The sequence below is a fragment of the Acomys russatus genome, chromosome 3 (genome assembly GCF_903995435.1).
Source record: "Acomys russatus chromosome 3, mAcoRus1.1, whole genome shotgun sequence".
NCBI lineage: Eukaryota > Metazoa > Chordata > Mammalia > Rodentia > Muridae > Acomys > Acomys russatus.
The window spans coordinates 77,824,286-77,895,804 of NC_067139.1; the positions used below are offsets into that span (position 1 = coordinate 77,824,286).

The following is a 71,519-nucleotide window of genomic DNA, read 5'->3' on the forward strand; positions in this document are numbered from 1 at the left end:
GCCTCCTTTCAAGTGCTGACATCACAGGGATCGCCAACATAACCAGCTCAAGTATTTTTATGTTGGCTTTGCAGAACTAAAAACAAGTAGGCTCAGCCAGGCAGTGGTGACACAGGCCTCCTATCTCAGCATTTCTGAGGCAGGAGGAGGTGGCTGAGTTCAAGGCCAACCTGGTCTACAGAGTATCAGGACAGGCAGCGAGCACACTGACACAGAGAAACTACCTCAAACCCGCCCCCCCTTAAAAGGTGTCGACATAGGGACATACCATCCCCAATATTTGCCAAGCCCAGGATAAGGACAAAACTCCACCTTCGGCTGCCACCGCTGCTCCTTTCTTGCCATCTAGAGCCACACTTCACACACCCCAGGGGGTGGGTTGGTTGGTGCAAGGCCTCACTAGTAACCCTGGCTGTCCTGGAACTCACTATGCAGACCCGACTAGCCTCCCAGTGCTAGGATTAAAGAAATAGGCCACTATACCCAGCCAAACATTCAAGATCTCTTCTCTGTAGAGGGTATAGTTTAAGGCTCATCCTTAAAACTGTAGAATCAACTTCTGGAAGAGGAACTCCTCAGGTAAGTCCAAGGTGGCAGCCTTGCTTCACAAGGTGTGACAGAGCCAAGCACTGAGTACGGTGATAGGTTTGAGGGCTCACAGGCCTGGGAGGAATGAAGGCATCAGAAGCTGTTGCAGCCCTCTCAGTCTCCTGGCCACTGAACAGGAAGGAGAGACCCTGGAGGTGCAAACGGGAGGTGACACAAGAAAGCCCTGTGCAGAATATACAAAGCAGGGAAAGTCACTGTACCAGATACTTTGGCCACTGCAGAATCTCCCCAGTGTCTGGAAGAAGGAACCTACGGCCCAAGTCAGAGGCTCTTCAGAGGCCTTCCGTACTTAGCTATTTCCTATCTCAGAATGACAATTGCTTTTAATGAGACAAGCAGATCACAGGCATAATTTCTATTATTACCCCCCCCCCCCCCCGCCCCTGATCTTCAGCAACACCAAGAGCTGTAGAAAGGCAGAGAGACTTAGCAGGCCTGAGGGATGCTGGTTTTGCAGTCTAGGCTCACCCAGCAGGCGTCTTGGGCACAGTGAGTATAGCAGCAGCAGCTTTGTTCTTAGGGTCTTTCTCTAAGGCCATCAGGGGGACAGAATTCCCTGAAGCCATCACCAGCTGTGCCCACCAGAGTGTAGGTATTTCCCTGTCAGCAGATGACCGAGAGCCATGTACTTGCTTATGCCCCAATGTCCTCAGAATTCCTTTAAGTTTAGGAAAAGGCACTACTGAACAAGTGCAGGAAAGTACTTTCCTCTGGAAGTCGTAGTAAATGCAAACACACCGCAGAGGACCGGGGTGGGCTCTGGGAGCATCAATAACAGAACAAGAGTCTTCACTCCTAAAGTTTGCTCTCAGCTGGCTCCAGCCCATCCTCATCACTGACCTTGAACCTCTGGTCAACTTCTTGGCTTCTGAAGACAGGACACACCTTTAACCCTTTAAATACAGGAGGCAGGGGCAGGCACACCTGAGTTTCCGGCAGCCAAAGCTACACTGTGAGATTTGTCAGACTCACTTGTCTGTGTGTGAGTGCTTGGCCTGTATCTGTGTTTGCAGCACATACATGCCTGGTGCCCACAGAAGCCAGCAGCTGTCGTATACCCCTCTGGAGCTAGAGTTCAGGTGGTTGTGGAGCCATCATGTGGGAACCTGAAACTGAATTAAGGTCCTCTGCAAGAGCAGCAAGCACTCTTAATCTCTAAGCTTTTATTTCTTGCCTTTTCAGTATGTTAAAGTCCCCATCAGACCCCTTCTCACATCCCAGTGCTCTGTATTCCTTCCTACAAAAACACCTGACAACAACAACAATTAATGTGGCTCTTGCTGGTTTACTATTTTAACTCAAGTCTGTCTCTGGTTGTCAAGGCTGCCCAGTAGGGGAAAGCACTTGCCACTAAGTCTGCCACCATGACCCGAGTTCAATCCCTGGGACACAGTAGGAGGAGAAAAGATTCGTTTAAGTTGCCATTTGACCTTTACAATGTACCCGTGTGCCTTCATGGACACAAATGATTTTCACAAGTTTGTCACCCTGGTGTTTTTATGTTCACTTCAGCTTTTTTCCAGGGTATTTTCTTACTTGAATGGAGGGTGTGGCTTAACAGCTTCACAACTGAGATGCTCAGATATCCACCCAAGCCTGGGTTCAAACTCCACTCACCCTCACCAGGAAGTTATCCTTCCCTTCCCATCTGCCTCACCCCTGTACCAGACAAATGTAACTGAAGCCCACATTCTCTCAACAGCCTCCCTTCCCAGGCAGAGCAAGGGATGGGCAGCACTAACCCGCCATGTCCTTCCCAACTGTTCCACCTGGCACTTACCCGCCTCCACCTCTAGGTGGCTCCCTGCATTACCTGGCAGCTGCTGGTGCCCATCTCAGATTGATTACAAAAAGGGGTCTCCAGAGCTAGCGACTCCTGTGGCTGGAGAAATCTTGTGACCCTTCTCTCTTGTCTTGAAAGAGAGAGCAGCTTCCATGATGGCGTCTCAGAGGCCCGCTCCTTTCCCAGAGGAAGAAAAACATGCCTTTTAAGAGAATGAGGTACGGGGGCTGCAGAATGGCTCAGAGGTTAAGAGCACTGGCTGCTCTTCCAGAGGTCCTGAGTTCAATTCCCAGCAACCACATGGTGGCTCACAACCATGTATAATGTGATGCCCTCTTCTGGCCTGCAGGTGTACATGCAGGCAGAGCACTGTACACATAATAAATAAATCTTTTTTAAAAAGAGAGAATATAACTGACAAGCAACTATTTTGTTTGCCAAGATGGGCCATCATTAAAGCCACCATAATCAGTAACTTAAAAATAATTTTCTTACCTACCATTAGCTTGCACGCTTGCTACTGACATCAATGCAACAACAGAATATATAGTAAGGAGGAGAAGGCACACACAGCACAGCACTGTGAAAAGATTTATTGCAGTAATACAATAAAAGTTTAGAAAACATCTGTATGACTCAACCTGACTTGGAAGTTTCAGACCCAGTGAGGGGGCTTTGACACTGCAGTTCTTTCCCCCCATATCATGGTAAGTTATGCCTGTGACAAAACTTTCCTTGGTTCTATTCAATTACATAAAAATGTCTTTTGTAAGACCATTTAAAGCAGCCTATGTGGTGCCTCTGAGTTTCTATTAGTATTACCTTGTTTCAATAAATCATCTTAAAATGGAAAACATGACCAGCTTCTATGGCTTTTGGTTTAAAAAAAAAATACCAGCTTCATTTTTAGGTATGGTTCATGTTTAGGTATGGTTCTGGCACCTACATGAAAGGTTTTAATGAGCAGCAAAGAGTACTGGGGGGGGGGGGGGGGGGGGGCAGGGGCAGTGGTTGAAATGTGTTTTTAAGACTATTTACAACAGGTGGATCCAGTGCAAAATAACGAAACCGAAGTGTTTCAGCAGCCTAGGGCGGTGCGTGCTGGATCACTCATTGTGACATAAAGTGATGAAAGTGCCTCTAGTTGATACCAAGAACAAAATACCCACGAAGCCCTGAATTTCCTGCATCTCTTGTTAAGTTGCTGTGGACATAGCTGGTGGCCTCTGCACTTTGTGCAGCTTCCTCCCAAGCTCATGGTTTCTTCTCAGCAGCCATGTTCACCCCAGCAGACTCAGTCTATGAGTTCTAGAAGTAGGTAGCAGACAAGTCCAGTGATGCGAGCTGAGCATGGAACGACTCCAGGCAAACAAAGGAGCCACAGAAGGAGGCTGCCTCCTCCCGGGTGGACCACCTAGAGCAGGAACATGCTCCTGGGCAGGCTGAAGTCATCTCAGCAATTCTACCAATAGCAAAAGCTCCGTAGCACCCCAGTCTGCAGGCCAAGTACCAACTCTACCAAGAGTGAGCAGGAGCTCGGGCGTGGCAGGCTGCTGAAGGCCTGCCTGAGGTACCATCGCACCAGCCACAACAGGAAGATGTGCTCTCTCTCAGGGTCGCTGTAGTCTGTCACATAGAGCTTCTTTTTTAAAGTCACTAAAAATAAAGAGCTACGTACAATGTAAGCATAATGCCTCTGTTATAGTTTTCTCTAAGATTGTCATGAGAGTGGTCTCTTGGAGGAAACTCCCTGATCGCTGAGCACTTCCTGGGACAGCTGCTCAGTGCCAGGCTCTGCCGGAGCCTTGGAGACCAGGAGGGTTTCCCCAGGAACAGCTGCTACTAGCTAACCCCCCTCCACCCTCTGCTGCCCAGAAGAAACTGGACAAGAGCGTGAAGGGCTAGTCAAGCGTGCACCTGTGCCCAGGCTGCGTTCTGCTCATCTAGGGAATGATAAAGGCCCATGTGCAGGTGAGTGTGGCACAGAGCGCCAGTGACTTCTTCCCTCAGAGTACAGGAAGCTGTTTAGGTGTCTCTAAACACTCCTGTGAGCAGACATGGGTCCACAGAGGTGAGGACTTGGTTTCTTTGGTGTGTGGTGGGAATCAGGAATGTAATGCGGGACAACCACAGCCATCGCCTCCCCTCCTCCCCCACCTCTCCCTGATGAGACCAAAAGATGACAGAAAAACAAACCCGGCTGTCTTTCATTCCTCATCACCAAGAAAGGCCAGGCTTCCCTAGAACTTAGTGTCAGGAAGTCGGGGCACCCTAGGGACCAGCACACTGTGGGGTCTAAGGGGCCCAGGAGGCCACAAGCCCAGGTCACTGATCTTATCCTGATGATAGGTCAGCCCTCTGCGGTCCAGGCACTACCGTAACTACACAGACAAGGTTAGTAGAGTGCAGTGGGAAAGATCTCGTGACACAAAACCAGCATGTTCTGGTCCACACTCACTAGCGATGTCCAGTATAAGCTTTGAACCAAGAGGTCACAGAGGCCGCGGCAGAGGAGATCATCCCTCCGGCACTGCTGCTGGCTATAGGTGGGGACGCCTGGCTGCTCTGGCTCTGGGAAACGTCCACCGGCTGGGAAGGGATGTCACAGAAGCGCGGACTTGGCAGGTTCTCCCAGTCTGTGCCCAGGTCAGTCTCCTCGTCACTCACATGCTCATCTCCACTCACGTCAGATTCTCCAGCAGCTCCAGGGTCCACAAACTCCATGGACTCCTCAAGCTCTGCCCGGACTTCGAAGGGTCCTGACCTGTGTGCAGACGGGCAGCTGCCTGAGGCACCGTCCCCACCCCAAGGCCATGAGCTGGCATCACTGGGTATGAGGGAAGGAGGAAACTTGCCTCGCTGCATTTCTTTGTTGTGTGGGTGGGTGAGTCACGACAGCAAGCAGAAAGGAGCAGCATGGATGGGGGGCCACACGACAACTTTCAGGATTTTTTTTTTTTAAAAGAGCTGTACACACCAGGCAAGATGGTCTGCAAGCTTCTGAGTGATTCTCCTATCTGGGCCTCCCACCTCACAGACTACAGATATGTGCCACCTCATCCACCTGGCTTTTTTCCATGGGTTTTTGGACTTTAACCTGGGTCCCCAGCTTGCACTGCGAGCCCATGTCTCCCTAGCCCATGAGTTTGCTCATGATTGAAGATTTTTTTTTTTTTTAACTTCCAGGCAAGCAATTTGAATCCTTTGTTTTTTGTTGTTGTTGTGTTGTGTTGTTTGTTTGTTTGTTCTCCTTAATTGGTTTTCAATGTAGCCCAGGCTGGCCTCAAAGCTGCAATCCTCTGCGTCTGTTTCCTACATGCTGAAATTAAAGAAGCCTGGTTTGGTTTTGTTTATATTACTGGAAATGAGGTGGTTATAGCAAGTCTGTGGGTGGAGTCATTTCTCTCCTTCCAGCCCGTGCTGCAGGAAGATGCAAGTCAGGTGATTGGGCTTGGTGGCAAGTGCCTTTACCTACTGAGCTATCTCACTGCCCTAGCCCACCCCACCCCACAGCAAACTCTTTCAAATTAACTTTATATACACAGTTTGGAACAGGGCCAGCCCTGACTATTGTCCCCGACTTGCTGCCAATGCTTCTGGGTAAATGAACTTTGGCATCAGTCTGTCTGAAGCATCTGCTGCGGTTTTCACCGTCTCTCCTGTTTTAGCCGCGTCAGCTCATCCAGCACCAACAAGCCACTTTGTTTCTTTCTACAGATGCTCCCCAACTTGGGAGATGAAAAGATGTAGAGTCAAAATGCAAGAAAAAAAAATGTATGTGCCAGGCCAGTGTTCTGTGGCCCAGCCTCGCTGCTGCCCCCCCTAGGACAGGGCCGTCCTGCAAGCTGCCCAGGCTGCCCTGACCTGCAGTCCTCTTGCTCCAGCTTCCTGGGTGCCGGGGTTACAGCATCTGCGAACTCTGCCAGCTAAAGACCATAGTAATAAACACCAACACTTCGTGTCTAACTTAAACACTAGTGCTAGGCTTACACTAGCCTACAGTCTGAATAAAATCACCTAATAAAAGCCCATTTTCCAAAGAGTATACACATCAGCCGAGTCCAATCTGCAAAACGGAGGCATATACTGATGCGAGCCAGTGGGTAAGAGCTGGAGCAGGGACCAGAGGTGAGCCTCGCTGGCCTTGTGCGCTTGTGTGCTGAGGGCTGAACAGTCACCTAGAGCAACTGTAGAGCGAGGGGCCAGTGCTTGCGGTTCCTGACTTCCGCTATAAGCAGATAACTATCACTCACTCTATGAACTCTTAACAAATGGTGACCAAACTGACCTGGTGTTTAAAGAAATTTCATACACATAGTCTATGCAAGCACAAAGGAACACACACAACAGACAGCACAGCTGCAGGGACAAGCTAGGAAAGGAACAAGCAAGCCTCAAGAGAAACGCACGGTGGCGGCCAGGCAGCTGGGCTCTTCCACCAGAGGGCGCATGCTCCATGGACTCAGACATAACACAACAGGGCCCTCAGGGTGATCAGTACAGAGCTGAACACCCTCTGTCCTTCCAGAGATGTGGGACGTGGAGAACGCTGCTTACCACACCAGCGTGCATTCTGGCTCTACTGGAAAGCAGCCACAGAGAAACAATGCTTAGAGAAAAGCCACACACCCAGCCGGCTTACCTGCCGAGGTGCTCCGAGTGAGGGCTGACCAGGTGCATTAGGTTCCTGAGTGTATGCAGTGGTTGTAACTGATCTAAATTCACGTGCTAGAAAAGGCAAAGCCTTGATTAATACTTTCAAATGCACAGCAAAATAAAACTTGAGTTCAAGGCACAAGGCTGGTACCTGAGAAGAACAAAGGTGAAGGATGTTTGTGTTCAGCTTTCTCACTGCGCGGGTCAGCTTCTGCTTGCTGAGGTTTTCTCCACAGAACTCACTGAAAGACAAGCATGCAGCTCCTGAGATTGTTCTCTCAGGAGCTCTACGTTGAAATGCTGCTTCTGAACTACAGGCAGAAGCAACACTGCTTGTTCTTCGTCCTCAGTGAACTGCCTGCAGCAGACACTTCCTCTGCACCACCTGCCGCCCTTGGGGAGGGCTCTGCTCTGCTGGAGAAACTGCAGCCACACGGATCTACCTGACTGAGCAACTCTGCCTGGGGAGCTCAGCCACATGGACCTGAAATGCTATGGAAGTGATACACGCAGGTGGAGGGAAAGTCAGCGACCATCTACGTCGTGCAGAGTGACAAGCGTAGGCTCCCATGGAGCACGTGGGTGCTCCTCTTCATCTCCGCCGTCTCCCTCCTCCCGGGACTTTGTGCCCTGTCTCCAGCTGCCTTCCTTAGTGCTCCCATCCATGGCTTGTTCCCTTCCCACTGCGTGGCCTGGGGTTAGGAAAGAGCTCTGAGGAAGAGATTTTTGCCCAGCTGGGTTCAATCCCCAGTACATAAAAACACAGGAAACAGAGTAAGGGGGACATCACATGCCCCTCCTGCTTACAATGATCCATGGCTCTGGCTGTTAACTACTTGAGCCCAGCCACCAGACGCTGAGGCAGGAGGATCCTGACCTCAAGACCATGGCCAGGAGGGCTATATGATGAGACCCTGCTGTTGTGAGAAGTCATCATGCACTGGAAATGTAAGGGGAACGGGAGGGTGGGGCTCTTAATGTGAACTGGGTGGGATGTGCCTTTAAAGTTTTAAACACAAGGTTTTCATAAGAACAAAACAACTCCCCCCTCCACACCCCACTATTACAAGGACCTGCAGCACCTCCATGCATACCCAGATCCCTCCTTTGGTTATCTCCCCAAGATTCAGATGGGCTTTCTGGGGCCTCTTCAGGACTCCTGCATGACTGTTATGAGACTGGTGTCATCCTCTGAAACCAACTTTACCATTTTAGTCAAACCTTTTCTAGCTTACACTGGCAAGTGCAAGGGCATACCAGGAACATGAGACACTAACGATGAAGTGTTGCCAGCTTAATACTTGCCTGTTGCACAGCTTTTTAGGAAGATTGACATCAAGTATGTGAGACACGATGTTGACCAGCTGAGTGGCGTAGCACAGCGCGGCGCTGATGGTGTAGGCAGGGTTGTTATGCTCCATGTCTGAGAGTAGACACAAGAGTCACAAACAAAGCACCTCCATGTCATCAAAACCATCACCTGTAGTTTTATAATTACATTACTGATAACTGGGTTTCACTCTTACTGCCTGGTCAGACACAAGCATCCTAACTAGGCCAAGCAAGAATGTACTCAGGGTCTAGACTGACTGGACCTGGCATGTGTCACCTAAAGACTGATGACCAATGTGGCCTGTTGTGGTGACTCATATGTTACTGCAACACCAGGATGCCGAGGAAGGAGAATGAGACGTCTGAGGAGGCAGCCTGAGCCACATGAGACCCTTCCTAGCACTAAGAGTGCTGAAGAAAGAAAGAAAGAGAGCTGAACACTGGTGTGAGTGCCTGCTACAAAGCCTTGCCCTTGCTTTTCCCCAGTGACAAACTATAACCTGGAAGTGCAAGCAGACAAAACCCTTTCTCCTAAAGCTTCCCGCGCCTGCCTCTGCCTCCTGAGTGCTGGGATCAAAGGCATGCTACCCGTCTTTTTTTTTTTTTTTTTTTTGGCTTAGAATTATCTTTCTTACATGTCTTTTTCTCTGAATTAAATATGAACCCAAAGGTAAATAATCATCAATCCATCAAATGATAAATATATAAAATGTGGTATATCCATACACCTGAGTAGTGTTTAGCCATGAAAGCAATGGAGTACTAACATAAGCCATAGCATGACTTTGTAAAAGGCAGCTAAATGAGACAAAGCAGACACAAACATGACACATTTCATGACTTCACTCCTGAGCTGTCCAGGATAGAAAATCTACTGCTGGAGAGCACACTGCTCCCTGGAGCTGGGGAGAGGAAATGGGAGGCGTGACAACTTCCTAGCACGGGGTTTCCATCTGGGAGGAGGAGGAAGACTGCACTGTGCAACACTGCACTGTGCACGCACTAAACCCAACTGCTCACTGCAGCACTGTTAACTCCGCCATGGAAGCTTCATCTCACAACATATGCAGATACATTTCCAAAGACTGTGTCTGCTTCTCACCGGGTCCTTGGGTTGTTTTCTTCTCTTCTACCCAATTATAGTAGGCAGAGTAGTCCCCGTTGTTGGGCAGGCTAATCCAAGGGCCTGTAATGCTAATGCTGGTGTCACCGTTGTGGTCATCACAGACCCATCTCCCGGAGTGGTAAGTTGTCCTCCGGGCCTCGGCAAGTTTGCTCACCATGCTGGAGGACATGGCACCGTCACTCTCTGAGGACGCGTCTGCAGGGTCTCTGAAAATGAACAAGAAAGGTTATCGCAGAAACTCTCCAGCCACCTGAGTTTTTAAAAAAGTAACAGTATACATCTAATACATGTTAAGGAAAAGATTATGGGCTGGAGAGGTGGCTCAGCAGTTAAGAGAACTGAGTGCTTTTCCAGAGGACCTGGGTTCAATTCCCAGCACCCACATGGCAGCTCACAACTGTCTGTAACTTTATGATCCGACACCCTCATACAGACACATGTGCAGGCAAAACACCAATGCACATAAAATAAAAATAAATGTGTTTTTTTTTTTAAAGAAAGAAAAAGATTACAAGCTAGGAGAAGCACAGAAGATAAGGTTTTCTTCATGTCTTGTCCAGCCACACACGTGTTTGCGATCATGAGGAACACGCTGTCAGCAAGCGCAGCCTTATGTGAGCAGCCCAGGGTACTCACGTACATGAAGACATCACACGGCGCAGCATCATGGAGCCGTATGGTCTACATTATGTGCCACATGACTACATTGGTGCACGTTTTCTTGGTTTAAAAAAATTTTTAACCTTATTAAAAAGTTGAAAAAGATTAAAACGTTGAAAGAGTTTCAATTTTTTACCTAAATTACCAATTCAACAGAATTCAATGATCAAAATCAGGAAGCCTAGAGTCGATCCTCATAATGAAAAATAGCAAAATAAACAAATACCACAATGAAGGAACTAGTCTGGTAAGATAGGATCTCACGAATCCCAGTTTGGTCTTGAATTTGCTATGCTACAGAGGCTGGTCCTCCTGCCTCAGCATCCTTAGAGCTAGGGTACATGTGTGTGCCAGCTACTGTGGGACCAAAATCAGGTCATTTACACTACAGTTCTACTGAAACTCATCTACAGACCCAACCCTGTAGCTGCAAGAGCCCTGTTAAAATCCTCTTTTGTGGTCCTGGATACAAATCCAGAACCTCCTGCTGTACTCCGGTGCCTGCTGAGCCACCAGGTCACAATGTCAGCACCGGCTTCTGTTGTTCTAGTTTCTCTCGAGGCCTGCCCACTTGATATGGCAGCTTGACTCTTTTCCACTGATCCAAAATATCTGCCAACTGTGTGTCTGGACTCTTTATCCGCACTCAAGAACTGAACCTAGGCCTTCTTCTCGCTGCCTAAGGGCTCTCACCATTGAGACAGAGCCTTGACCTCTCTTCATTTTTAATTTTGAAACAGTCTCCTTACGTTGCCCAGGCCAGCTGTAACCTGACTCTCTACCTGTGTAAACCTTCCAATTATCTGGGATCACAGGTCTATACCACCAGCCCAGCTTTCCCACCTATTGGACTGAATGGGTTTTCAACCTTGAAGCAAAACTCAGACCTCTAAGTTTTCAGGAAGCCAAATCTGGTAACATACCAAAGGGACTGAGGGAGCAGCAAGAAAGACTGGTTATTAGTCACCCACCATCAGTGCAGGCAGAGCAAGAAAAGACACAAGGCCCTCACAGGCGTTTCTGGTGGTGGCTTCCACACCTCATGGACATCTCTATACAACACTGGGCGGTGCAACAAGAGCTAGAATGCGCACTCTGGCCTCAGGTCCCACCTCCCTTTTTTGGGAGTTCTGGGGATTGAACCTACCAAGGGCTAGCCTGCTCCCTTTTTAAAGTTGAGACAGGATTTCAGTAAGTTGCCCAGGCTAGCTTTCACCTTGAAATCCTCCTGCCTCACCCTCCAAGAGACTAGGATTACAGGTTTGAGCCCCTGGGCCCCGTGTGGCTTTTTCGAAAGCACGGCAGATGACTGTGATGTCATCCTCAGCAGCTAGCAGGATAAATAAAAGCCCACTACCAGGGAAGGGTGCGCCCAGGCACTAGGTGTGCCCCTCTACAGTACAGCAGATGATGTCCAACCTCCATCTGACAGACGGGGAAATCAGGTTTGTGGGTTCAAGAGTGTGTCACGTACCCACAACTAGTAAATACCCTGGCTGGCACGACTGAACCGATGGTCTTTCCCCAGGAGTGTGTGTCAGCAAGTGCCGTGGAAGTTTTGTGACAGAGCACAGGCCACCCCACCCCGTGGCCTGGCTGCCTCCCCAGCTTTACTGTTTGCCGAGGAAGATAAGAACCAAGTTTCATTACCCGGAAAACCAATAAGCCGGGAACAAGGCCCAGTTAATGGCGTGCTGGCTGACCAGTCCTCAGCACCTGGTCCTCATGCAAAGCCCCCGTACTGTACCTCACAGTCGCCTTCACTTCCTCGATCGGGAAGATGACGGAGGTGAGCTCCAGGATGTGGGACCTCCGCAGCCGTGCCAGCCGCTCATGGTGGCCCTTCAAGTCGAGGGTCTTCTTCTCCACCAGGTCCCCCAGCTTGCGGTTATGCCGCTGGATCTTCTCCTTCTTCTCCTGGTGCCGCTGGGCTCGGCTGCACAGCTTCTGGTTTTTCTCCTTGCTCTTGAGCAGGCCTTCAGAGTCTAGGGCACAACCGCAGGCCTGGGTGAGCAGCCCCGCGCACGGCAGCAGCGCGTGGCCTCACTAGGGCGGCCCACAGACCCTTTGGGCTCCAGAGTCTGAGACTTGCTAGGGTCATTGTACTTAAGTTATCTTTCATTTAAGTCACAAAACCTGTGCACTCCTACACAAACACCCAGGAATCACATTCTCAAGTTTAACACCAAGCTCAGGGCCTTCCCAGAACAGGAATGTCTCCTCTAGACCTGTGTGCTGCCTCGGCAATGCCTGTGCTGATCCCACTAGCTGGTCTACAGCCAAATGAAGCTTCTCTGCCCTCACTGTTGCGTCCAGCTGCCTCTCACTTAAATGCTGCCCATCTCTCCGTGGCTCAGCTCCAACCTACTTATGCTCTTCTGTGTGTGTGTGTGTGTAAGTGTAAGTGTAAATGAAGTCTTGCCTCAGCCTGCTGAATGCTGGGATTACAGCTGTGTCACCATGCATGGCTCTTGCGCAATCTGTATAAACTACAGTCGATGCCTGGCAGCTCTCAAACACAGACTAAACTTTTTAACCCTGGCTATGTTCATTCAGTGCCTCCCGCGACAGATCTTCTCAGACGGACCCACGTAATGTCGGTTACTGGATGAACCCTGAAGCAGCTACCACCCTGCAGACACTCATCCCTACGCTGTCATCCAAAATGCTATCTGGAAACATGCCACATTTGCTCCAATTTCCCCAGGTTTCCAGATTTTTCTCACTAGCAACTCTGCTCATAACTGCTCCACAGACCTTTTCCTCCCAGCCTGACTGCATCTGCTGCCGCTCTTAGTTCCTCACACCAGGCCCACTGATGCCTGGCAGCCTCCTTAGAAGCGCCTCACAGGTGCCTGTGGACACCTCTTTCCGAAGAGAGCCAGGCCCATGGAGATAGATGCCTGGGGAAACATCCTGGGGCTTAGTCCCATTCAAGCTGACTTGTATTTAGTTTTCACTCTGCCATGGCCATCATATTTCCTGACCTTTGGCAAGTATGCACAGGAATCTGCCTAGCCGTGGCCCTGGGTCAGAGGACAGCTTAAAATTCAGTATCTTGCCTAGCACAGATGACGGGATGCTCGGTCACCCATCTGCAACCTGTGCTGATTTTGGAAGTCAAGGTACCACATCTCCGTCCGGTGTCTCCCCTAAAACAGCAAAGCACCTGACACTAGTTCTAATCTACTCTGCAGGCAGGTCAAACTCACCCCTGAAACGCGTGACTAACGCTCCCACCCACGCATTGGAGAATAACCCACAGGCTCCACAGCGTCCAGTCTGTGCCCTTTACTGGACCACACAGGGTGTACCCAGCGACACAGCTTACAGAAAGAGTACTGGTAGCAACCTCTTCGCCTGTGAGCGTGGACAGCTTTAAAACACCTTGCAGGGGTGTGGAGGCCCTGAGGGCACCTTCCATCAAGCAACAGGTTTCAGCTCTGGTGGTCACCCACAGCAGCCCAGAGTGAAGCCGGTGGATCTGAGCTGACAGCGGTATGGAAATCTGCAGTAAGTGCACAGCAGAGCACTATGCTGCTGCCGTACTGCCTGGGTGTCCATGCGGTCATGAGCTCATTCTCATCTGCGGAATGTGCTACAACGCCCACTGCTTTATGACCATCTTATTGCTTTCAAGGTGAGGATGAGCTGATTACAGTTTTGTGCATGGACGTGTTTAGCATGCTGTGCGGCTTCCACAGGGTCGGGCCCACCAGAGCATCATGGGAGGATGGATACTGGAAATATGGGGAGCCAATGTTAAGTAGTAACTTCTGCTGAACCCAACACCAGGGAGTGCAAGCACAAGTCAAGGTCCCTTCTCCCTGCAGATCCACACCTATATAGTAGTGCCCGCTGCCCTAGCTGTCTAGGAACACTTCATGAGAGTAAGCACCGTCAAAGGAGCTCTGAGACCATCACATGCCACCACGGAGCATGTCTCATTCTAAAATGAGATGGCTCAGACTCCTATGTCTGAATGGCCTCCCGCCCGGAGAAGACAGCAAAGACTAGAAGTGTGGCTGGGGGTAGGATCGGGGTGACTTTCAGGCCTAAAAGGCTTCCTGCTTAGTTCTCTCCTCTCAACTCTGCTTCCAGCTTGTGGCTTGAAACGCGAGCTCTCAGCTGCCCTGCTCGGACACTAACTTCTGGAATCATAAGCCCAGTTAAATGCTCTTTCATAAGCTGTCTTGGTAGTGTTTTACCACAGCAACACAAAAGTAATTAAGACAGAAATCTCGAGAAATAAATGTCTCTAAGAATATAAGTTTTTTTAAAAGAGGAAATAAATTTTGACAATCACCTATGATGACATCTAAAGCATTTATCTGTAATGTGATAACAAATACAGGCTTTACATATGGGAATTCACTGGTGGGGAGAAGCCATGGTATCACATTCCTGCCTGAGTACTGAGCATTACAAGTGAGTCCCAAGTCAGATTCTGCCCTGCCTTTTAACTACTGCAAAGCAGCCTGTTGTTTGGTTTTTGGGGTGTTGGTGATCAAGTGCTGAAAGTTTGCAAAGACCTAAGGTGAAGTACATTCTCAGCCCTTCCCTTTAAACACAGAGTTACAGAAGGCCTCGGCAAAAGGCCCTATGGAAGCAAGCAGAGGCTCAGCCTCCCTGGTGAGGCACTCAGGATGAGGAGAGGGGGTGCTTGTGAAATCCAGCTGACCTGGGCTAGGTAGGGAACAAGACCCTTTCTCAATAAAGAAATCAATCTGAACAGTGAAATGCTCTAAAATCAGAACTTTCCTTTTCCTTTTTAAGACTGACTCTTACTATGTAGCCTTGGCCCTGGATGTATAAAGCCAGGCTGGCCCCAGACTCAGAGATCCATCTGTCTCTGTCAGAGTGCTTGATTAAAACCATGTGCCACCATGCCCAGGCTTAAAATCCAAACATTTTGAATGCTGACAAAACGCTACAATTTTGTTGTTGTCGTCGTTCCACCCCCCCCCCCCCCCCCCCGAGACAAGGCTTCTCTGTGCAGCCCTGGCTGTTCTGGAGCTCACTCTGTAGACCAGGCTGGTCTTGAACTCACAGAGATCTGCCCGCCTCTGCCTCACAAGCACTGGGACTAAAGGCGTTCACCACAATGCCTAGCTTTGCTACAACTTTAATTCCACACTTAACTTGATATCAAAGTTAAAACACGAAAAATACTAAATTGAAATTACCTCCAGAGTACATGTATACGGTACCTATGAAACACAATTCAACTTTTAAATGGGGTCCCAGCACCATATTTCACTTTGTACATGTGTACGTGTACGTGTGCGCGCGCGCGCGCACACACACACACACACACACACACACACACATATTCACTCACTCCATGATTCTAAGAAACCTGAAATCTAAAACACTTAAAGAGTTTACAGGCATTTAAAATTAGGGATTTGATATTTTCAACCCACAGTACAGGTCTGAGTCACTAATACCCTGCAATGGTCAGTACTGCTGGCCTGACAGGATCAAGGCCCATAAGCGACAAACCTCTGGGCATGTTCGTCGGGAAGCTCCAGATTGAGTTAACTAAGTGGGAAGACCCCATAAGTGTGGGCGGCACAATTTCTTGGGTTGCTTCCCAGACTGCACAAAAAGCAGCAGCAAGCTAGGCAAGCAGGCATCTCTCTGCTCCCTGACGGGGGTGCAATGTGACCTGCCACCTCAAGCTCCTGCTGCCACATGGCTCCCTGCCTTGATGGGCTGCATCCTCCACCTGCGAGCTGAGGAAACCCTTCCTTCTTACTGAGGGCACTTTTGCCAGGTGTGTACTCACAGCAACGAGAGAAGATTAACCAACCCCCGTCCCAACCCCGCCTCTCAGTGTCCCACCCCATGAAACCTGCACGGGCCTCTTACTGGGGCTACACGGAACCAAATTACTTACTTTTCTTCATTTCTTCATTTCCTTTACATATTGTTTGTTTCAGCTGTTCAATCCTCATTTTGCATGACATTATTTTCCATCTCTTAAAAAGTATGCAACAAATATCACAAATGTTAGTCTCATAGGATTATCTACTTCAAATTACTGCTTATTTTCCAGTCTATCTTAGACAGTGGTGTAGAAAAAGCTATTCTAACTGCATTTGCTATAACCGTTTGTGGTTATGGTAGGTTACAAAAGGGAAAGCAGTTTTCTAGTTCCATACAGTAGCTGCTGGAAAATTAACAAGACTGAAACTATGCAGCTTCTTCCTACGGGTCAGAGCACAGAGAAAAGAAATGCTTCTAAACTTTCCCTGCCCAGTGGTACCTACCTACCTATCTGTCGCCCTAGCTAAGCTGGCTGCACTTGTGTTTAATTAGAATCCTAGCACCTGGGAGGTGGAAACACAAGGTCAGGATTTCAAGGCTACCCTGGGCTACATAAAATCCCTGCTTCAAACCCATCAAAGCATAATTATAATAAATAAAATATTCATTTCCCTACACTATCCACATGTCACAGGGTCATCAATGACACACAAGGCTGGTGGCTAACACATGGACAGAACAGATCACAAAAGGGCCAACTGAGTTCCACACTCGGGGAACTCAGAAAATGACATGAAGCATGAAACTGTCCCTTTACATGACCAGGAGTGGCACAGCCAGGCACAACTTCCCTGGGGAATAAAGCAACAACGCTTATAGAATGGCTCAGGCTGTTTGAATACATGGTCCTCAGATAGTGGAACTATTTGGAAAGATTGGGCGGTATGGTCTTACAGGTGGAGGTGTGTCGCTGAAGGCAGGCTCTGAGGGTTCAAATGACTCCCAGTATGTATGTGCGCACACACACACACCTCTCTCTCTCTCTCTCTGCACACACACACACACACACACACACACACACCTCTCTCTCTCTCTCTCTCTCTCTGCCTTGCGGTCTTGGATCAAGAGCTCTCAACTGTCCCTTCACTTCCCGTAACAGGCCCTTAATGCTCTCAAACACTAAGCCAAATGAAGTGCTTTCTTTTATAAGCTGCCGTGGTCATGGTGCTTTGTCACAGCTGTAGGAAGAAGCACTTCCAGAGGTGGCTTATGCTTTGAGTCAGCGACCAACATATGGTACGGCTCCCCCCATAGGTAGGATCCATGGTCCAGGAATGAAGGGTAGGAAATGGACCTCCCAGTCCCCACCCCCGGTGACCCACTAGGGAAAGTTTTGCTTCCTGTTACCATGACCTTAAGTTCTGCTGGATCAATGGCTTAGGTTGCAGAGTGGAGACCACCCTGTCAGGAGACACAGTAAACACCTCACTGAACCGGAAGCTCAGATTGTCCCCTTGGCCACTTTGGGTTTCTGGCGCTCTTGAGCCAATAGGCTAAGAAAGAAGTACAGTGTGTGTGTGTGTGTGTGTGTGTGCGTGCGTGCGTGCGTGCGTGCGTGCGTGCGTGCGTGCGTGCGTGTGTCTGCGTGCGCGCATGCTCCAGGCTCCCAAGGTGAATTGGACTGCTTCTCCTCAATGCAAGTAACAAAGATTGTGTGTGGAGTGCGGAAAATCCTCTAGGGAGTATCGTGGTGCTATCGTGCCATGGGAAACGACCACAATCCAGTCCAGGCAGGATGACAAAGGTGGCCCCTTCAGCTATGAAGGTGCAGGACCCTCCTCCAGGAAAAGAACAAAGGCCTGCTGAGGTGGAGGAAACACAAGAGTGGGGAGTAGAGGAAGTTATAAATACCAGATAAGGCCACATGACTTGCTGCAATAAAGTGGGTTATAACTGACATGGATGTTTCTGTCGTATTTTGTTAAGAATGTACTTGTATACATTTTTTCTTTACCGTGTAATATAATAGCATTAATTGAGATAATATTAATGGTTATCATATTTAAGTGATGGCACACTAAAAGAACATCCCTCAAGGGACGTTGCCTCCTATTCTAAAATATACGATATGTTTGTGGTTGTACATAGGAGATATATATATCATGCTAGGTGTAATTATGGTCTAGTTATTGTTTTCACTTGGAAATTAAGCATGGCATAAGCAAATATGATTGCATGTCATGTTGACATGGGGTGGTGCACTCGCGCTGGCTGTTCTTGGTAACCACGACTCTGTGTAGAATTAAATTCCCAAGCAGCTGGGCATACCCATGAGGGGCAGCTGCTTAACTAGATCATTTGAGGCAGGAACATCCTCCATCTGACGCTGAAGACCCACCCTAACCCTGGGCCACACCTCAGGGCAGCCCCTAGGAAGCACATGGAATGAAGCTTCTGCTCTTTTGCCTGCTTGTCCTCATCCACCCTGCTGCTGAGGCGCTCCTTCTGGCATTAGAGCCAACTTCGGGATTCTGACATGTGCTGAAGACACCCAGTTTTGTGGACTGATCAATTACTGGATTCTTGAACTTTCCTTTGGGAGACAGCCACTGTTGGACTAGCTGGACCACAGCCTGTAAGCTATGCCAATGCATCCTCTTTCTACATATGTAAATATTCACTCTATCAGTTCATAGACCTGCTTGTTTTTGTTTGTTTTTGCAAGGGGGATTTTCTGTGTAGCCTTGGCTGTCCTGGACGCAACTCTGTAGACCAGGCTGCCTCCCTGAGTGCCTGGTGCCTGCTCCTATTTTAATCTTGTGAGAACTATGGTATTATATAGTCCAGCCTGGCCTTGAACTCATGATCTTCTGCCTCTCCAGTGTGCATCAATAAGTCAGGTTGAGGATTCTACAAAAAATGACAATGTTATAAGAATTTTAGAGAATAAATTTAAACACCAGACTGTCAAATGTGGTGAAAAACTAAGTTAAAGCCGGCATGGTGGTACACGCCTTTGATCCCCAGAACTCGAGAGGCAGCGGCGGGTGGGGATCGCTGTGAATCTGAGGCCAGCTTGATCTACAAAGTGAGTCCAGGACAGCCAAGGCTACACAGAGAGATCCTGTCTTGAAATATATTTAAAAAAAAAAAAAAAAGAATGATTTCTCTAAGCTGGATGTGGTGGCATACACCTCTAATCCTAGCACTCGGGAGACAGAGGCAGGCAGATCGCTGTGAGTTCAAGGCCAGCCTGGTCTACAAATCAAGTCCAGGGCACCCGATGCTGACACAGAGAAACCCTGTCTCAAAAAACAAAACAAAAAAGAAGAAGGAGGAGGGAGGGGAGGAGGAGGATTTCATTAAGCTCTACCAACTCAAAAAGATGCAGACTCATTTAGGAAGAATATTAGCATAAATACTTTCTGGAACTTACCAACTGATCTGTTAGCTGTTTTCCTTCCATAGCTTTTAGCACTCTGTTTGGGAAAGAGACAAATTGAAACCCTTAATGAAAGTCTTACAAAGCTCAAAAGATATAAATCTATGTTTACAAGTTATTTATTAGTGCATGGGTTTTCTGCCTGCATGTGTATGTCGGTGTGCCATGGGTGGGCCTGGACCTGAGGAAGCACCAGATGAGGGCCCTCTCTTAAAAGCTGAGCCATCTCTCTAGCCCTTATTTTTTCTTTTGTTTTCAATACCTAATACATGCCTGTGTTTGTCTTGAACTCAGCCTTGTGATTACAGGTGCATAATGCCACCCCTGGCTAAGATCAGCTTTTAGTAAAAGTCAAATGACAGCAGGCTCCACAGGGAGCTACCGAGTCAGTTTAGGGCAAAAGGTTCTACAGGAAAATTCTCAAAGCTAAGGGCTAGGAGAGTCCTAAGGGTGCTGGCTAACAACTGGGTCTTAGGGTTCACCCTAGCCTTACTACATCAGAAATGCCTGAAGCTAGAAGCCCAAGTATCTGCACCTTAAAACACCCCATCTCAGCCACTGAATTTTGGTATAGACAGCTGGAGCTTTACTGCCCTTTACTGATTGCCAAGGAAGATGAAGGAAGCAGTGAGGTAGTAAGTCCTACAAGAACCACCTGGGTGAACTCAAAGCCTACTGCTCTAGGCCCATCTGCCAACCCCAGGGAGCAGGGCCAAGAAGCACCGAGGGATTGCTGTGCGAAGACTCCACGTCTGGGCCAAGCTTTTTGTAGAAAGTTGATGTTCTCTCCTGCTTCGCTTCTCAGACACTCTTTCCTCCCTGGCACTGTCAAAGTCTGAGACTCCACACACTGAGCTATCAGGGTATTCCTCTCAAAACTTTAAAAGATAGTCTGCTAAGTAAGTTGGCAATTCACAAATATGCACACCACAGCAACAGACCGCCTCTACAAATTAAAATTAAACAAAACAAAACAAAAAAACTTACTCTTTCTGAAATTCTTCTTGCTTGCTTTTAAGTTGGCTTAGCCTTTCCTTCTTGTCAATAAACCTGTAAGAAAAAAAAAAATCTTGGTTTATTTACACATCCTCCTCCCCACCCCAGTTTAATGAGATTCCACCAATTCCTGAGCTGATCACTTCTGCAAAGCCAGTGGAAATGCCTATATCCTGAAAGTAAACACTTTCAGCTAGGCTGGCCTGGAACTCTCAGTGATCAGCCTGCCTCTGCCCCCCCAGTGCTGGGAGTAAGGGTGTGTGCCACCACGCCTGGCTGACCAGGTATTTCTTAACCAAGTTGGAAGTGCCAACTTTAAAGCTCTTTCCTGGCTTTATAAAGTACGTTTATAGACTCATCCTGTATCTCAATGCTGGCTGTTTTCCAGCACACACGTCAGAATACTAATATCGACTTTTGTCCTTTGAGATGGGGTCTCATTCTATAGCTCTGGCTGCTCTAGAACCCCCTATGCAGGCCAGGCTGAGCTTGATCGCTCAGAGATCTGTCTCTGCCTCCCAAATGCTGACTATTCACAGTACACCCACTGTGAATCTGAATACAAGGAAGCTCAAGTTCGTTGTGATAGGAACCTTAGTGGCCAGACTTAATCATGCTTTCCTCTATGGATCGATCTCCCCAGCTTCTCACGTAGAACGCTCGCTCTCCACTGGGAGCTTACAAACCCAGGGAAGGCTAGCAGGCCCAGCGCTGCTAGCGGTCTCTCTAGGCGTGTTACTCTTCTGCCACTATCATTTTCATTTTCTTCTGACTGTCCATTTGGATTTAAAGTGGTAATTAGGATAATTTGCCTCTTAACTTAAAATTTGGCATATTAAAAATTAAAAATCGGGGCTGGCTCAGTGGTTGAGCACTTGTGTTCTTGGAGGACTGAGCTTTGATTCCAAGCACCACACGGCCGCACACAACCCTGTGTGACTCCAGTTTCAGGAGATCCAGGCCCTCTTCTAACCTGCACACACGCCAGGCACACACACAAAACGTGTATACACAGCCGGGTGGTGGCACACACCTTTAATCCCAGAAGCAGAGACAGGTGGATCACTAGGCCAGCCTGGTCTACACGGCGAGTCCAGGACAGCCAAGGCCACACAGAGAGACCCTGTCTCGAAAAGCCAAAAACATAAAAACTTATATACATGCAGGCAAAAACACTCACATACATTAAGAAAAGGCGTTTAGAATCTTAAGCTTACCAGGTGATGTTTCAAACATGAGTGAATCGTGTAATGTCTACACCCGCTTCAGCACAGCCATCTCCTCAAGCATCATGTCTTTATGATCTGTCTTATGCCATTATCTATGATCGTCCTACTACACAGCAGGACTTCCGGGTCTTAACTAAATTCAGGAAGCTTCCGGTACTCTCCCTCCTGCCCAGCCTCTATCTGCCACCACAGACTCTCAGCTATGACCAAGGCTTCTGGGTCACACATGCAGGTAAGGCCGTGGGTACTTCTCTCTCTGTGCCTGGCCTCTTCCACTTAGCACTAGCTAGCTCTCTAGTTCTGACCACGTTGTTAAGAATACTTTTTAATAGACTATGAAATTGTATTGGATTTTTTTTTCTGGAGACAGGGTTTTCCTGTGTAGCCTTGGCTATCCTGGACTCTTTGTAGACCAGGCTAGCCTCAAACTCACAGAGCTCTGCCACCTCTGCCTCCCCAGTGCTGGGATCAAAGGCACTCGCCACCACCGCCCACCTAGGATATGGAATTGTAAATGTCCCCTATCAGCATCACTTCAGCTGTAGCCTGCAATTTCTGATAGTTTGTATTTCTATTATCATTTAGTTCTTTGCCCCATAATTATTGAGGAGTGTCATCAGGGTTTCCATATTTGGAGGCGTTTTTAGGTAGCTTCATATTACTTTTTTTTCTTTGCTTGGTTTTTGAGACATGATATCACTACATAGGCCTGGCTGGCCTGCAACTCACAAGAGATCCACCTGCCTCTGCCTCCTAGGTGCTGAGTTAAGTCTTGATACTATTCTGTAATTTAATATTGTTACAGTCATGAACTATACCCCATGAGATTTCAGGTCTATATTTTTCCTGTCGGTGAAAGAATGTTTCTACAGCCACTTGGTACAATGCATACAACTGCCATCAAGTTGACAGTGGCCAACAATATCTGACACCTGTGGCTTGTTGTGCAGATGGGATTTGGGGGTGAAAGTATAGCAAACAATTAGGAAATGAGCAAATACCAGCTAACATGGTGTGGAGTCCAAGAATAGGTTCTTGGTGTCTCATGAAAGCCCAGCATAAACACAAAACATGGAACAGAGCCACAGAGAAAAAGGAATCAATCCAGACAGACAGCTCTCTAGAGCACTACTCCATAACACTCATGTTTAAACATGCCCGATCAGGCTGGGCGTGGGCTTAATCCCAGCACTTGGGAAGCAGAGGCAGGCGATCGCTGTGAGTTCAAGACCAGCCTGGTCTACAGAGTAAGTTCCAGGTTAGCCAGAACTGTTACACAGAGAAATCCCATCTCAAAAAACCAAACCAAACAAACAAAATAAATAAATAAACATACCAGGTGCTAACCCAGTGGCCCTCAGCCTCCCTAACCCCATTAGGACAGCTGCTCATGGTGCAGTGCACCCCAACCATAAAATTGCTTTCACTGCTACTTCATAACTATAACTCTGCTACTGTTACAAATGATTATATAAATATCTGATATGCAGATGGTGTTATTTCACCTCTACTAGGGTCATTCAACGCCCCCAAAGGGGTCTCAACTCACAGTTTGAGAACCACTGCTCTAAGAGGACAGGATAACATGATCTGATCATGACCTTATCACGTAACACTGAAAATATGCAACAAATAAGCCAAGTCAAGGCAGGTGTGGTGGCAGTGGCGGTGGTTGGTGGTACATGCCTTTAATCCTAGCACTTGGGAGGCAGAGGAAGGCAGATCTCTGAGTTGGAGGCCAGCCTGGTCTACAGAGAGAGTCCAGGACAGGCAGGGCTACACCCGGAATCCTGTCTCTAAAAACAACAACAAAGTGAAATAACAGACAGGAAGTCTATATTGTGCTGGTTAAGCCTCATGGACTTTCTTAGAAAAGGTAATAGAAAAAAAGGAGAAGCAGCAGAAATCTTAGCACACACAAATGATGGCAGGGACGGTAAACCAAAGAACCAGTTGTGAACCACCCTAACACTTTATGACTTATGTTACCTTTCAGGAAAGAAATTAAACGTAGGTAGCGCTAAAGAACCAAGCAGGAAGCACCACAGAGCAGCAGAGGCAGACAGGGAGGACTGCGGCTGCAGGGCACTTGCTCGGCTGTTGCTCACGGAAGTGGGTTCGATCCCACCGTCCAGTGCTTTCTCAGTAATGGTTTCCAAGAAAAGTGGAAAGGAAAATAGACGCCACAGTCAAAGAAGTCTTAATGGTTTATCTTCCATCTTAAAATAGGGAGTGCACGGTGGATTCATATTTTATACACTGTTTTTGAAGGTTGGTCGGCATCACAGACGATGTGGTATCTTTCCCTACTGTAAACTTGGCGAGCTCTACCTCAGTCTTCACCGCTGGCTGGCATAAAGCTGCTTACACAAGCCCCTACTGATGGGTACACCGCTGCTCCCAAAGACTCACCACACCCCAGTGCCGAGTGGTTGTTTGGTTGGTTTGATTTTGGTTTTTCGAGACAGGGTTTCTCTGTGTAGCCTTGGCTGTTCAGACCAAGCTGGCCTCAAACTCACAGCGATCCACCTGCCTATGTCTCCCACATGCCTCTGCCTCCCAAGTGCTGGGATTAAAGGCGTGTGCCACCACACCCAGCACCACAGTGAGTCTTTACAAACTTTTTTTTTTTTTTGGAGCCATTCATTTGAGACAAGATGCTAGGCCAAAGAATATTTATATGCATAACTTCCTCTAGAATGGTTCACGAACATTACGCCACCAAGAGTAGCTAACAGGACGCATTCTGGCCCTGCGAGGTGGAATGTGTGGTCAGCCCGTGCAACCTCCCGGCTGGTTTGCCTGCACGTAGTTTACTGTCAAAGCCTCGGCATTTAGAGCCAGCAGGCACCTTGTTCTGCTCTTCTCTGCCAACACATTTCATCCCTTCTCTGTCCCTTTTTTCTTTTAAAGATTAAAAACCATGGGAATTAGGTATTTTTCTTTCACTCATGGTGAAATCATGCTTTTCTTACTGATTTTCAACGGTTTATAACAATTCTGTCCTTTTGCTGTTTATTGCCTCTAGCTGTGTTGTTTTCTGAAACTCATCTGCCAGTGAGCTTTAATTCCCGTTCCAAAGTTTTTTCTTTTGTTTGTTTTTTGAGACAGGGTTTCTCTGTGATAGCCTTGGCTGTCCTGGACTCCTTTTGTAGAACCGGCTGGCCTCGAACACATAGCGATACACCTGCCTCTGCCTCCCGAGTACTGGGAGGCACCACAGCCTAGCTTCCAAAGTTTAAAATGCCTATTTTTTTTAGACAAGGCCTCACTATATAACCCTGGCTTGACTTGACCTCACTATGTGGTTGAAGCCCTGAACTCACAGAAGTCCGTCTGTTTCTGCCTCCTAGTGTTGGGATTAGCAGTGTGCGTTACCACACTCAGTTTAAAAATGACTCCTAAAGCTAAGTGTCGTAGCACAACTCTATATTCTCAGCCTTGGATATTTATTTATTATTATATTCCGCTCTACTTACATTTTCGTGGTAAATTCCCTTAAGGGAAATTACTCCTTTAAATTGGCTGTTATTTGCTAAATTCTTCCACAATTTTGAGACTGTTTCCCCCATTAAAAAGTACTTGTCAAGCTGGACGTGGTGGCGCACGCCTTTAATCCCAGCACTCGGGAGGCAGAGGCAGGCGGATCGCTGTGAGTTCAAGGCCAGCCTGGTCTACAAAGTGAGTCCAGGATGGCCAAGGCTACACAGAGAAACCCTGTCTCGAAAAAACAAAAAAAAAAAAAAAAGTACTTGTCACGCTGGGCGTGGTGGTGCAGGCCTTTAATCCCAGCACTGGGGATAGCTGTGAGTTCAAGGCCAGCCTGGTCTACAAAGAGAGTTCCAGGACAGGCAGAGCTATTACACAGGGAAACACTGTCTCAAACCCCGTACCCCCAAAAAGTACTTGTCTTAGTATTTATTCTATTGCTATGAAGAAACACCATGACCAAGGCAATTCATAAAAGAAAACTTTTAAATGTGACTTGCGTACAGGGTCAGAGGCTTAGTTCATGATCGTCATGGCGAGAAGCATGGTGGCACATAAGCAGGCATGGCACTGGAGACGGAGCTGAGAGCTACACCCTGATCCTCAGGCAGCAGGCAGGAAGACCCTGAAACCCACCTCTAGTGACACCTCCAACAAGGCAACACCCCTAGTCCTACCCGACAGCTCATCAGCTGGGGACTAAGCATGCAAGTACAGGCCATCTCACTCAAACCACCATGGAGGCTGTCCAGCCAGTGCATCGGAGGACAACGCAGGGGGCAATGCGGGGACACAGCTGTGAGAACACTGGGAACTTCCTGAGAGTGATGCCCTTGCACACCGACATGAAGATGACTGAAAAACAGCTGCCCTCTTAGAGGAGGCATCATAGACCAAAAAAAACCAAAAAAACAAAAACCTGCTACATGAAAAATTCCCTAGCCCCGTGCTGATGCCTTTGTACGCACCAAACAGCTATCTGTGAGAGGAGTACGACTGCTAAAAAGGGCAGTGATTATGAGAGTCTTATAATTCCGCTGATCCCAGACACAATCCTGGGTAACTGAGATGTGTGTGCATGGCAGACCAGTCACATAAAGCTGCCATGTGTCCAGAAAACAAGCATGCTCCATGATCTGCCTGTACTGTTAACTCAGTGCCAGGCACAGTTAGAGTGAGCAGTGCCTACCTGTAGAGAAGTGCTAACTCACAACTCAGCTGCTCTAGCAAACCTTCTAGGTCTTGTGATCAGGCTGGAATACAGACACACCTTTCTTCCCAGGAGACAGAAGCAAGCCGACTTCTGAGTTCGAGGCCACTGTAGTATACAGCAAGTTTCTGTAAAGCAAAGCTTAGGCCCTTTAATCCCAGCACCCAGGAGACAGACCACGCAGATCTTTGAGTTCTAGTCAGTGCGGTTCAGGCTGTTAGCTGAGTCAGTGAGCTGAGGGGGCCATGCGGTGGGGCAGCTCAGGAATTCAGGGGCAGTTTTACCAGGAGAATTTTAGACACAGGTCGAAGAGAACAAGCTAAACGCAGCTGAAGACAGAGGAGCCAGAAGATTAGAACAGACAGCTGAGGCCAAGTAGAGCAATTCAGTCAGAGGCCGGGTTGAGTAAGTCATTTGGAGGAGTTGGAGACCGAGCTGGACCAGCCAGTAAGAGCTCAGAAAGAAGAAAGGGTGATCTGATTCAGCAGTGAGTCTCAGAGGCTGAAACAGTCTAGGCCTAGCTAAGATTATATAGAGGCTAGAAGCTTCTAGGACTAGGCCTAGGTTAGCAGACAGAGGCAGTAAGCTTTCGGAGATGACAATTACATCAGGCAAATAGAAGTTACTTTAGTTGGGCATGGTGGCGCACGCCTTTAATCCCAGCACTTGGGAGGCAGAGGCTGGAGGATCGCTGTGAGTTCGAGGACAGCCTGGTCTACAAAGAGAGTTCCAGGACAGCCAAGGCTACACAGAGAGACCCTGTCTCAAACAAACAAACAAAAAAATATATCATAGGCTGGGCAGTAGTAGCGCACGCCTTTAATCCTAGCATTTGGGAGGCAGAGGCTGGTGGATCGCTGTGAGTTCAAGGCCAACCTGGACTACAAAGTGAGTCTAGGACAGCCAAAGCTACACAGAGAAACCCAGTCTTGAAAAACAAAAAAAAAAGTATCTACACATATGACCACCATCACACACAATGCTGGAGAGCAGGACATTAACACAGCTGTGAACTGAACGAAGAGTTCGTTGTCTTTCTATGCACTTCTGTGTTTTACCAGTTTTCTACAATAACCATTTACCTTTTTAAAAGAATTTATAACTGGGCTCAGGCACAGTAGCACACGCCTGTGATCCGTGCACTCACGGAGGCAGAGGCAGGCAGACAGCTGGGAGTTCGAGGCCAGCTTGGTCTACAAACTGGGTCCAGGACAGCCAAGGCTACACAGAGAAACCCTGTCTCAGAAACCAAGGAAGAGGAGGAAGAGGAGGAAGAAGTGGAGGAGGAAGAGGAAGAGGAGGAGGAGGAGGAGGAGGATTGTTTTATGTGCGCTTGTTTGCCTGTACGAGTTTCTGTATACCATTGCAGATGCAGGAGCCCAGAGGACAGAAGGGCTCACTGGGTCCCTGACCTGGACTTACAGGTAGTTGATGAGTCACCATGTGGGTGCTGAGAACAGAACAGGGGTCCTAAGCAAGAACAGCAAGTTATCTTAACCAGTAAGTCATCTCTCTAGCCCAATCAATTACCTTTAACCCCACGGAGAAAATATGTATTTGTTGTAACCTGCTTAAACTTTTTTGTGTAACTATAGCCCCTCTGTTGAGACCTACTTTAGTTCTTAGCATAACTGTAGCTCCTCTTTTAACACCATGACAGAAGCCATTTTGTTTAAGACTCCATTTTGATCATAAAATGACGGTAAGTTGCAGTTCTCGGGCTCTGCCTGCCTGAAAACTTGAATAAATAGCCTTTTATTTACAACTCAATACTTATTGAATGTTCTACTTGAATTAATGGTGCATGTTCTACTTAAATAAAAGCACAATACCCTGCTATGTTCCTTTCTCCTGAAAGGTAGAAAACTGGAAAGTCCCCAAGCCTATATCCTAGCCAATCAGCTTAAAATGCTTTGTCTATCTATCTAGATACAATGTACTCAGAACAAAATCAATTTGTGTGGCTGTCAAAATGATGTAATGCTGCCCCCCACCCCCACTTACTACTCCTGGGTACCTGGCTACAGTTTTTCTTATTAAAAAGCCTGTCTTAGAAACAGGCCAGGCCAGGCTTGGTGGCACATGCCTTTAATCCCAGCCCTCAGGAGGCAGAGGCAGGCGGATCGCTGAGTTTGAGGCCAGCCTGATCAAGTCCAGGACAGCCAAGGCTAACACAGAGACCCTGGTCTTGGAAAAAAAGAAACAGACCAGCATCACAGATAGTCTCTCAAGCCCAGATCGTGTCCCTGACCAGTCAGTCTTTGTTCAGCCTTCCATAAAATTCTATCAGTCTTGAGTCTGGTATCCAAGTGGCCAATGTGGCTGGGCGGTGGTGGGATGCATCTTTAATCCCAGCACTTGGAAGGCAGAGGCAGGAGGATCTCTGAGTTGGTCTACAAAGCAAGTCCAGGACAGCCTCTGACTCAAGAGATCCACCTGCCTCTGCCTCCTGGAGTGCTGGGATTACAGGCGTGTGCCACTGCTGCTAGCCACTACCATGTGCATGCAGAGCCCACGGAAGGCAGCAGAGGGCCTGTGGAACTGCAGTTATGGCAGCTGTGAGCTGCACCAGAAGAGCAGCCAGTGCTCTTAACCACTGTGCCATCCCTCTAGCCCTTCAAACTAAATAGTTCTTGAACTGAGGCACTAACATGGTAACAATCAATTACTAGTCAGTAAGATTTCTTCATTTTCTGTTTCTTCTTTCATGTTGGAAACTGAACCCAGAACCTGACACACACTGTACCACTGAGCTAAGCCCTTGCCCCTTCTTGCTTGAACTCAAGAAATAGGGAAACAGGGTACACAAAGGGCAGTGCTGTCACCTCTACAACAGAATGTCTCTGATGTGAAGAAATACAGTACAGTAGTCCACGGAAGGCAGAAGCAGAGCACTGCTCAGTGTCCTCCCTCATGACCAGGACACTTCCATGCCACCTGCCCAGAGGACAGAAGAGAACCCCAAAGTATTGTGCTCAGATACTCAGCACACAGCATGTGCTGGTCTCAAGCTCTGTCCTTAGAATTCTACATCTTGTCCTGCAATAAGTCAAACTACAGAACCATGTGGTGACTGGGGGAGCACAAAGCTGGGACAAGGCATTCCTCACATTTGCTGCTTCTGCAAACACAGAAGCAGAGGTCACTTCCCTCAGCTCACTCTGAATCAAGACCTCCTTTGGGAATCAAGGTAGGAAAAATTCCTTTTCTTATGAAGATAGTAAATAAAAAGTAAGAGATCTTAATGTCGGATTTTTATTAATTTATTTTATTTTATGTGCATTAGTGTGAAGGTGTCAGAGCCGTCAGAGCTGGAGTTAGACAGGTGTGAGCTGCCATGCGGTTGCTGGGAATTGAACCTGGGTCTTTTGGAAGAACAGTCAGTGCTCTCAACCACTGAGCCATCTCTCCAGCTCTTAATGTTGGATTTTTTAAAATGTTTATAAAGGAGTAATTAATATTCCATACAAAAGCTGGGCAGTGGTGACACATGCCTTTAATCCCAGTACTCAGTATGGAAAGGCATGCGGATCTCTTGAGTTCAACACCAACCTGGTTTACAGAGCAGGTTCTAGGAGAGCCAAAGCTACAGATAAACCCTATATTGAAAAAAACATAACATGCCGGGCATGGTGGTGCACGCTTTTAATCCCAGCACTCCAGAGGCAGAGACAGGTGGATCTCTTGAGTTTGAGGCAAATGTGGTCTACAAAGTGAGTCCAGGACAGCCAAACTACACAAAGGAACCCTGTCCCAAAAAACAAACAAAAAAACCAAAGCATATATTTATATACATATGTGTATATATGTGTGCATGTACAGGACATTAACATGGAAGACATTATTAATTACAAAAAAATTAAGATCTGTAACATGTGTCCTGTAGTCTCATCTTGGCATGAAAAGTAACGAGTTTTATTGTTTTGTTTCTGGTTTTTCAAGACAGGGAGGGTTCCTCTGTGTAGCCTTGGCTGTCCTGGAACTCATGGAGATCCATCTGCCTCTGCCTCCCAAGTGCTGGGATTACAGGTGTGAGCCAAAAAGGTAGAGTATATCTGTCACAGAAGTGGCCCTATTGTGGGCTGTGAGAATTATATATCAATATTTCAGATCAATATCTTAAGTGTTCAAATGCTAGACTTAAACTTAATTTTCTTTGCAAAATGTACCTTTTCACTCACATATAATGACTCAAAATACTCAAAATCTGTGAGTGAATGAGCAAGCTGTCATGGAGTTATCTCCAAGTAGAGGAGCCACTCTAGTGACCTCTGAGACCCAGACTGCAGTGCTTACTCCAGGCAACAGCCTCGCCACAATCTGGAGCACGGTGATTATGAGCAGAACGGAAATGTTCAGTCGTAAGACTCTGGACTAAATTGGACCTGGGTGCTTGCCTGGCTCCAAATAGAAGGAGCCCAGTCCAGTCTAAAACACCACTAATGTCTGATTTCCTAGTCTTGACCCTTGAAGTACATTTTCCTCTCTGGTGATCTCTAAATGAAACCTTCACCCACCCAGCCATGCCAGTACTGCTCTGCCATGCTCAGGCAAGCACTGAGCTTGCACAGTCATTACAGCAATGCAGAAACTCCCCTAGCAACAGCATAGCAGAGCATCCCCCAGGACTAGCTTCGTAGTCACATTTTATTTTTCATGAAGTGCTCAATGCCTCTGATGCTTTGAAAAGATCTGATTATGAGCCGGGTGTGGTAGTGCACACGCCTTTAATCCCAGCACTAAGAGGCAGAAGCAGGTGGATCTCTCTGAGTTCGAGGCTAGTTTGGTCTACAAAGAGTCCAGGACAGCCAGAGCTCTGTGTAACAGAAAAACTCTTGCAGCTGGGGCAGGGGGGGGGGGGGGGGGGGGGGGTGGCAAAGAAAGAAAGGAAGGAAGGAAGGAAGAAAAAGATATTTGATTTGATTGTGACAGGCTTTGCAAACACTGGGTAGAAGTCTTAGCAGCTGGAGAACCCTCTACTGTTCGGCCTGGGGCGTACTCAACTATGGCAAAGTGGCAGGTGGAGCTGCCTGGGAGTGAGAGGACCCTGCTCACCAGGAACCTCACCCAGAGCCAGGAACACAAGCCTGCGGTGCTGGTTCTCCAGGCTTAACTCTAACCTTTAGATGACTCATTAAAATGCAAGTGACCCTTTTAGATATATCTCAAATCTATCTATAAGAATCTAACATTTTCCTTTCCTGTTTTACACATGCATGTACCCACAGAAAACATAGCTGACATGTGACCTGAACCTGAGAAACAGGAGAGCCCAGGTCGGCCACCAAGTCTGAGCGCAGTTTCCTCATCATTAAAGCAAGTCCATAATTTGAGTGGAAAGGAAAAACTGTGGTAATATATAAAAAAGCCTTTTATAAATTCTAAAAGGTATAAAGACTACTGAAAAAAGCTGTGTTTTCTTAGCACATCTGTATCTGATGCTGGAATACCATTAAAAAGCTGTGTGGGGTAGGAGCTGGGAGTCGGAAGGACATAACCGTGCAAGAAGAGACAGATAAGCTTGCTCCAGCTGCCTGCAGTGCTGAGCTCAAAGAGAGCTACTTTTCATTATAACCAAGTGGCTTTTTAAGTTTTCTTGAAACCACATCTCCAGTCAACAGCAACAACAAAGATATTAGCAGGGCCGGATGAGAGGTCTCTGAGGTTAGAAGCATTAGCTGCTCTTCCAGATGACCCAGCACCTACACAGTTGCTCACAAGCATCCATAACTCCAGTTCTGGGGACCTGACAGCCTCTTCTGACCCATGAGGTCAGCAGGCATGCACACAATGCACAGAATACAATCGGGCAACACACACACACACACACACACACACGAGTAATTGTATTATCTGTATTATCAGTAGGTCTGGCTAACAACCAATCAAGACACAGACACCTGTTATATTTTAAGATAGCCTTGGTTAATCTGGGACAGGGCAGATAGCAATCCTCTAAACTACCTCCCATAGTGGGGCAGGCATGGGATCCCGGCCTCAATCCCATGTCATCTGTTTTCAATAACTTCTATCAAGTTACCTCCCATCCATAATCCCAAATACTTGGTAATGTTTTTTATCTGGGCCGGATTCTCCACCTACGTTGGCCATGTGCTTCTCCTCCATCTCACCCATGGCGGCCTTCCTCTCTTCCCTTCAGGTCTCCTTTCTCTTTATGGCAGTCCTTTTTTCCCCCCAGAATTCCTTTCTCTCCTAGCCCCACCTATCTCCTGCCCTGCCCAACAGAAAAGTCTTAGTGGCCGGGTGTAGTGGTGCACACCTTTAATCTCAGCACTCGGGAGGCAGAGGCAGGCAGATCTCAATGAGTTCGAGGCCAGCCTGGTCTACAAAGTGAGTCCAGGACAGCCAGGGCTACACAGAGAAACCCTATCTTGGAAAAAAAAAAAATTCAAGAACAGAAAAGTCCTAGCAAACGCAGACTCCTTTCTGATCAGGCAGTCATCTGGCACCCCAGAAACGACTCCACAGGACAGAGATGGGCAACCAAAAAGATACCTGAGGGAGAACAGAGCATCTAAATGCACTTTGGCCATGCCCTTCCCTTAAAATTTTCAGGAACATCTAAATCTTTTCCTTGCCCTTTAAACTCAGCTCCATTTTTGTAGTCCCGTATTTCTGCTTGTGGGCAAAAAAAATGCAACCATGTATTTCTCAGTCATTGGTGAAGGTAACACAGCACCATCTCTAAAAATGTACTTCTAAAGCCTCACCATGTGGCCAGAAAACGGATCTTGCTCTCTATTGCACGCTGGGAAAGTGCTGCTCCTAACCCAGCAGGCCGAGCCCAGCTGCTCTGATCACATTCCCACTGGCAGCCCTCCACTCTGGCGACCAACAGGTGCTTCCCAGGTTCGAGGAGAGGGTCTCTCAGCCTGTCAGTTTCCCACGTGTCACGGTGCTCCTGAGCGCTAGAGGAGTGCACAGTGCAGAAAAAGCAGGCTCCCGGTAAGACAACAGACCGTCCAGCAGCACAAGACTTTGTTGGGAGAGCTGGTTCCTATCACAGAGGGGAAACATGTTCCTCGTTCTTTGCAGTCTGACATGGCAGCACCTTTAATGCCAGCACTCGGGAGGCAGAGGCAGGTGGATCTCTGTGAGTTCTGGGTCTACAGAGCAGGTTCCAGGGCAGCCATGGCTACAGAAAACCCTGTCTCCAAAAGCCAAAAAGAAAAAAAAAAAAAAAAAGAAAGAAAGAAAAAGAAATGTCAAAAGACATGTCAGCAGGGTCTGAGAGCTAAGGCCTATAATTCAGAACCACGGCACTTGGCAGACTAAGATGGGAGATTACCCAAATTCAAGACTAGCCTGGGCAACATAATTCCATGTCATCCCCCCAAATCGAAACAAAACCACACATGTATTTTTTTTCCAAAGGAACTAATTATTGTGAGATTTACTCCTTTATTACCTAACTTTCCTTGAACTGCCAAACTGTTAAACACCACATATTCAGCTGGTCTAGTTAAGATGTGCTGTTAGGCTCCAGATTGTATTTCCAGGTGGACCCAGTCAATGGGAGGTATATGTAAAAGGAGTAAAAAAGCAGGCACAGAATACAGAATTTTTTACAAGTAAGACAGCAGCACAAGCAACCTTTGCTCCCACAGTTCAAGGCCTGCCAGAATCAGCTACACCCTTGAGAGCATGGCAGGCGTTCTCCTCAGCTCCCTGCCAGGGTATCTGACCCGTGTACTGGCATGCACCTAGAACTCCTACAAAGTACCTCGTTTATTGGGACAGTGGTTCATCCTACTGGCACTGGGCAATGTTCTGGAAACAAAGGAAGGCTGACAAACCGCTTCTGAAGGCAAGTTCAGGAAAGGGAAGGATGGGAAGAAGGGAAGCTGGCCAACAGACCGCTGCACTGCTCCTGTAGGAAGCACCTGCTCTTCATTTTTCTGCTCAGTTAGGAAAAGAAACCCACTATACCAACATCCCTCTTCAGAAAAGTTGTTTTGTTTTTTGTTTTGACAGGGTTTCTCTGTGTAGCCTTGAGCGTCCTGGACTCTGTAGAACAGGCTGGCCTTGAATTTATACTGATCCGCCTGTCTCTGCCTCTCTGAGTGCTGGGATTAAAGGCGTGGGCCACTGTGCCCAGCTCCTAGATAGACTTAACTCAGCCTTTCAGACAAAGTTAGAGAGAAGTGCAGTAGCCAAATCACATGGAGAGTCGCACACCAAGATTAGATTTTATTTTAAATGAAGTGGAAAACAAGAGAAGGGTTTGACCAAGAGACTGACATGATCTTGCTTAACAGAGGTAGTTATGTAGGCATGCAAGAAAGGGTTACACAGAGACCTGGACTGTAAGCCGACAGACCGGCTGCTGGATGGCTGATCACTTAGATGCTGGAAATAAGAGAAAAAAGTCAAGTCCGAGAAATCGCCCAGATTTTTGGCTTTAGTAATCAGTGGATCATGACAGATGACAAAGAAGTGGTCTTAGGGCTGGCTGGTGGTGGCCCACAGAGCACTGGAGGCAGTGGCAGCCAGATCTCCCAGTTCCAGGCCAGGCTGGTATACAGAGCAAGTTCCAGGACAGCCACGGGTACACAGGCGTGTTCTTGGACTGTCAAGGAAGCCAAGAAGATACAGCTTAATAGGTAAGGGAGAAAAATAACAAGAGATTAGGTCCCAGGAATTATATGTAGGAATGTTGGCTCAAGATTGCAGTTTTTGCCAGGTAGTAGTGGCACACACCTTTAGTCCCAGCACTCAGGAGGCCAAGGCAGGAAGATCTCTGTGAGTTCTAGGCCAGTCTAGGCTACAAACTGAGTCCAGGACAGCCAAAGCTACACAGAGAAGCCCTGTCTAGAACACAAAAACAAAGAATAATAACCAAAAACCAAAAGATTATAGCTTTCACTTTTTGAGTAAAACAAAACCAGAAGGTTAGAACGGAAGAATGGTGTGGCATTACTCCTGTAACATGTAAACTACGTTAACAAATAGGGTCCAAGAAGCATTAACCCTTTGGTAGATTAGACTGTAAAATGAAAGAATCAGATTTAGGCTAGGTTTTGAAAAGATGGAATTTGTTGATGAAATTAGACTGACAGATTACTGAGGATCAGTGGGGGGTGGGGGGGTTGGTCTGAATAAAGTAAGGACGGTATTGCAATTTACTATATTGAGATTATGTGAAAAACACACTCATTAATATAAAATGAGTCCAGATTGTCACGTTAAAATAGAGATATCACAAACAAGGTGATGAAAGGGGAAAATCAAATACAGACATTGACTAGCATGCTGTGTTCTAGACTTTAGAGAGATCTGGGCTAGAGGTACAAGAGTGGCAGTTTTAGCATCTAGTTGGTATTAAAATTAGAAAACTAGGGCTGGAGAGATGGCTCAGAGGTTAAGAGTACTGACTGCTCCTCCAGAGGTCCTGAGTTCAATTCCTAGCACATGGTGGCTCATAACCATCTATAATGAGATCTGATGCTTTCTTCTGGCCTGCAGGTGTACATGCAACCAGAGCATTGTATATATAATAAATAAATAAATATTTTTAATAATTTTTTAAATAGAAAAATAAATCTAGGAAGATGAAGATGCTAAGTACTTGATAAGGTTCAAGAATAAAACAGCCCCACTTCCTACCTGGTTTCCTTATAACAAAGGTAGCTTAATTTTTAGAGCTATAACTTAGGACCCCAGTCTATGCTCTGAAATCATTAAGTTTGTCCATAAAAACCAGCAGTGAACTAAAAGGACTCGGTTACACCAATTATCTTCAGAAGAAAAGGCTGTCTTACATGTTAACTTTGGGGGTGGGGGGGAGACACAGAGTTTGTCTAATAGCTTTGGCTGTCCTGGAACTTGCTCTGTAGACCAAGCTGGCCTTGATCTCAGAAAGATCCAACTTGAGTACTGGGATTAGAGGCATGCATGCACTATCAATTTGCCTGGCCCGCAAGGTCGTTGTAAAAAAAAATAATAAATGCTTCAATTTGCAGCTAAAAAAATTTACCTGTCAAGCCAGGCATGGTGGGCCACACCTTTAATCTTAGCCTCAGGATGCAGAAGCAGACTGATCTCTGCCCGCTCCAGGCTCGCCTTATCTTTATAGTGAGTTCTAGGACAGCCAGGGCTAGGTGAGGCGGTGCCTCACACAAAACAAAACAAAGCCGGGTGTGGGCACACGCCTGTAAATCCCAGCACTCAGGAAGGCAGAGGCAGTTAGATTTTGGTGAGTTTAAGGCCAGCCTGATCCACAATGTGAGTCCAGGACAGCCAAGGCTATACAGAGAAACCCTGTCTCCAAAACCAAACAAAAAATTACCTGTTTTACTATCACCGAAACTACATTGTTGAAACAAAAGTTAAGAGACAAAGACTCTCCAGCTAAGCATTCATTTCTCAATTACCTTGATTCAAAAGAAAGCCAAAATATCTCCCTTAAACTCATATAATTTTAACTAAGGGCTTACAACTCGAAACACATTGCCAAAGACACAAATTCATCTTTGGGACTACAGAAAATGAGGCAACCTCCCAATCCTCGTCCACCCGGAGCTAACAAGGTCCACCTGTGACAGACACGCGCGCCCAATCCCTCCCCAACAATTCAGCTCTCCGCCGCTCCCTTCTGGAAAAAGTGCGTGTGTCTCAAGACGGGGGAAAGGTTAAACTAAGCTTCTGAATGGGCGTACAGCGACGACCTGGGACTCCTCGACACAGCAGCAGAGACTTCTCCAGAAGGACACTATTTTCTTTTCCCAGTACCCAAGAGGCCAGGGGAGAAACTCTGGTGGGTGATGGGAGCGGCGACCTTCACTCACCGGGCTCCCACTCCCACCCGACCCACCGGCAACAAAGCGCCGGCGCAGAGCAGCTACTCTCCCTCCTTCCACACTCGCCGGGCTCTAAGGCCCGGACTGGGGCGTCCAGACTCCAGCCTCTGAGCGCTGGGCCAGGGGAAACACAGAGGCAGAAACAAAAGGGCCGTGACGGCCGCCGTACCTCTCCCGGTCGCGACCGTCGAAATAGACGAAATCACCGCTCTGGACGCACTTGGCGCAAGTCAGCCGCCGACGAGTAGTGTTGCACAGAGGACACCGCTCCACCGCCACGTACAGCCCCTCGGCGTCGTCCACCGAGTCCACCAGGTCCCGAGCTAGCGCCCGCGGCCCAAAACCAGGAGCCTCGGGCGTCCAGGATCCCTTCCCACTGGGAGACGCCATGATGGCCTGAACGCAGAGCCAGTCACGTGGGATTTTGTTTTCATCCAGGTGCATCCTGGGCCCGGGGGCGGAGCCTGCCGGCCGGGGCGTGGTCTGGAAGCCAGGGGGCGGGGCCCGGAGGCGGACGGTCTGGAAACGCGGGATCTCCTAGTCCTCCTGCGGCGGCTGCGCAGTTTGGCCGCTGAGAGGCGCTGTGCAATTCCTTCACGTTTTGCAAATTATAGCAGTAGGTGCCTCAAGCATTCTCTGCGACCGGTGCGGGAACAGAACAAGGGAATTCACTTAATTCATTAAGGTTTCTTTCAGGTTTTTTTTTTTTTTCCTGGTTTTTCAAGACAGGGTTTCTCTGTGTAATAGCTCTGGCTGTCCGAGAGTCACGTTGTAGACCAGGCTGGCCTGGAACTCACGGCAATCAGCCTGCTTCTGCCTCCGGAGTGCTGGGTTTAAAGGCATGAGCCACCACGCCCTGGCTAAAACTGCAAGAAGCTAAAGTTGCATCACGGAACTATGTGAAGTTTGACTCATCTTTTCCCTTTTTGTTTTAATTTTCTAGACAGGGTTTCTTTGTGTAGCCTTGGCTTTGTAGACCAGGCTGGCGTCGAACTAACAGCGATCCGCCTGCCTCTGCCTCCCGAGTGCTGGGATTAAAGGCGAGCGCCACCACGCCCGGCATGGCTGGCGTTTCTTTCCAGTAAAGAAGGCAATTGAGGGACACTATAGTTACAGTCTCCCAAAACACATGCCCTAGAGCGGAAGTTCCTTTAGTATTGCCACCCCGTGGATGGATGCTGCCTTCAGTCATACAGGGCTCAGTAGAAATGGGGATGGAATGTTATCCCAGTGAGCGCCACAGCACGACCTAAGAGTGACATCACCAGCAAAAAGGACTTCTGGGGACCCACCCACTTCTGCTCAGTGTTTTGTGTTCCTAGTTTTAGACAAGATAGAGCTGTTTTTTTTTTTTTTTATCAGTTTCCAGCTTTAACACACAGGAAGTAACTAGAGGGAAACCTTGTACCATTCCTGTTCTCAGAGTCTTAGGGGTCAGCAACCATTAATTGTGACACAACTGACATGGATTTGTAGCCTGGAAGACACAGATTAGACGCTCTTTCTTGAGAGATATCAGTCAGTCCCTATTCATCTCTCACCAACAGCTGTCAGCCATCGTCTTCTCCACCTTCAGGAGGTAGGGTACAACCCCGTGAGTGCTGTGGACTGGTTCCTATGTGAGCGTGGGGCTCTGGCTAATTAGGAGTCAGTCTCTGATGTGGACAGAAAGCAAAGAAAAAAGGAAGTGAATGGAAGACACAATAAAAGCTGTTAGAACTAGATGCGGTGGCACACACCTTTAATCCCAGCACTCAAAAGGCAAAGGCAGGCGATCTCTGTGAGTTCGAAACCAGCCTGGTCTACAAAAGTGAGACCAGGACAACCAGGGCTATTATACAGAGAAATCAGTCTCGAAAAACAAAACAAAAGTCTTGTTTAGGGATAAGCCCCCTTACTGTTTTTATCCTTAGCACGTTGTACAGCTGTGGGTCTCTGCATTCACCTCTGTTCACTATCAGGAGAGGCTTCTCTGTTTTAAGACTGTAAAATAGGTGGATATAGACGTAGGTACTTAGAAGGTGGTTTGATGGTAAGTCAGTTCAGCTAAGCAGCAGTCTTCAGCTTCTTCCAAGGACCCTAAAGCTCCGTGGTCTTGGTTTTGGGGCTGGGTTGACAGTATTCTCTCTCTCTCTCTCTCTCTCTCTCTCTCTCTCTCTCTCTCTCTCTTTAATTTATTTATTTATTTATTTTTTGGTTTTTTTTGAGACAGGGTTTCTGTCTGTATCCCTGGCTGTCCTGAACTTGCTTTGTAGACCAGGCTGGCCTCAAACTCACAGTGATCCACCTGCCTCTGCCTCCCGAGTGCTGGGATTAAAGACGTGCGCCACCACGCCCAGCTGATAGTGTTCTTCTTGTTGAGTGGGCCTTAGAGCAAATCAAGGAATGGTTGGCTAATGGCAGTCATACCAGGATTGTGCCGATGTACATCTTGCCTGCCTTGTTGATATAGTTTGTAGATTTCACAACTAGGTAGGAGTGTTCGTTCCTTTGCTTTCCTCTCCCCGCGAACCCCCCCCCCCCCCCCCACCCCGTAGCCTGCAGGACCCCTTCAATACTGTGAAGGCTAGCCAGCAAGAAGGGAGCTTCCAGCTCAGTTCCAGTTTGATTTCTCCTTATTTTTCCTGCAAGGTGAGTGGAATCTTCAGCAATATTGTCTTTCTTTCTTTGTTCGTTTTTGTTTGTTTGTTTGTTTTGGTTTGGTTTTTGTTTTTTTGAGACAAGGCTTCTCTGTGTAACCCTAGCTGTCTTGGCGTTCAGGGATTAAAAGAGTGTGCTACCACAGCCAGCCCAGCAAAAAAGGGCTTTTGTTTGTTTGGTTGGTTGGTTGGTTTGGTTTGGTTTGGTTTTTCGAGACAGGGTTTCTCTGTGTAGCCTTGACTGTCCTGGACTCACTTTGTAGTCCAGGCTGGCCTCAAACTCACAGTGATCCCCCTGCTTCTGCCTCCCAAATGCTGGGATTAAAGGCATGTACCACCACACCCGGCTCAAAAAGGTTTTAAAAGCTTTTGTTTTGTTTTGTTTTGTTTTGTTTTTTCGAGACAGGGTTTCTCTGTGTAGCCTTGGCCATCCTGGACTCACTTTGTAGACCAGGCTGGCCTCGAACTCACGGCGATCCGCCTGCCTCTGCCTCCCGAGTGCTGGGATTAAAGGCGTGCGCCACCACGCCCGGCTAAACCTTTATGCCAAATTTGAAGCAAGTTTTAATGAAATACTGACCAGGAGGATGGGCTCTGGCCAGGTCCCTTTCTGGGTTCCCATAAAATGGCTAGGAGTCAAGTTTTTGCAGGGTTTTAAGAAGACAAAATCAGCCAGGTGTGGTGGCGCACACCTTTAATCCCAGCACTCGGGAGGCAGAGGCAGGCAGATCGCTGTGAGTTCAAGCCAGCCTGGTCTACAAAGTGAGTCTAGGATGGCCAAGGCTACACAGAGAAACCCTGTCTCGGAAAAAACAAAAATAAAAACAAAAGCCAAAAACAAAAAAGGGAACCCATGCGGCCACTGTATTTCCCCACAGGTCCAGTCAGGAACAAGCATATATCTTGACTTCCTTCCTTCCTGCCTGTCTATCTCCTGCTCACATGTGATCAAGAGCATCTGTGCAGATGGGTCGAATAAACATAGGACAAACAGGTGTTCTGCAAACAGAACTCTTAACCTGCAAGGTATATTTTTCCTGTTTTAGTTGCACAATATATCTTTAGGTCATAAATGATAAATTATAGAAAGTATTTAAATGGGTCACAGCCTACCTTAAATATAAATATTTCCATATAAATAAATATTGATTATTCACAAGTAGAGGTCATTTGGATGAGAGCAGCTTCCATGGGCTCCAGTTGGTGGAAGTGCTGAGGAAGGATTAGGAGGTGTGGTCTCATTGGCGGAGGTCTGTCACTGGGGAGGGCTTTGAGGTTTCAAAAGCTCTGCTTCCTGCTTGTGAATCAGATATGAGCTCTCAGCTACTGCTCCATAGTCATGCCTGCTGCCATGTTGCCCACTATAATGGCCAGGGACTCTTAAAAAAAAAAAATCTGGATCCAAAGGCTCCAATAAACTCTTTCTTCTAGATGATTGTCCCCGTCCCGCGGGTTTAGTTATTCGGGTTCTCGAAGGGGGTCATGGCCTGTAAATAAGAATGGGCGGGAGAGAAGACACGACTCTTGAAAGGTTGGTCTTATCAAGAGTCATTTACTGAAAGCAGGTGTATGATTTTTAAAGTGTGCTTCAGAAAGGGCGGGGGAAGGAGGGAGAGCAGTGGGAGAGTACAGAATCTTCTGGGGTAGGAACCCCTGGGACAATGTATGGGGCGGGGGAAGGAGACAGGTGGCCCCGCGGTCCTCTCCCAGAGAGCAAAGCACGTCAGATGTTCATGTACCGTGACTCCTGTGAAAGGCTACAAAGCCACAGTACGCTGAGTGTTCCTTTTCTCAGGGCCAAGTTCCCTCTCCTGGGGCCAAGCACGACGTTTGCGGTTTGTCCGTTGCCAGGCAAAATGTTTGATAAGTTCTTTCTGTATAGGCTGGCTGGAAAGGGTCAGCTGGAGTTCAACGCAACCAGGGTCTCTCAGCTCAGCCAGGGTCTCTCGGCTCCCGACATCTCCCCCTTCCCTATTTAATAAAGGCCCAGCACACCACATGCCAAGGAAGGTCTCACACATTCCCGAGAGCGCTCGCCGTCGGGGTGGCGGAAGGCGAAAACTGGTGCCACATGTGGGCGCAGTACTTCGCAGCTCTCCATAGGGTGTTATATGGGCAGTGAGCTTAGGAAAAGGAAATGGTCCGATCAAGGCTGGAGCATGTCTCAGAGCCAACCGATCAAGGACCATCTTAGAGGTGCCACTCAGTGCCATCCCGCGTGCAATGGGCAAGCTTCCCTGCGGGGTGCAATGGCCACTGGGTGCACGCAGATATAGGGTGCCTTACGACGTGCAATGGCAACTAGGGCCAGTCGAGTGCAAAGGCCACGCAGAGAGAAGAGAGAGAGACTCACTGCAAGTTAGTTATGTAGGACTTACAGGCAGCCTGCCAGGCCTGGGGGAATGATCTGACCTCTAAGGCAAAAAGGCTGTGCGGTAAGAACTGAGGATGATGGGAAGGGGCTTGATGAGGTTACCAGAAACGCCTGGGGCAGAGTCGAGCCCTCCATTTGGCATCGCATAATGCCTGGAAATGTAGGGGTTGTCCATAGGGCTGCTGTGAAGGCTGTTGGGCCCTTGAAGTCTCTGTTTCGGAGGCATTATTTTTAGGATCTTCTGAGGAGAGGCGGTGGTAATGGACCTGTATATTCTTGGTAGCAGAGTCAACCTGGCTTTTAACAAAGGTGGTTAAACGATGGAAAGCCCAAGGCCCAAAAGAAAGGAGGAGGAGGATCCCCACAAAGGGGCCCAGGAGGCTGGGCAAGAGGGTAGAGAGCCAGGGGGAGGAGGAAAACCAATTTTGATACCAGGATTCTTGTTTCTCTCTGGCTCGCCGACGTTCCTCCAGAGCCTTGGAAACTTTGTCAAGGCTCTTTTGTGCTAAGCCTGTTTTACTGACATAGAAGCAACATTCCTCTTTAAGAGCAGCACAGAGCCCCCCCTCCTTGAGGAAAAGGAGGTCAAGGCCTCTGCGGTTTTGAAGAACTACCTCTGCAAGGGAATCAAGGGAGTCCTTTACCTCCTGAATCCCATCTCTCATATTAGAAATATCTCTATCAATAATTGTCTGGAGTTCAGCAAAACCTTGTTTGGAGGTCACCAGGGAGGCAATTCCTGTACCTGCCCCCACTACACCAAGGCCCAAAATAGTGGCTATGGTGAGGGTCGTAATGGGTTTTCTCTTAGATCGGGGGTGGATGGAGACGCCCTTATCTATAAAGTTCAGGAAATCTTCAGGGTTGTGGACAGAGAAGCGAGGGAATAAGAGGACCGTCACACACCAATCACGTTTGTGGATAAATAAAGGGGTAAAGATAAAAGAGGCCAGGCCTGAAGAGCAGGCAAAATAAGTACCATTAGGGGCCAAGGCGAATTGGAAGGTGGTATTTAATACAAGAGTCTGATTGCAAACTTCCAATAGGTCTCTGGGGGGAAGCATATTTGGGCCCAGAAGGCAAGTGCCGAAACCAGAAATAGATTGAACTGTAATGGAGTTGTCAGGTTCGGACGTGGAAAGGGCGGGAGGTGTCTCATTGGTAAAGGAGGGGGTGGAAAAGAGTGCGATGCCCTCATAGTAAGGGGGGGTGGGGGAGAAACATATCCAACATTCCGGGTAAGTGGAGGAGTTAGCACTTTTAAGGGTCTGGATAGAGGCATTAGCGAGATCAATAATGAGTTCTGCAGTACTAGAGGGACCAACAGGGATGGTGGGTTGGAACAGGGTAGGGAAAGAAGAGTGGGGGGTGGCAGAAGGATGAGGGGTTGGCTGTGGCTTAGGAGCAGGAGGCTTTGGGGCGACTGCTACAGGCTTATGAAGCATATTATTGGGGCCTGCAGAGGCAGCATTTTTATTGGGGACTTCTTTTAAGAGCCTGATTTTAAAGGTTAATCCCATGTCATAACCTATTTTATAAAGGCGTAGGCCCCACTCAAAGCCTCTGTCAGTCCAAATTTGACGTTTACCTGGGGCGGTGAAGGAGATGGATAGGGGATTGCACCAACCGAGGGTGGCGGAACGAGCGCTATTGCAAAGGTTTTTTAAGTCATCAGGTGTATAGTAATTATTAACTTCAGGGTGTATCCAAGAACTAGTGACAGAGATATAATCCCAGGGGGAGGATGGCTTCCAATAAGTGGTTCCCGATGTCTCACATCCCCAGGAGGCACAAAAGAAATCATTAGAGCCTCCGCACTTGTAATTATTGGTCCGGGGACGATGAGAAGTGCCAGGGCAAACATATAGGCCTCCATTCAGTCCCCAGTACCCTTGTCTTCTTAAAGCCTTATGAAGCAGTATTCGTTCTAAATCATTGCGGCATCCGACATAGTTTTTTCCTCTTATGGGCTGTTCGGGAGCCTTAGACTCATGCGTGGGCCAAAAAATGTTCTCAGTACCCCAGTCGGGGTTAGCCCCGAGTGCCAGTGCACAGAGGTCTACTTGGAGGACCGGCCAATGGGGCTGAGCTCCCAGGTGGCTACTGGAATTAACGATGTCGCCAGCCTGGTTTACAATGACCCATGTGTAATTGAATATCACGTAGGGATTATAGCGGGGAAGGGAGAGGGGAGTACTTACCACTGGGCTCAGGAGGACGAGGAAGAAGATGAGCAGGGACATTCTAGGAGAAAACACATCTATTGATCTTCCTCAGGGACTTTCCCTGGGGAGGTCGTTGGGTTAGCCAGTTTGATTAGCCTTTCAGGAAGCCATCGAGCATTTTGTTGAGTCTGGTCATAGACACAGGCATGTCCTTTGCCCCAAATGAGCACAGGGTCTGGTCCATGCCATTGATGAGTCAATGGATCTTTCCATAGTACTTGAGCATAAGTATCGGCAGTTGAAGGATGCCAGAATCTATCGGCAGCCGACTTTCCCTGTCTATCAAGGGTTAAAAAATTAAGGACAAATAAGGCATGATTTAATAAATTTTTATGATTATTATTGATGGGGTATAATATCCCCCCAGAATTTTTGAGTTTTAAAATCATATTTTTTAAGGTTTGATGAGCTCTTTCTACTATGCCTTGTCCTTGGGGATTGTAGGGAATTCCAGTAACATGTTTAATTTGTAATTGGACGCAAAAGTTTTTAAAGGAGGAGCTAGTATAGCCAGGCCCATTGTCTGTCTTAATGGTGGAGGGCCGGGGCATAATTGTGAGGCAGGAGAGAACATGGCTGATTACATTTTTTGTAGCCTCCCCGGACTGAAGGGTGGCATAAAGGAATCCACTAAAGGTGTCTATAGACACATGGATGTATTTTAGTTTTCCAAAAGGGGCAAAATGGGTAACGTCCATTTGCCACAACTCTCCTGGGGTGAGTCCCCGAGGGTTAACTCCCAGATGTGGCTCAGGGAGGAAGGTAATGCAGTGTTGACACTGACGTACAATCTGTTGGGCCTGTTCCCTGGTAATGGAGAACATTTGTCTCAGGGTTTGAGCATTTAGGTGGTGTAGTTGATGAGCTTGTTGGGCCATTTGAAGGGGGTGCCGTTCTTGGGATAACAATTAATTAAGAAGCTGTTTCTGGTGGCTAGATCGGCCAAATGATTGCCCTTGGCCAAAGGTACAGGCAGACCGGTATGGGCACGAATATGTCCGATGAAGAAGGAGCATGTCCTTTGCTGGATACTTTTTTGGATTTTAGCAAAGAGGGGGGAAGCGTTAGTGTCTGGCCGAATAAAGGGCACAGTTTCTAACAAAGGAATGGAGCAAGCAACATAAGCGCTGTCTGTATATAAATTAAAGGGGCGGTCTTGCAGGGTTTGGAACACTTGGAAGACCGCAGTCAGTTCCACTAGTTGAGCAGAAGATAGATTAGTCTGAAACCTGGTAGTTTGCCCATCAATAACATAGGCAGCTACACCGGAAGAGGAGCCATCAGTAAAAACTAAGGGGGCTTGTGGGATAGGGGTACTCTTGGTATGTTTAGGAAAAATTAGGGCTTGTTTACTGAGAAATTGGATAAGTTTATCAGAGGGGAGATGGTTATCAATCTTTCCCTGGAAGGAAAAGCAATTGACGGCCCAGTCATCGGATGTTTGTAGTAGCCATTGGATTTGGGCGGGGCTATAGGGTTGGCTGACTATGTCTGGGTCTTTTCCAAATATTTTAAGGGAACTCTCTCTTCCCAACCTGAGTATTTTGGCCACTAGGAGGGGATATGGGGAAAGGACTTTTGAAGGGGTAGCGGGTAAATGTAACCAGTATAACGGTTTATCTTGCCATAGCAAACCTGTTGGCGAAAAAGTGGTGGGGAGGATCAACAGCCAGAGAGGGGAAGAGGGGGAGTAATATGAAATAATCTGATTTGAAATAGCAGCCTCAACAACCTGTAAGGATTTTATAGCCTCAGGGGTCAGTTGTCGAGAGGAAGAGGGGTCAGGATCGCTCCGAAGAATAGAAAAAAGGGGCTTAAGGTCTCCAGTGGTGAGTTTTAAATAGGGGCGCAACCAGTTAATGTCCCCCAGGAGCTTTTGGAAATTGTTTAGGGTGTGTAAAGAATCTCTTCTAAGTTCCATCTTTTGAGTGAGAATCTTATGAGAATGTAATTCATATCCTAAAAACAAATAAGGGGGCTGAAGCTGAACCTTTTCTGGCGCAATATGGAGCCCAAACTCTTGGAGTCTGGCTACTAAGGAGGACACAACTCTCAGGAGCTCCTCACCATTCGCTCCCGCCAAAAGGATGTCATCCATGTAGTGGATAAGGTAGAGATCAGGATGTTCAAGGCGAAAGGGATCTATGGCCTGGGCCACATACTTTTGGCAAAGAGTAGGGCTATTAGCCATACCTTGGGGGAGTACCTTCCACTGGAAGCGAGGGGAGGGTCCTACACAATTAACAATGGGTAGGCTAAAGGCAAAGCGTTTGCAATCTTCTGGGTGTAAAGGGGTGCAAAAGAAGCAGTCCTTAAGGTCAATAACAATTTTTGAAAATCCCTTGGGAATGGCGACAGGGGAGGGGAGTCCTGGCTGAAGGGCTCCCATGGGAACCATAGTTTTATTTATTTCTCTAAGGTCTTGTAGTAGACGCCATTTACCCCCTTTTTTCTGGATGACAAAAATGGGGGTGTTCCAAGGAGACGTAGAGGGCTCAATATGGCCTGCGGACAGCTGTTCCTGCACTAACTGCATGGCCGCGGTGAGTTTTTTGGTGGGGAGGGGCCATTGGTCGATCCAGACAGGGGAGTCATTTCTCCAAGTAATCTTATCAGCCTGGAGTGCAGGGGGAGCAACGGCCCTTATAAAAAAGAAGTACGGTAACCCAATCCTGTTCGATCTAGTTTGGGAGTGGTCTGGACAGGGGTTGGGCATCCCTGACTATTTTTGCCCAAGCCCTGACCGGGGAGGAATCCCTGATCTAGCATTTGTTGTGTCACAGTAGGAGAGGGGCTGAAAAGGTAAACTCCCATCTGGGTTAATATATCTCGCCCCCAAAGGTTGACAGGCAGGCCAGGGACGATGAATGGCTGAACACAGCCCGTATTGCCATCAGGATCCTCCCATGTCAGAATCTGGGAGCTTTGGAGGGTGTTGGTGGATACGCCTATACCCTGGAGGTGGGTTAGGGAGGGGTGGCATGGCCAAGAGGAAGGCCAGGAAGCCTGAGATAAAACAGTGGAATCTATGGAGATGACTTGAACGCCCGAGTCAGGATTTAATATTGTGTAGGCGGAGGCACAGAGGTCCACTCCTGCGCTTCCAGGGGAGACACGGCAAAGGTTTGAGGCATTTGGGGCAGGGGCTGAAGGGGAGGCAACAGTGGGCTGGATTGTGGCTGGCTGACCCCCGAGGCCGGCAAAAATTGGACAGGCTGGGGAGCCCGTTGTGGCAGCTGAGGCTTTAACATGATGGCAGAGAAATTAAAGAGTGAGGGGAGAGGAGGGCCCGGGGATGGGCCCCAGCTGGAGAGCAGGGGAGCGTGTAGCAGATGGGGCGGGTGCAGGATCTTCGCTCGCAGCCTCAGCTTCTCCGGAGAATGGGGGAGGAGCAGGATTAGATTGATAGCGAGTGGCAGGGAAAGTAAGGCAGGGAACTGAAGTCTGTGAAAGACGAGAAGTTTAAAAGCGAAAGCTGTTTCTGAAGGCGAGCAATTTCAACAGCATCTGCGAGCTGGGAGTGAAGATGGGCTTTTAGGTTACAAAGGCAAGAAAAACATCGGCAGGAAGGAGATTGATTATAGGGGAGGACAGGAGGCTGCAGTTTACAGGGTGAAGCTGTAGGAGGTGGCCACTCTTCAGAATGATCTCCAGCGGCTTTTTCTTCAAGGGCTGCGGCGTCGTCAGGGTTAAGGGAATCTCCAGGATTAACAAAAAGGACAGCAGGGGGTACAGAAGACTTTGTAGTGGATGGAGAGGCAGTCTTGGAATTCTTACTGTTAAGAGGGATAACAGGTGCGCAGAAAGAGGAATAGCCGTGTTCCATAGAGGAGGCAGGATCTTCATAAGCAGGGAGAGGCAGTGAGGGGAGGTGGAAGGGTCGTTATAGGCAGATGGGAGAGAAGGATAATGAGGGGCCATAGAAGAAGGAGGCGGCGGCTGGGGAGGGCCCGGAGATGGGTCAACAGGGGAGTCCTGAGGGATATCTATGAAGGTGAAAGGAGAAGAAGCAGGGGCAGAGGTGCGAGAGGAGGAACGAGAAGGCGGCAGGGAAGACTTGAGACAGTACTCTGCAACAGAAAGGAGTTGTTTGTGTCCAGTCTCTGAATCGGAGGCTTGAATAATGTCACGGATGAGACCCCAGTATGAAAAAATGTTGTGTCCTAGGGCCTCATTTCCATCCCTAGTTATGAGGACATTTAAATCACGACCGACTCGCTGCCATTTGTGTGAATCTATAGTCAGCCCATCAATAATGAACCAGGGGCATTTCTCATCGACAAAAATGAAAAATTCAACCAAATGTTTCTTTTTAACCCTTATGCCTCTCTCTCTGAGTGCGTCTTTTAGGCCTTTGATGAATTCCGCCTCTTTAGACAAAGATTTACCCATTCTGAGAAATTGGACAGATGACTCACCTAATAGTTGAAGCGGCCAGGCGAGCGGCAACAACCATGAAGTCACAGGGGCGATCGCGATCTTAATCTGTCCGTAGGGCGACCCGACAACCACGTCTGGGCGCCACTGTCCCCGTCCTGCGGGTTTAGTTATTCGGGTTCTCGAAGGGGGTCGCGGCCTGTAAATAAGAATGGGCGGGAGAGAAGACACGACTCTTGAAAGGTTGGTCTTATCAAGAGTCATTTACTGAAAGCAGGTGTATGATTTTTAAAGTGTGCTTCAGGAAGGGCGGGGGAAGGAGGGAGAGCAGTGGGAGAGTACAGAATCTTCTGGGGTAGGAACCCCTGGGACAATGTATGGGGCGGGGGGAGGAGACAGGTGGCCCCGCGGTCCTCTCCCAGAGAGCACAGCACGTCAGATGTTCATGTACCGTGACTCCTGTGAAAGGCTACAAAGCCACGGTACGCTGAGTGTTCCTTTTCTCAGGGCCAAGTTCCCTCTCCTGGGGCCAAGCACGACGTTTGCGGTTTGTCCGTTGCCAGGCAAAATGTTTGATAAGTTCTTTCTGTATAGGCTGGCTGGAAAGGGTCAGCTGGAGTTCAACGCAACCAGGGTCTCTCAGCTCAGCCAGGGTCTCTCGGCTCCCGACAGATGATGTCTTGGTCAAGTGTCTTTTTGTTTGGTTGGTTGGTTTTTGGTTTTTTGAAACAGGGTTTCTCTGTGTAGCCTGGGCTGTCCTGGACCTACTTTGTAGACCAGGCTGGCCTCAAACTCACAGCGATCCATTTGCTTCTGCTTCCCAAGCACTGGGATTAAAGGCGTGCACCACCACCCAGCTTGGTCAGGTGTCTCATCATAGCAATAGAAAAGTAACCAATGACTCAAAAGGCAGAGGCAGGTGGAGCGCTGTGAGTTCGAGGCCACCTGGTCTACAAAGTGGGTCCAGGACAGCCAAGGCTACACAGAGAAATCCTGTCTCGAAAAACCAAAAAAAAAAAAAAAAAAAAAAAAAAAAAAAAGAAAGAAAGAAAGAAAAGAAAAGCAAAAAAGGCTGTTTCACTAGGGGGTGCTCCTTCTCCCCAGAAAAGTAACTGCTTCTGGTTTGGGTCAGAGCAGGACAGGCGTAAGTATATCCCCTAGATGTTGAAAAGCAGAGGCTATTTCCTCAAATACACAGCATTAGTTACTGTATTAGTTAATGCAGATATGTTTGTGTATTTTATACTGACAGGTTCTATTTACAGCAGCTAACCTGGAGGTAGGACCTGCCATAGAACAGGAAGCAAGCTCACTACCTGGGTCCTCAGTTGTTGCAGCTTTTTTTTTTTTTTAAGATTTATTTATTATGTATACAGTATGCATCAGATCAAACTATAGATGGTTATGAGTCACCATGTGGTTGCTGGGAATTGAACTCATGACCTCTGGAAGAGTAGTCAGTGCTCTTAACCGCTGAGCCATCTCTCCAGCCCATGTTCCAGCTTTTTTTTTTTTTTTTTTTTTTCCTGGACGTTATGATAAAACACTCTGACCAAAAACAACTTAGGGAAGAAAGTGTTTGCTTCAGTTACAGAACACCGTTGAAGGAAACCAGGGCAGGAAATCATACAGGAAACATAGAAGCATTTTCCACTGGTTCACTCAGGCTCATGCCCGGCTCTGTTCCCTATACAGCCCAGGACCACAGGCGTAGGAAAGAGTACTACTGCAGGGGCTTGCCTCTCCGTCCCGCACAGACATGTCTTCAGGCCTCTCTGACTTAGGCAGTTTCTCAGATGGGGCTCTTCGTTAAGAGTTACTATTGCTGTGATGAAACACTATGACCGAAAGCAAGTTGGAGAGGAAAGGGTTTGTCTGGCTTAACACTTCACACCATAGCCCATCACTGAAAAGGTCAAGACAGGAACTCAAGCAGGACTGGAACCTGGTGGCAGGAGCTGAGGCAGAGACGCCGGAGGAGTGCTGCTGACTAGCTTGCTTCCCATAGTTTGCTCAACCCTCTTTCTTAGAGAACCCAGGACCACCAGCCCAGAGATGACACCACCAACAGTGGGCTGGGGCCTCCCCCCCCATTGGCCACTAACTAAGAACACGCCCTACAGATGGATCTTATGGGGGAGTTGGTAATTCTCTCAATTAAGGTTCCCTTCTAACAGGTGACTGTAGCTTTTGTCAAGCTGACATGTAACTAGAGGTGCTCCTCTCAGGCACCTCTAGACTGTGTCACATTGACAATTAAACCTAACTAGGCCAGGCATGGTGGCACATGCTTTAATCCCAGCACTCAGGGAAGCAGAGGCAGGGGGACCTCTGTGAGTTGGAGGCCAGCCTGGTCTATAAAGTGAGTCCAGGACAGCCAAGGCTACACAGAGCAATCCTGTCTCGAAACAAACAAAAACACACAAAACAAAACAAAAACAAAAAAACCTAACTAGGCCAGCCTCTTCGGGGGAGCAGAGGTTTTCAAGACAAAAATCTGAGGCCACTATGCAAGTCCACTTCTGCCAGCTCTGAAATAGGAGCAGCAACCAAGAAGCTGAGCTCTATGGCTCATGGATTTCATAAACCAAACCAAAACAAACAAACAAAAAGGGTTGGGTGTGGTGGCGCATGCCTTTAATCCCAGCACTCGGGAGGTAGAGGCAGGCAGATGGATCTCTGTGTGTTAGAGGCAGGCAGATCTACAAAATGAGTCCAGGATAGCCAAGGCTGCACAGAGAAACCCTGTCTCAAAAAAACAAAAAACAAAACCAAAAAAAGCCACTCTTCCCTTGGGCAGAACCACCTGTTATGAATTAGATGTCAGTGTCCCCCAAATTCTAACCCCCAGCATGATGTGTTAAGTGTAGGTTTTCGGCTGGGCACGGTGGCACAAATCCTTAATCCCAGCACTTGGCAAGCAGAGGCAAATGGAACTCTGTGAGTTTTAGGCCAGTGTGGTCTACATAGCAAGTTCCAGGACAGACAGAGCTACAGAGAAAATGCCAATGTCAAATAACAAAGCAAAACAAAACAAAAGAAGTGTGGGCATTAGGTGGTGAGGTGGCCATGAAAGTAAGCCCTCATCAGTGGGATCAGTCCTCATGTGAAAGGAGGCTGAGTGCTCTCTCTCTCTCTCTCTCTCTCTCTCTCTCTCTCTCTCTCTCTCTCTCTCTCTCTCTCTCTCCCCCCACCCACCCACCCCCTTTCTTTACCATGTAAAGGGAAGTGGGCTGGGACGTCCGTCCATCCGTCTGTCTCCACAGATACAGGAAGCCAGCCATCTACAACCCAAGAGAGGCTAGACCTAACCATGCTGACCCCAACCTCAGACTGCTCACATGTAGGATGGTAGGAAACACGCCCTTGGTCTACAGAATCATGTTAACAAACATACTCACAGACTAGGAATGCCGTGAGGCTCCAGTTCCACAGAGGACTCCACCAAGGCTGGGGTGGGGAGGCCAATTGCCCATTGGGGGAGCAGAGCAGTCCCCACGGTGAGGGCTTATTCACACAAGAACTTTGGGACTGGCCTCAGGAAACCCTTGAAGAGTGGAGAAAACAGACTGGTCAACCACAAAAACAAAGGCAGGAGCCGGCAAGCCAGTACAGTGTAACAGCCTTTACCTGCAGGGGGACAGAGTAGCCTGCCTTGTGCCCAGTCCTGAAGCAAAGGCTGGCAGGGGCCTGCCATGACTCAGGGCCAACTGGCCACTGACTGGTTACTGTCACGGGCCCGGAACGTGGCGTGGCATTCTTTCCCCCAGGCAGAATGGAAGTGAAGACAGATGTGGAATTCTAGAATAACTGAGAGACAACAAATCACTGGGGATGAGTAAGTCATATACAAAGTGTCCAAGCTCCAGAGACCCCCATGGGAGTCACCATGTGGAACTTTGCAGCCTCAGATGGCAAGGAAATGGAATGGAGAGAGTGAGGCAGGCGCCCCAGGGAAAACAGAAATGCCAACAAATAGAGTCCCATAGGGGGGAGGGGCAAGAAGTCAGAGACTAAAGAAAAAGGCCGCGCTGAACAAAAGTGACAGAAGAAGATGTCTGTGCTACCAAAGCTCTCACCTTGATGAAGAAGGCAGCAGCCCCGAAAACAAACCTGCTTACCTATGTTAAATCCCCAAACACCAAGTTCAAGAAACTTTTCCTTCCAAGACTGTTTGCTTCTTGCGTTGCCTCTTACCGCCCCCTAGTGACTGAGCGTGTGAATGTGCGAGAGCAGTTGGAAATAAGGGACCCAAGGTGGACATGATGGTGATGGTGATGCTGGTCATGGCTGTGGTGGTGTGGGGAGACGTCTTTTTGTTTCTCTGGTGTTGCAGGTCCCAGTGCACTTTTGCAGGTCTCCTCGAGCGTCTGGACAGCTCTAAAGAATGGTATATACTCTCCTGTGGGGAGCCATGCCAAATTCTGCCATGTCAGAAATCCTGTGCTTTAGGCTGCACGCTGTTGTGGGAAACTGGGGTTGTGCTGGTACTGACCATTACTTGTTTTGTCTGCAGTTGAAACAACACTTGTTTTCTCTGCAGTTGAAACATTGTGCTCCACTGGTTGCCTTAATTTTCCTTGTTTTGAGTCTTCCTCCCATAGATAAGCAGTTCTGTTACTCCCAATAAACGGCATTTAGCAGTCTCTTAGCATGAATGACCCACTGTTATGTTGTCTTTTCAATCCGCAGACCCTAGCAGCGCAGGCGCTGCACTCTCCCACCCACTCATCTCATCTCACTTGGGCACTGTTTTAGGTGCAGGCTTCTTTAGCCTTTTTTTTTAATCCTGGCTTTTGGTTTTGTTTGTTTGTTTGTTTGTTTGTTTGTTTGTTTTTGGAGACAGGATTTCTCTGTATAGCCTTGGCTGTCCTGGACTCACTTTGTAGACCAGGCTGGCCTCAAACGCACAGTGATCCACCTGCCTCTGCCACTTGAGTGCTGGGATTAAAGGCGCGCACCATCCTATCTGGATTTTCTTCAGCCTTTTGATATCAAAAGCGAACATTATTAGACCTGAAAACTGTGTGATTGGCGAGGAGGAAAGGTGAGGAATCACAAACATGGGGCTAGAGACATAATTTGGTGGCTAAGGGCACTTTCTGCTTTACAGAGGACCCCAGTTTGGTTCCCACCACCCACATCAGATGGCTGCTCCAATTCCAAGTGATCTGTGGCCTCCTCTTCTGGCCTCCAAGGGCCATGGAATACTTGCACTCAGGCATGTGCATACACACACACACACACACACACACACACACACATACACAATTCTTTTTTAAATTATAAGCAAAACCTGATAATGTTCATTTGCACTTCCTACTTTTAGTGTGTGCAGGTGTGTGTGTGTGCATGTGGAGACCAGAGGTAGACACCAGGTGTCTGTCTCTTCTTAAGCACTCTACTTTCCCCATTGTGGCTATTGTAATTTTGTGTGTATGGGTATTTTTCTTGTGTATCTGCACCACATGAGTGCCAGGTGCCCTTGAAGGGAGGCAGGTAGATAGCTGTGAGTTTGAGGCCAGCCTGGTCTACAAAGCAAGTCCAGGACAGCCAAGGCTACACAGAGAGACCTTGTCACGGGGGAAAAAAGAAAAGAAAAGAAAAGAAAAGAAAGAAACAGAAAAAGTCACATTAGTAGATATTGTGCACACTGGTTTTACATCAAATTTTATAGATGCCTCTCATTTCAGTTAGGCACCCAAGACAAAAGAGGGATTACTAAGAAAACAAGGACATTTTGGACAGGAAGTACACATTAAGTGCCTGGAGGATGGTAATTATTTCACCAGTGCAGTGTACACTTTAAACGAATGCAGATTACATGCTAGATTCTGTGAAACCATCAAAAAGGCATCATCGCCTTTCACTAGTGCTGGCAAACACTGAAAGGCCCGCACTGGGAAGAAAAGCAGCCCTTTCACAATGTGAGCTTGAGGAAGATTTACGCAATCACAGGAGAACTCTGGGAAAGGCATAACCAAAGTATAAAAATAGGTACCGGGCGTGGTGGTGCACACCTTTAGTCCCAGCACTTGGGAGGCAGAGGCAGACAGATTGCTGTGAGTTCAAGGCCAGCCTGGTCTACAAAGCGAGTCCAGGATGGCCAAGGCTACACAGAGAAACCCTGTCTCGAAAAACAAAACAAAAAAAAAAAAAAGGATTTTAAAAAATCCTACATAATAACCAGGCACCATGGGGCATACCTGTAATCCCAGTTCTCAGGGAGGCAGAGGCAGGTGGATCTCTGTGAGTTTGAGGCCAGTCTGGTCTACAAAGCGATTCCAGGACAGCCAAAGCTACACAGAAAAACCCCTGTCTTGAAAATCAAAAACAAAGAAACAGCAAAGAAAGAAATCCTACATAATTAATAACACAAAGCATGAATGCAATCCTTAAAACAACCCTATGTTGTAAGGAACTACTGAAGAATATAGCAAATAAACACATCTTAGCATCGAAAAACTACAAACTTCACACAATGAAGAGCTTGAAAGAAAGAAGGAAGGAAGGAAAAAAGAAAGAAAGAAAAAGAAAAAAAATCACATGAAAGAAATTACAAAATCAATCAGGTGGTGGTGGCACACACCTTTAATCCCAGCACTTGGGAGGCAGAGGCAGGCAGATTGCTGTGAGTTCAAGGCCAGCCTGGTCTACAAAGCGAGTCCAGGACAGCCAAGGCTACACAGAGAACCCTGTCTTGAAAAACAAAAACAAACAAACAAAACAAAACAAAACAAAAAAGTATATTAGAAATGGGAAATGCTATTTATCAGCATAGTTTAGGTGACTGTGGGTGGGATTAGGGCCAAGTCAGTCATCATGGATTTGGGGCGCAGAGTTCCTACGCCTTTTCTCATTATCAGCATATCCAAGGAACCCTCATCACAGACAGCAGCCACTTTTTAACATTCCAATTGAATATAAGATATGAGATATAAAATATGTGCCACACAATGTATGTTATATTGATAATTTTATTATATGAGCATGGGGAAAGGACAGAAGGGGCCCAGGGAGAGACAAAGACAGAGAAAGAAAGAGCGAAACAACAAAGAGAGAGGAAGAGAGAATTAGAAAGGAGAAGGGTAAGAGAGTGGAGGAGGGAGAGCAGGAGAGAGAGGTAGGTGGGTTTGTCCCTTTATATACCCCTGGGCAAGGACACGCCCAGCAGCAGGTAGGTGATGACATCACAGGTTGCTAAGCAGACTGGGGCAGAATCCTAACAACTGGCCTGGCCTCTGCCAAGCAGCAGGGGCAAAATGGAGTCTCCATTTGCATGGAAAAGTGTGTGTTGGGTTCTGCCTCTGTCTTTTCGCTAAACTTTGTAAACACCTTGCTAGAATAAACTCAAATTTTGGGGGAACGTAGAGTATTGCTCGGTATTAGAGTGCTTGCTCAGCACGTACAGGTTTGATTCCTAACACTGAAAAAATAGCAATCTTTGTTTGTGTCTACACACATGTTATGCAAATAGACTAAGTGATACATGATGCCCCCTCCCCAACACACATATGACCTTACCCTCCCCTTAGGAGTTAGTATATGTAGAACACTTTGGTTCTGACAGGGTTAAATCATGTTACATTTACTACGCAAAACCAAACTTTGGAGATCACATTGGTTACTCATGTAAACGGTTTCTTTCTTTCTTTCTTTCTTTTTAATGTGCATCGGTGTTTTGCCTGCGTGTGTGTGTCTGTACGGGAGGGTCAGATCTTGGAGTTGCAGATTGTTGTGATCTGCCTTATGGGTGCTGGGAATTAAACCCCAGTCCTCTGAAAGAGCAGTCAATCCTCTTAACTACTGAGCCATATCTGTAGCCCTGTGACAGGTTGTTTTGTTTTGCTGTTTTTGTTTTTTATTCTTATTTTTGTTTTTTACTTTCTTGAGACAGGGTTTCTCTGTGTAGCCCTGGCTGTCTTGGACTCACTTTGTAGACCAGGCTGGTCTTGAACTCACAGCGATCCACCTGCCTCTGCGTTCCGAGTGCTGGGATTAAAGGTGTGCACCACCACCACCCAGCTGAGAAGAGCCACTTTTAATCCAAATATTTTGAAGTGGGAAGATCAACCTTTAATCTGGACCAACTTTCTGGTGACAGCCGATAGGACACGGAAGAAGAAAGTTCCTCTTCACCGTCTTGCCCTGCCTCTCACGGGTAAGCCCATTCCTTCACTGGAACAGAGGCCACACCCTCAGGGTTCTGGCCTACACTGCAGACCAGCTGAGAAGTCCAACCTCATGGATTCTGGTACTTTCCGTTGGTAGACAGCCATCATTGGACTAGCTGGACCACAGCTGTTAAACCATTTTTTTTTTTTTTTGGTTGATTTTGTTGTTGTTTTGTTTTGTTTTTTGAGATAGGGTTTCTCTGTGCAGCCCTGGCCTTCCTGTAGACCCAGGCTGGCCTTGAATTTACAGAGATCTGCCTGCCTCTGCATCCCCCAGTGCTGGGATTAAAGGTGTGCACCACCATGCCTGGCTTTGCTAAGCCATTCTAATAAATTTCCTCAATATAAATTTATTCTACCAGTTTCATTAGTCTAAAAAACACATAGACAATTAAAAAGTAATAATAAGTCACAAGCTGAGAGGTGGTGGTGCATGCCTTTGGTTCCATCACTGGGGTGGAGGCAGAAGCATGCAAATCTCTGTGAGTTTGAAGGCAGCCTGGTCTACAACAGAATTTCCAGGGCAGCCAGAGCTACACAGAGAAACACTGTCTCGGGAGGCAGAGGCAGGCGGATCACTGTGAGTTCAAGGCTAGCCTGGTCTACAAAGCAAGTCCAGGACAGTCAAGGCTAACACACAGAGAACCTGCCTTGAAAAAAAAAAATACTGTTAGGGTTTGGTGTTCTCTGAAGAAAGACTCCAAGGCAGTATGCAAAAACAAAGAGTGTTTTTATTCTAGCACATTAGGATCGCCTCTCTCCTCTAGAAGGCCACCCCAAAATGAGCACACAGGCTCAATTTATAGACAGTTGGAGGGATCTGTGACAACAGAATTGAGTCAGAGTGTACCAGGGGATTCAGGACTGGCTGTTTGGTTGGTTATTGGGGACTTTTGAGTCACTGAAGTTTTGGCTCTTACTCAGGAGTTGGCCTCTAATTTGATTGGATGGAGCCAGCTGTGTTCTTTACCAAGGCTGTGAAGTAATAAAAACATGGTGTCTAGTCAATTTGTTCTATAAGATGATTAGCTGCCCATGAGCTGTCCATAACTTGTGTTTTTCTTTTCCCAGGAATTGTTAGAAACTTGGCCTAGTTAGACAGAGTGAAAACCTGAAGCCTGTCATGGAGTTGGTCTAGTCAAGCAACTGGGGTCATTGAGGGGTTGGGGGTCCCTGGGGTCCCTGAGGTTGGGTCCCTTAATATTACTAATAATGTCACATCATGCATAGGAACACATTGCTTTAATCCCAGCACTTGGGAGACAGAGGCAGGTGGATCTTTGCAAGTTCAAGGTCAGCCTGGTCTACAGAGTGAGTTCTAGAATAACCAGGGCTAATGTGTGAGACCCTGTCTCAAACAGAACAAAACAATAAGTCTTGGGCCGGGTGGTGGTGGCGTACACCTTTAATCCCAGCACTCAGGAGGCAGAGGCAGGCTGTGAGTTCGAGGTCAGCCTGGTCTACGAAGCGAGTGTAGGACAGCCAAGGCTACACCGAGAGACCCTGTCTCCAAAAGCAAAAACAAAAACAAACAAACAACAAAAACAAAAAGTATTTTAAAAGGGCGAAGGGGTTGGAGAGATGGCTCAGAGGTGAAAAGGCCTCTTCCAGAGGACCCAGGTTTGGTTCCCAGCACCCACATGGTGACTCACAATTATGCATAAATGAAGTTCCAGAGGACCCAACACCCTCTTCTGGTCTCCCCCAGGCACCACATATGCACAGACAAACATTCGGGCCCAAAAAAATGGGGCGGGGCATGGGGGAGGGGCAGAAGGAGACCTGTGGAGGTGAAGCAGATCACCCGGGGATGAGCTCTGCTGACCCCCCAATAACAGGCAGCGAATTCAGTGAGGCGTCCTGGCAAAGTCGAGGAGAGAGTGGTGACTAAGGCTAGGTGACAGGGCCTGCTTCACAGAGGAGGCAGCACAAAGCAAAGTTCACAGTTATTTAAATGATTACTCTCAAGGCATGCCCACCCAGAACCTGTGAGTGTGACCTCATTTAGGAAAGGTCACTGTCCTGGTTTGAATGAGGACAGGTTCATGGGCACAGTATGTTTGAATACTCGGTCCACAGCTGGTGGACCTGTTTTGGGAAAGATAGGAGGTGTGGCCTTGCTGGAGGAGGTGTGTCCCTGGGGGTGAAGCTCTGAGGTTTTGAATGCCCATGCCAGGCCCAGCATCACTTTCTTTGCCTCCTACCTGTGAATCAGGCATAACTTCTCTGCTACTGTGCTTGTTGCCATGCTACCAACCGTGATGGTAACAGACTGTACTCACCTCCTGAAGGTGTAGGAAAATCCCCAGTAAAATGCTTCTCTTTTTAGGTGGCGCATGCCTTTAATCTCAGCGCTCAGGAGGCAGAGGCAGGCTTATCTCTGTGAGTTCGAGGCCATCCTGGTCTACAAATCAAGTCCAGGACAGCCAAGGCTCCCCAGAGAAGCCCTGTTGAAAAACCTAAACAAACAAACAACAAGCCGGGCGTGGTGGCGCACGCCTTTAATCCCAGCACTTGGGAGGCAGAGGCAGGCGGATCGATGTGAGTTCGAGGCCAGTCTGGTCTACAAAGCGAGTCCAGGACAGCCAAGGCTACACAGAGAAATCCTGTCTCGAAAAACAAAAACAAGCAAACAAACAAAAAACAAACAACAAACAAAATGCTTCTCTTTATATGGGTTGCCCTGGTCATGGTATCCCTTCACAGAAATAGAGAAATAATTAAGACAAGCAGGACATGACAGTTTTCCAATACAATGTGCATCACTTCAAGACTCACACAGGAAGCATGAAGGTTAATCAAAGCCAGGTCAGCTGGACAGACGTCCCTTTAATGTCTGGATGCACAGATCCTTCAGTGTTTGGCTATGAGAGCCAGGACAGGGTGCAATCCTTCATCAAGAAAACACACCCCTGCTCCACATTGCAAATGACACGGAACGTGACCCACGGTGTCTTTGGATCTTTTATTTCTTCCTTTCCAAGCTCCTGCCTTTGAGAAGGCCCCAGGTCTTACAGCAGCGAGGAATGGATTCCCTCAAGTTAGCACTATGATGAGACTCACAGACTCACATTGTTAAACACGGATGAGTGCCCGCCTGTGTGAGGATCCTCTGGGATGTGCTTAATTTTAAAATCACAACCCAAGTACTTTATTTTAAACTGCCTGGCTCACAGTAAATGAAGCAAGCAGAAGCCGCCTGAATTCCAAACCAAACAGAAAGCTTGAAAATTAGAAGTCAGGGCCGCTTGTTCCTTCCACTTAATGGCACCCTAAATCCTCTGAAGTCTGAGAACTCCCCACTGACACGCCATTCTAGTGCCTCCATCCTTAGAGGACACACGGCCTAGAGAGGAGACCTGGGACAGGCTCCAGACAGTCACCAAAGCGGGCTGTAGCCCCCCACCCCCATCCCGCCTTGCTGTTGTTTCAAAGTTGCATATCCCAGCTACAGACAGTGGGGGAATCGAGGACAGGAGGCCAACCTCCAGATCTTAATATGCTGTAATAGCGTTGTGTTAACCTGGAAGACTCTATAGAATCACCCAGGACATAGTCCTCTTTAGGGACTACTTTAGGTTAAGGCTAGCCTCTGTCAGTGGCTGTGGAGGAGTGTCTTGATTATGTGAACTGATGTGGGATCACCCATCTTTACTGTGGGCAGAGCCATTTCCTAGCTGTGGAGGCAGGACTGGATACAGGGGAGATGAAACACGCTGGAACTAGAAGGCATCCTTGTCTGTCCCCCGGTTATGGACATGATGGCACCAGCTACTTTGAGCTCCTGCTGCCTTGAGTTCCCTGGCACGGTGGGTTGTAGCCTTGAACCCTGTGTGAGACTTGTGCAGGGAGAGCCTTTTCCTCGAAGCCCCAATGAGAGACAGAGTCAGAGACCGATGCAAACGCAAGAAGCTTTTATTGATCCGCCGTGACAGGGTCTACCTGCCTTCGGGAAGGAGGAGACCCTGAGCAGCAAAAGTAGTGGGTTTTTAAACCCTTTATAGAAGCTGACTTTAGCAACAGTGATTAGTACAAACGTGATTGGCTAACAGGGTGACCTTTAAGCTGATTGGCTGGGTAAGGGAGGGGACCAGGGCCAGATCGCAGGAGGGAATTTTTCGTTTGTTCTGGTCACTGTGACCTGTAGCTCTAATTGGTTGGCCCCGGGTGCAAGCTCCTAGGAACAGTTGCTGGATGTGTGTTTGTGGCTCTCTCTGGAAACTCTAGGGATGGGGGTGGGGGCGGGGGTCAGGTGCTCAGGCTCTGAACAGAAAATGGTGTTGACTTGGTCTCTACACCTGAGCCAAATAACCCTTCTCTCGTGAATTGCTTCTGTTGGGGTGCTTTTATCATAGCAACAGGAAAATGAACTAAGACACAGGTTGTAAGAGCAAAATTAATGCTATATTCTATATGAAATGTACATTCTACAGTTAATGATGTTCTGTATGAGAACGTGTCCTCTAGGTGACCCCTCTCCCTGCGTTCTGGGAATGACACCTGCCAGCAGTCCCCAGAAACTCCACCGGAGCGATGACGTAGAATTAGCTCCCAATGTTCCTCTGAGATTAATCATCATCTTCTTCTTCTTCTTCTTCTTCCTCTTCTTCTTCTTCTTCTTCTTCTTCTTCTTCTTCTTCTTCTTCTTCTTCTTCTTCTTCTTCTTCTTCTTCTTCTTCTTCTTCCTCTCCAGACTCAGTCTCCACCCAACCTGCCTAAGGACCGACATTCCTGTGACCCACGACTTCCCTGAAGATCCAGGCTCAGCCCAACCTACCTAAGGGTTGACATTCCTGTGACCCACAACCTCTGCTTCCCTTTATGAACTCATTGCCCTTGAAGCTCCTGGTCATGCTCCTACCCTGCTGCGTCAGGAAGGACTGTGATCCAAAGCTCTGAGCTGTAATACAGAACTCTGTGTATGTTGCATCAGTATCGAGTCCTGGTGGTCTTTTATGGGGGTCTCTCAATCTGGGTAATCTCGATATTACATTGAACGATCTCGGTATAAAAATGACTTAGTATCACTTTTCCCGAATGTGCTATTCTCTTTTCCTGGTTTGGGTGTCATAATAGTAAGTGTTTGTATGAGAAGCTACTACATGCCAGGGAGTCATGCTAAACATTTTATAGTTCTTTGTTATTGTTTTTTTAGACAGGAGTCACTTAGGAGCTTTTGAGGATCCCGCTTGAGGTTTTGTTAGGGTCTTGAATGTGCTGAAGAAAAGATTCCCCCCCCCCCCAACACACACACGCAAATAGTATGCAAGCAACAGAGAGCATTTATTCTGCAGAAACCCAGCATGCTGGGGTCACCACTTAGGCACAACGGTGACCCCAAGGTGAGTTCTCGGAGTCTTTTTTAAAAGACATCTTGGGGCTTTCTAAGGGGTTTAGGCAATATTTAACATGTTTGGAGCATTCAAACTAGAAAGCCCAGGCAAGCTAAGTAAAGGCAGGTGACCCTAGTTCAGTGGTCATGATTTAACCATAAGACAGGAGATTTCCAGACTGGCAGTAAATCTTCCTTAAGCAATTAGACCAGCAGTAAACCAACCTTAAGCAAACTTATCTTCCTCCAGGTAGTGGCTAGGCCGACTCTGATTATCTGCCCACGCTCTGTGGTATTTCCAGTGACCTCTGAGCTCGTTTCTGAGGAATGGGGACTTAGGCCTGTTCTGAACTAACAAGAAACTGAAGAGCCTGTCGTGGAGTCAGCTACACTTATTTAATCAGGCGTCTCAGTTCGACAAGACATGGAGACATCTATGGAGTTTAATGCTGCTGGCCTTTTGCTGGGGCAGTCTCTCAGCTAGCTCCTAACTTATCTCGAGCACCATTGCGTCTCTCCACGTGGTTCTCGCGCCTGCTTTCCAGCTCTGTCTCATCTCCCTTCTGTTCCCTTCTGCTTCTCTCTGTTTCTCCTCTGCCTCTTCCTGTCTCTGGCTGCTCTTTTTTTTTTTTTTTTTTTTGGTTTTTCGAGACAGGGTTTCTCTGTGTAGCCTTGGCCATCCTGGACTCACTTTGTAGACCAGGCTGGCTTCAAACTCACAGCGATCCGCCTGCCTCTGCCTCCCGAGTGCTGGGATTAAAGGCGTGCGCCACCACGCCCGGCTTGCTCTTTATTGTACTCCTTACTCAGTTGGTTTTGGGGGCCTACATGAGGAAGGTCACCTTCCCCACAGGCTGCTTGCCTTTCTTTTTTCTTTTGTTTTGTTTTTCGGTTTTTGGTTCTTTGAGACAGGGTTTCTCTGTGTAACAGCCCTGGCTGTCCTGGACTCGCTTTGTAGACCAGGCAGGCTGGCCTCGAACTCAGAAATGAGCTCAGAGGTCATTGGAAATACCACAGAGAATGGGCGCTTTATTTAGGGTTTTCAAATGCTAATTTACTTCCTTTCCTATCCAACAACCAGAGATAAGGGAGAAAGGAGGTTAGTAGGAAAAGAGGGTTGTGAAACTTTGTAGATGTAGTTCCTTGGGGGCAACTCCACTCTTTGTTGTCAGGACACCAGAAGTCCAGTCAAATAGCAAACACCAAACAGCAACACAATCAGCAGCAGCAGGGGCATGATCCAGCAGAAACTGCAAGGCTCAGCCAGAGAGAGTGCCACGAGACCTTGTCTGGAGCGTTTGAAATCAAGACCATCAAAGCCATGTGATCCATTGCAAGGCATATCTCTTCCCGGAGTCCACACAGGGATGCGCAGTGGATGCAAACATGTTTTTTTATTTTGATCCCAAGGTGTGGGATACGAAACAGACTTGTGCGAGGGTGTGTGATGCTTGTCTGATGGAAACAGAGTTGTGAGAGAACACATGATGTTTGTCCACTAGAAGTGGACATGCAGGTGTAAATCCAAGTCTGCTCAGATTGCTAGACCCCGGAAATGACCACCAGGACTTGATACTGATGCAACAAACACGGGGTCTTGTATTACGGGCTCAGAGCTTGGGTCATAATCCTCCCTGACGCAGCAGGATAGGAGAGTGACCCCGAGCTTCAAGGGCAATGGCCTTATAAAGGGAAGCGGGGTTGTGGGTCACAGGAATCTCGGTCTTTAGGCAGGTTGGGTCCAGGAGGCTGAATCCCAAGGGGAAGTTGTTTTATCTCATTGGGAGTTAATTGTACCTAATCTCAGTCTTGTACCTTATCTCACCAATCAGAATTGTGTCCTGATATCTAAATTCATCAAATCTGGCCTCAATATATTACCCAAGTGATCCGGGGAACATGAAAAAATAATTCTCCTTTCTTTATTCCTTTTTCCTTGCTCCAAACCCTGTTTCATTCTGTCTGGTCTCCCCCTCCATGCTGGGTAAATGTCTTGCCTCTGTTTGCAACAAGTTGAAACCAGATGGGATCAGAGGCTGCAGTGTGCATGTACACACACACACACACACATTTTCCACTGCAAGCCTCTGCTCTCAAAACCACTTCTGAGGTACATGTGGATCATTTGTCTAGTGAATTTGATTTCAAATTTTAGCTTGATTCAGCCTGCCCACATGGACCTGATCACCCCTCCCCATCAGGCAGCCAGCTTGCACTCAGCAAAGTGCTCACCACTCTCCCTTCATGGGCTATCCGTTGGCACACCTGATTTCCAAGTTCTCACTGCCTCACACAAATGATTCCCATATGTCTAAACTTGCTCTGCTCTATGCTCCCAAAGTCTCTCATCTCTAAGGCTCTACTTCCCAAATCTTTTTTTTTTTTTTAAGATTAATTTATTTATTGCGGATACAATGTTATGCCTGCATGTATGCCTGCAGGCCAGAAGAAGGCACCAAATCTCATTATAGATGGTTGTGAGCCACCATGTGGTTGCTGGGAATTGAATTCAGGGCCTCTGGAAGAGCAGACAGAGCTCTTAACCTCTGAGCCATCCCTCCAGCCCTTTAAAAAAATTTTTTTCCCGAGACAGTGTTTTTCTGTGTATCCTGTCCTGTCCTGGACTCGCTTTGTAGATCAAGCTGGCCTTGAACTCACAGCAATCCACCTGCCTCTGTCTCCTGAGTGCTGGGATTAAAGGCATGTGCCAACATCACTGGGTTTATTTCCCAACTCTGGAAAAAAAACCTCTTACCTCTGATGTCTGTGCACTCTGCTCTCAAAAGGAAAAAAAAATCTTAAGAGTTATGCTATAAGCTTTTATCTAAGTAATTTATAAATTAGTCATTGCATGTGGTTTAAAATGTATATAATCTGCAATAATTTTTTGCTTTAAACGTGTATAACAGAAAGCGTATAGTTATATATGATTCAGCTTTGTGTGTGTAACTCTAATTCAACTCCATCTGGGTATACATGCATGTAACTTGAATGCAACTCCCATTTAAAGGTATGTATTATTGTTGTATAAAATATATGGACTATTAATTTTTATTACTAAAGGCCTATAATTATTACATGGTATTATCTAACCCACTATCATAATCAATAAAAGACACAGACACTTGTGTTTAAATAAGCTGGACAGATATTACCTCCTAATCTATCTTGTTACCTCTAGGCCCCACATCCCAGCCATTGGCTTTAATCACTCCTATCTGGGCTACTTCCCATCCATGACCCATAAATACTTGCGCACATTTTCCATCTGGGCCACTCCTCTCCATGCTGTTCTCAGAGTCCACTCCTCCTGGCCCCGCATGGTTCTTAACCTATGCCATGCTTGCTTTCTTTCCCCTCCACCTCTCTCTCTCTTTCTCTCTCCCAAGATCCTCTCTGTTCTTCAAGCCCTTGAGTCTTCGCCATGCCTACCTCACTTCTGCCCTGCCCGGGTGTGTAGGCGACTTTATTTAGCCAATCAAGGATAATTGGGGAACATGCCTTACATCACATGGGTAGAGAAGTGGTTTAACCTTCATCACAATGGCCATGGCAGGGCACTGAAATCAGCATCTGAAAACAGTGCACGGAGACCCTCCTCCAACAATATATCCACAGAAACACAAATGTTTTTAAATAACACCCATGTCAACCACATGGCTTGCAACGTGCCATATGACTTCACCATTTTATGATAGCCACATGGTACAAAGCAACATTTATAAAATGTCTTAGTCAGCCGGGCGTGGTGGCGCACGCCTTTAATCCCAGCACTCGGGAGGCAGAGGCAGGCGGATCGCTGTGAGTTCAAGGCCAGCCTGGTCTACAAAGCTAGTCCAGGACAGCCAAGGCTACACAGAGAAACCCTGTCTCAAAAACCCAAAAAAAAAAAAAAAAAAAAAGCCTTAGTCCTAATGAACTCTCTGCTTATTAGAATCTCCTTTTACTGAGAAAGCAACAAGTCTTATCTTAAATTGGTATGGGTTTTCATATGATGATAGAAATTCAAACTTATATGTTTACAACATACTATATATGTGATTCAACCTTGGTTTAAAATATTCTTTATTGCTGGGTGCAGTGGTGCACACCTGTGATCCCAGCACTCAGGAAGGTAGAGGCAGGTGGATCTCTGTGAGTTCGAGGCCAGCCTGATCTACAAAGCGAGTACAGGACAGCCAAGGTTATATGATGACGAAATTTCAAGGTTATAAAGGCTTATCTAGATTAACACAAGCTAACTTATGTCTTTGCTAGAATGTGGCCATTACATATTTATGCTTTATATGTCCTATAGACTATTTATTGAATTATAATTTATTGACTTAGAAATTACTGGATATGGTTAAAACTTACAAGTCCAGGTCAGTACTTGAAAGTTTGTGCTTAGATAATCTTTTGTTGTTGTTGTTGTTTGTTTTTCTTTTTCTTCTTCTTCTTCTGTTTTTTTGTTTTTTTGTTTGTTTTTTGGTTTTTTGAGACAGGGTTTCTTTGTGAAACAACCCTGGATGGCCTGGACTCACATTGTAGACCAGGATGCCCTTGAACTCACAGAGATCCACCTGCCTCTACCTCCAAAGTGTTGGGATTAAAGGCATGTGCCACCATGCCCGACTTTTTGCTCAAGACATGGTTTATTTGTGTAGAATAATGTATGATGTAATGTATAATATAAATATGTTTAAAATATATTCATATTATACATTATTGTATATTTATATTTAAATGTATAGGTTATATAAATACATAATTAAAATATGTAATTTTTTAGTGGTGCAGTGGTCTCTGAGTTTGAGATCATCCTGCTCTGCAGAGCGAGTTCTATTACAGCCAGGGCTACACAGAGAAATCTTGTCTCAAAAAAGAAAAAAAATTTTTTTACAAGATTTATTTATTTATTTATTACCTATACAGTGCTCTGCTTGCATGTATCCCTGTACACCACAAGAGGTCACCAGATCTCATTATAGATGGTTGTGAGCCACCATGTGGTTGCTGGGAATTGAACTCAGGACCTTTGGAAGAGCAGCCAGTGCTCTTAACCTCTGAGCCATCTCTCCAGCCAACCCCCCCAAAAATTTTTTTTTGTAATCACCTTTTATTGCATTGGTGGAGGGTGTGATGTGCCATGGCTTATCTGTGTAGGTCAGAGAGAAGTTTCAGGAATTTGTTTTCTCCTTTTACCAAGTGGGTCCCAGATACCAAACTTGGGTTGTTAGGCTTGGCCACATGTGCAGTTAAGCACTGAGGGGTCTCACCTGCCCACGCGTCTGATCTTAGCTCATTCACCCGTCCTATATGATTCCGTTCCGTTCTCCTTTAAACACATAAGGAAACGGTGAAGGAAGGAAGTGGCCGATTTGACAACAGTGTACCACCAGACCCAGAATCCTGGTTCATCGGTGTAGGTCTTTGAAGTATCAACCCCACTGCATGAGGAGGCAGCTACATCAGGAATGGGTTTATCAGATTCAGGCACTGGCCTGCGAGGAGGGCCATCTCCCTGAGACAGGCCTGGGAGGAGGGCCATCTCCCTGAGGCAGGCCTGCGAGGAGGGCCATCTCCCTGAGGCAGGCCTGGGAGGAGGGCCATCTCCCTGAGGCAGGCCTGCGAGGAGGGCCATCTCCCTGAGGCAGGCCTGGGAGGAGGGCCATCTCCCTGAGACAGGCCTGGGAGGAGGGCCATCTCCCTGAGGCAGGGCTGTGAGGAGGGCCATCTCCCTGAGACAGGCCTGGGAGGAGGGCCATCTCCCTGAGGCAGGCCTGCGAGGAGGGCCATCTCCCTGAGGCAGGCCTGGGAGGAGGGCCATCTCCCTGAGGCAGGCCTGGGAGGAGGGCCATCTCCCTGAGGCAGGCCTGGGAGGAGGGCCATCTCCCTGAGGCAGGGCTTGGGAGGGGGTGGGGGGCGGGTCAGAAAGGACAAGGAGAGCAGCCACCAGGAGCAGTTTCTGCACTGCCACTCTGCCAGCCTTTCAGAGAGGCCTGCTGCGTGACAGGAAGACTGGACAAAGTCACCAGGCCTGAAACAAGGGGAGAATCTAGTCTGACTGGCGGCTCACAGTACTTGAGGTCCCTGCACAGCCCCAGGCTTGAGATTTGGGCTCACATCTTTAAGGAAGGATAAGACAGGAAAGGAGCTAAAAGAAGATGGCGGCCTTGGCCCTGAGCCCACACCTCCCTCCAGGCACTGGGTCTTCCGGGTCAGAAGCGTTTGCCCTTCGGATTTCAGAAACTGCACCTTTGGTTTCCAGGTACTGAGTCATGCCTCATTAAGATTGCAAATCCACAGCAAAGCCAAATTAATACCATCACTTATTTTGTTAAGCAAATCCTTTCCCCAAGCAGCAACTAAGTGGCAAAGTAAATTCTTTCAGCATTGTTTCTAGACAGGCATTCATTCACAAAGCACTACCAACTCCAAGAAATGAAACTATTGTAACAAAGTTTTGGCAGTAAAAGGAAAACAAAAATAATTTCACAGGCAGTTGCATTTTTCTGTGGCAGATAATACTATCTATAATAAAGTATGATTCTTTTTTTTTTTTTTTTTTTGAGACATGGTTTCTAGGTGTGTAGCCTTGGCTGTCCTGGACTCACTTTGTAGACCAGGCTGGCCTCCAACTCAGAGATCCACCTGCCTCTGCCTCCTGAGTGCTGGGATTAAAGGTGTGTGCCATCTCTGCTTGGCTGAAAAGTATGAATTTATTTATATATATATTTTAAGTACTGGAGATCAAACCCAGGGTCTTGATCATGCTAAGTGCATGCTCTACCACTGCACCACACCACCAACCGTCTTCATTCTTTTCTTCTTCTCCCGCTTTCCTCTCCCCTCCCCCACCACCCTCCTGTCAGTCAGCATCCAGTGGGGCCTGGCTTTCCCATGTTGGGAGCCAGTCCAGGTGCTGCTTGCTTCTGCACGAGAACAGACAGACCTCAAGATCAAAACTCCCAATTCTCTTAGGAACATCTCCAGCGCTTTGGGGTGAGGCCCATGCACTAACCCTGGGTGTGGAAAGAGATCTTCCCCATGCATTGTTACAGCTTTTTTCTTTTAGTATGAAATTGCTGGTATCAGAAGGCAGGTTTTTATAACTCTTCATTTAGCTGCTTACATGGCAGAGGATCCGGGCTGACACCTGAAAACAGCCATAAGGCAGGTCCAGTGAGACACAGGCCCAGCAGGTTCTTCACCAGTGGTCCCCCTGAATTTGCAGCAATGGGGGTGGGGGTGGGGGCTCCAGCAGCTGCCAAGACAGCTCCACCATTGCTGCCTTGACTGTCTTGACCAGCAGTCAAGCCCTGGGTGTCCAGCAGCCGTTCTCCCCCGGAATAAATGGAGTCTCAGATGTTCATGGTGGAAGAATGGTACAACCACCAGACAGCAAAGCCAGCCAATCTTTATTTATAAATCTTGGGCCACGGGGAAGGGGTTTGAGGGTCAGTGTGTCTGGTTTGTTGGGGGTAGAGGTGCCAGGATACGTAATCTACACGTGTTGGCATAGTACCTCATCTAAGTGCAGTAACCCGGGATACTGATCACAAGAAGGAAAACACAGTCCGCAATTATCCTATGGGTGGGCGAAGAGCTTCTAGGTAAGATTAAAGGTCATTCGCTTAAGGTTAAGATCTCCTTACCATAAGGTGGGGTACTTCTAGGAATCCCCAGGTGCTTGCTGAACAGGTTTCTTATCAGGAAAGGGCCAGGCCTGTAATCTTCCCTGAGGGGGCTATGTGATGCTCCTTAGAGTTTCTAGGGTTCAGAAAGGGGACCCCGCTGAGAAAGGGAGTCTGTTGTAATAGTTGGCTATCCTAATAAACCAGACTCAACCTCCCCACCATTATGCCACACTCTTCTTTCTTTTCTCTCTCTCTTTCTCCCTCTCCCTCTCTCTCCCTCTTTCTCCTCCTTTATCCTTTCTCTCCACTCACCCCTCATATCAGAACATTCCCAAGGAGCATCCATTTATTCACTCAGCTGGAGAGATGGCTCAGTGGTTAAGAGCACTGCTAGTTCTTCCAAAGGTCCTGAGTTCAATTCCCAGCAACCATATGGTGGCTCACAACCATCTATAATGAGATCTGGTGTCCTCTTCTGGCCTGCAGGAGTACATGCAGTCAAAACACTGTATACATAATAAATAAATAAATATTAAAAAAAAAAAGGCCGGGCGTGGTAGCACACACCTTTAATCCCAGCACTTGGGAGGCAGAGGCAGGCAGATCGCTGTGAGTTCGAGGCCAGCCTGGTCTACAAAGTGAGTCCAGGATGGCCAAGGCTACACAGAGAAACCCTGTCTTGAAACACCAAAATAAATAAATAAATAAATGTGCCTTTTCTATTCCTGGCCCTGTGCTAGTGATGAACTGATAAATGTGGTCTAAGACCTGGAATACTTTCTGCCAGCAGAGGGAGAGAGGCGTTATCAGAAATAGCTGACAACAAAAAGGAGTTCTTCTAATAAAGTCCTTAAAAAAAAACTGGAGTTACAGGTGTTGGTTGTGAGGCTCCTGATGTGACTTCTGGAAACTGAACCAGGGTCCTCTGCAAGAGAAACAATTGCCCTTACCCACTGAACTATCTCTCCAGACCTGTAACCAATACTTTAATAGATACATAGTATAAATAATGAATATAAATAAATGAATAATAGCTAACAATCAAAACCCATACATAGTAAAAAATTGATTTGTCTTCATGGTAGCATATGAGGCTGGTGCTATTACTACAGTTGAGGAAGCTATTCTCAGAAGCTTCCATATTGGTTGAAGTTATTAAATGGTACAGATGGGTTTGAACCAGTGACCTCGTCCAGCTAAGGCAAAGTCATCGGAGGACCCTGGAAAAGCAATGAGCTGACTCCAGATAGTAGGTGTGGACGCACAGTGTGAGGTTAGGGAGTTCCTGGAAAGAGAAAAGAATGTGTCAGAGGCTGGAGGCAGCATCCAGGGAAGATGTTAAGGGTAACCATGGGCAGTTCTGAGGGATGATGCTCTGGGTAGGGTGTGGAGAGGGTAGGGAGAGAAGCCCGTGTGTCATTGAGGAGTCATAGGAATGCTCTATGAAGGCACTTAAACATGGGTGTGACCGGACTAGATTTGCATTTCATAAAATGTCTTTCAGTAAAGACTGGTGTGGTGGCACACGCTTTTAATCCCAGAACTCTGGAGGTAGAGGCAGGTGGATCATTGAGTTCGAGGCCAGCCTGGTCAACATAGTGAGTCCAGGACAGCCATGGCTACACAGAGAAACACTGTCTTGAAAAACAAAACAA

At 47.5% G+C, this 71,519-nt stretch overlaps 1 protein-coding gene across 1 annotated transcript; it reads right to left on the reverse strand.

Annotated features, from left to right (window-relative positions):
- Positions 1-4,655: 4,655 nt before the first annotated feature.
- Atg14 (autophagy related 14) lies at positions 4,656-37,533 on the reverse strand. Its single transcript, XM_051142960.1, has 10 exons — positions 37,294-37,533; positions 20,368-20,430; positions 19,375-19,417; positions 16,069-16,150; positions 11,914-12,151; positions 9,483-9,712; positions 8,354-8,471; positions 7,200-7,290; positions 7,035-7,120; positions 4,656-5,156 (listed from the first exon to the last, which is right to left on the reverse strand). The coding sequence occupies exons 1-10, from the start codon at positions 37,512-37,514 to the stop codon at positions 4,850-4,852; spliced, it is 1,479 nt and encodes a 492-aa protein (XP_050998917.1). The 5' UTR covers positions 37,515-37,533; the 3' UTR covers positions 4,656-4,849.
- Positions 37,534-71,519: the final 33,986 nt, after the last annotated feature.

Bases quoted from the DNA above. Each gene is read 5' to 3' on its own strand.
- Atg14 (XM_051142960.1), bottom strand. From the start codon at position 37,514: ATGGCGTCTCCCAGTGGGAAGGGATCCTGGACGCCCGAGGCTCCTGGT. The intron at 20,431-37,293 runs GTACGGCGGCCG...TTTTTCTTACAG, and splicing joins GACGGTCGCGACCGGGAGAG to GTTTATTGACAAGAAGGAAA. The intron at 5,157-7,034 runs GTAAGCCGGCTG...GTCTGCACACAG, and splicing joins CACTCGGAGCACCTCGGCAG to GTCAGGACCCTTCGAAGTCC.